Source organism: Meriones unguiculatus, chromosome 15 (assembly GCF_030254825.1).
Source record: "Meriones unguiculatus strain TT.TT164.6M chromosome 15, Bangor_MerUng_6.1, whole genome shotgun sequence".
Lineage (NCBI taxonomy): Eukaryota > Metazoa > Chordata > Mammalia > Rodentia > Muridae > Meriones > Meriones unguiculatus.
This window is the reverse complement of record NC_083362.1, coordinates 44,721,171-44,793,259: the sequence shown is the minus strand read 5'-3', so window position 1 is coordinate 44,793,259 and position 72,089 is coordinate 44,721,171.

Below are 72,089 nucleotides of genomic sequence, written 5' to 3'. Positions count from 1 at the left end.
ACATACAAACCTGCACACACACAAATGCACACACACACACACACCCCTGCACATGCATGCACATACACAGTAAAACGTACTAAAAAATGAACTTTCCTGAGAGTCAGTTGAAACAGTGACCAATAAGATGTCATTATGCGTGTGTGTTCGTTATGAAATTGTAAAAAATAAGCATCTAGAAAGAAAATAAGTGAATTTATAAATGAGTGTATGAAGCATTAGATAAAAGAGACAATTCTGAGACTTCTTGTACACCTAGGATATTTGTAATAACTTTAGATGTTAAAAACACAACGGGGAAACGAGAGGTTGGAAAGACAGGCCAGTCATTAATGCGCTTGCCTTTCAACCATGAGGATCTGGGTTTGCTGGCCAGAAATGAACTGAAAATCCTGGTGTGCGCTTGTGACCCCAGTGCTGAGAAGACCGAGAAAAGCATATTCCCTGGGACTTTTTGGCCAGGCAGTCAAGCCTAGTCAATGAGTTCCAGGCTAGTGAGAGACCCTGCTTCAGAAAACGATGGATGTGCCTGAGGAAGGACTCACAACACTGTCCTCAGGCCTCCACGTGCATTTAAACAGATGTCACCCCTCTACACATGAATATACACGAACAGCCATAGTGAGCACATACATAGAAACAAACATAATCAAAGAAAATTGAAAAAAATGAAACTTTTTAGAAATATCTCATTTTGAAGATACCAGAGAGGTAACAGACAAATATTACTGGGTCAACATTAGAAAATGGTTTTGAAACCTGAAGAAGTGATAAGAATTTTACAACCAAGAAATCTTTGAGTCTGCAATGAAAATGAACAAGTGGTAGATATCCAAATTAATATGGATGAATATCAGACGTAATGATGATGTAAGTGAGCTGGATATGAAAGGATGATTCTTCTTTCACTACATGAGTCTTCTTCCACTAATTTAAAATCATAGGCAGAACTGAAAGGCTGTTTAAGGTTGCTTATTTAAGAATACTGAAGATAACAATTAGCAAAAATGCCAGAAAAATTTACCTTTGGGGGTTAGCAGAGAGGTGATGACAAGGAAAAGGTGGTGGGAGTTGTGCTCTTAGGGTGCTTTTAATATTCAATTTCTTATCCTAAATGGGATTCATGGGAAAAGTTTAAACAATTCTCCATCATAAACATTTTGCACATATTTAATAATGAAGGTTAATGGGCAAAGAAAGCTAGTATATTTGATGGTAGGCCAGGGGAAAGTTTTGGGAGATGTGGAAGAGAAATTAAGAAACTTACATGATGGAGAAAAAATGTCCAACATACATGACAAGCAAATGCCCCTCCCAAACACAATACCAGTTGTCAGTATTCAAAGAAATGATCCTTGAAGAATTTCCAGAATCTTGTTAAAAATTCTTATTCAGGAAGCCAAGGGAATTAGAGACTATGCAAATGAAATGAAATTCACACCAACTTTTAAAAAAGTAAATCTGTATAATACTAAATGTAAAGAGCAGGTTTTGGAAAGATCAGAAAGACAATAAGAGAGTGAGGCTGAGAGAAGACTTAACAGCACCTGTGGACACTAGAACCTGCTTTGGGAGCAGCGAATGACAAGCCTGAGTCCTCTACGCAGTGAGCAGACTGCCAGCAGGAAAAGCAAGCTATATCTTTAAATCAAAGTACAAGAAAGATCAAGTGTGTTTATTACAAACAGACCTGGTGTTAGGACATCTTAAGCTAAAGTTTTGAAGGTAAAAGATAACCTTATAAAATATTTTGGTTTAAGAAGAAACTATAACTAAAGAAAATGGTAGATATGATGCTGTGAAACATTAGCAATATCTATGGAATAGGTTTAAAATTCAAGCAAAGAATAAAGCCATGGCCAAAAGACCTAAGAGAGGTTAGTGTTAAGGTTTTCATATTATTCACTATAAAGAAGAATTGATTAAGTTTAAGGTTCATTATGTTGTAAGTGTTAAATTATAGGAGCAGCTGTTGATAACAGCCAGTATTGATGAGGATTGAATGAAAGGTGAAGGAATCTCAATCTAAAAGAAATCAAATAGGATAAGAAAAAATGTACAAGGCACAGACAACTGGGCAGGTGACATTACTAGAAGAATCTCAGTTATTACAGATTTTAAATGTGCTACTTAGCCAAGGTTGTCAGACAGAAAACAAAGCAACACATTGCCTATTCTTTTTATAAAAAACACAACAAAAATATAGCAACAATAGAACATAGAGAGATGAAGAAAAGCTATAGTATGGTAAGTTGGCCCAAAGCTGTTTGGCATGCTGTGTCAATACCCAGACGTGTGGACACTGAAATGGGGAAACATTGTTGAAGAACCTTCTGAAGTATTGAATAACATTCGAGTGAATGAACGAGGGTGTATAAAATTAATATTATCGTATTGAAATGTGCAAAGAAACATTGGGAGAACTACTTCTTAATGACAAATACATAACTGTGACAAGCAGCCTGGTTTTACAGTCACTAGATCACTGTGATAAAAAATTTTTATAGCACACTTATCATAACTGTAATTAAACTAAAAAAGATCATGGAAGTACATATTTTTCAAATATATATAATAGATTTATGTAGTTGACTATGAGATAACAAAGTAGGTTTCAAAATATTTCAGAAAAGGGATTTTTTCATATTACTTTCATCAACTGTAATTCAATAATGTTAAAATCTAGGTACATTCTCAATATATTTTGAAAATCAGGAAGGTATTTCTATATAATTTATGCATAAAAATCAGAAAACTACTTCATAACTTGAATTGAACAAAATAAAAATTCAGAACACAGAAATGCTTTGTAATGAATTAATAACCTTAAATATTTGCATTTAATGGAGGCAATCTAGAAATAATCCTGCTAAACATGGGTCTTAGTCAGTGTTCTATGCTGCGAGGAGACACCATGAGCACCACAACTCTTATAAAGGAAAGCATTTAATTGGAGCTTGCACAGTTTCAGAAGTTTAGTCCTTTGCCATCATGGCAGGGAGCATGGCGGCGTGCAGGCAGACATGGTCATGGAGAAGGAGCTGAGAGTTTCACATCTGAATCTACAGACAGTGGGAAGAGAGATAAACTAGGACCGACTTGAGCTTTGAGATCTTAGCATGCCACCCCACCTCCAACACCTCCCCAGTGACACACTTTCTTCCATAAGGCCACACCACCTAATCCTTTGAAATAGTGCCTGGTGACCAAGCATTCAAATCTATGAGCGTGTGTGGGCCATTCTTACTGAAAACGCCGCACCATGCAAACAAAAATGTAGTAATTCGCAAATACTGATTGAGTGGCATGTGTTTGTTACAGTGGTAGGTGTAGAAGAATTGAATTATATGAAATATGGGCACTTATCCTTAAAGGGATGCTTTGTCCAGGGACAAAACAGGTATAGAATTATAAATTTGTGACTTAGTCATACAAGCCTGGATAAAAGAGTGATAAAGGGTGGTGAGCATTATATCTGTTATTTCTGTTAGATTAATTTAGGATTCAAGGAGGATGTGATATATGAATTGGGCTAAAAACATTCAAGCCAGACCTAGGCCCCCTACACATGTGTAGCTGATGGGCTGCTTGGTCTTTACCAGGGTCCCCTAAGCAACTGGAGAAGGGGCAGTCTCTGACATGGACCCTGTTGCCTGCTTTTGGATCACTTTCTCTTAGCTGAGCTGCCTTGTTTGGCCTCAGCGGAAGAGGATGCGCTTAGTCCTGATGAGGCTTGATGAGCCAGGGTGGGTTGGTATGGGATGGAGTGGCTCCCCTCTCCCGAAAAGAAGGAAAGAGGGGGAAGGGGAAAGAAGCTGGAAGGGTGGGGTGTAAAGTGAATATTTAATAAATTATGATAAAAAAAGCAGAGAATGTCACACTATACTGTTGTATGGATTTATGTTAGAAGGAGGATATAGGGTGGTGATGGGAAATACATTAAGTTTGAGTTTCTAATTGAGCAGTTCTGTGTTCTAAGAATTCATGTACCAATGAATATGACCAAGCCCTTTATTGAGATTTAAGAAAGAATACATTTACTGAGCTTATCACAAAGAAGAGGTAAAAACAGGAATTGAAAGCACAATGAGGGAAACGTTGGCTAAAATTCTAGAGATAGTCATCCCACAGAAAGAGGATCTCTCTGCAGCTTGAGAAGGTGGTCAGAGAAAAGAGCAGATGACATCTTAGGAGGTAAAAAAGATACATGTTGGTGGAATTTTTGTAAGAGAGGGACCATTTTCCACAGGAAGCACAGCACACATTTCATTGAAGGGTGAAGGGAGCTCCTATATTGGTGAGACTGCAATCAGTCTATCGTGACCAAGCACATGGTTGGGTTGAAAAGGAAATGGCCCAGGGAAACTAACCAAACTTAGGTTACATGCCAAAGTATAGTATGAAAAACTAAGTACCTTGCATTTTATCAGTAGGGTAAAAGGACTCTTGAAACATTTTCAACATGCTGTTGACTTCAGAAAGATTTTTTCTTTTTTTTTTTTTATGAACAGGGACTGTCTCTGACATGACAGAAAGATTTAAAAACAACTCTTCTCATAATAATATAAATCATATATAGTTAACATAAATTTCTCATAATACAAATAAAATGGAAGAAGATTTTATATTAAGCTAAAGAAGGCATGGACGCTAGTTTAGCGGCTGCAGTCATTCATGAAGGAGAGAGTGGTGGATCAGAATGAGATATGAGAAGTAAATGGGTTCTGGAGAGATTCAGGAGATTATAATAACAGAATCCGACAGTTACTGTGCACAGAACCATGATGGAGTGAAAAATAAAGTTAGAGTAGCCTGTACTCCTAACTGTAGCAGCAAGGTGGGTTTTTCCTGCTGTTATCTGAAATATAACACCTAGGAGGAGCGGGGGGGAGGGGAGTAAAGCGGTGACAATGATGGACAGGAGCCATCAGTACTGCCATGGAAATGGATGATCTCTCAAGAACGATTATCCAGGGCTCAGGACCCCAACTGTGAAGAACAGCTACAACAACTGAAAAACTTGAAAGCTATGGAGGGAGCACAGAAAACAGAAAGGAGGACTGCCATGGAGATGCAGAGTTTCCTGGGCTAGGTCAATAAACAGAATAGGAATTAAGTGCAAAATGGAGTGGCTGGGGTCATGGCGACTGAAGTTTCTAGTGCTCTTCAGTTCAACCTATTTCTGCAGAGTTGAGAAGACATGATTACAAATGATTACATAACTTATGACACTCAAGTCCGGAACAACTATACCCCTTAGAAGTCAAACCCTTTCCTTGAATCGCATAAAAATAAGCCCCACACTATTATCAGAACTCTGAGTACCTCCAGTCATGTGGTCCACTATCTTTCTTGACCGTGTATGCCTTTCTTTCCTTTCTTTCTTTCTTTCTTTCTTTCTTTCTTTCTTTCTTTCTTTCTTTCTTTCTTTCTTTCTTTCTTTCTTCCTTCCTTCCTTCCTTCCTTCCTTTCCTTCCTTCCTTCCTTCCTTCCTTCCTTCCTTCCTTCCTTTCTCTCTTTTTTTCTTTCATTTTTTTTTTTTGAGACAGGGTTTCTCTGTGTAGCCTTGGCTGTCCTGGACTCACACTGTAGACCATGATGGCTTCAAATTCACAGAGATCCACCTGCCTCTGCCTCCCTGAGTGCTGGGATTAAAGGCATGTGCCACAATGCCTGGCTGACAGCATATTACTTTCTAGTGTGTATTGTCACCTTGCTTTAACTAAAGCTTCCCTGTTACTTCACAATCTGTGTGAGCCTTTATTTCAGGTCTTTTGAATAAGAGACCAAGAACCCAGAAACACCAAGCTCAAACCCAACCACAGCTCGCAGAGTGGGCCAGTGTGTTGCGGAAGAGTAAGGGATGAATGTTGCACATGTTAAACAAGAGAAGCAATAACAGAAACTGCTACTCCCTTAGCAATGGGTTATAGACACAATGCGGTGCTCATTACCACACACTTTACACTTAACCATGTAAGCTACTTTCATTTGAATTACTATTTCAGTTCCTTGAGACAGCAGCTTAGCCCATGTGGGCTTGAACTCATCAGCTAAAGGGAAGTTTGGAGTAAGGCAAAGTCTAATATGATTATATTATCAAGCGGTCAAGTTAAAAACGTGTAATCTATAACGAATTCTCTGGGAGTGCATTTTTTTGTTACGGCGGCACTTTCAAAACAAATGGTTCTTGGACAACAGGTTTCTTACTCCCATAGAGTACCATTCCTTACACGACACAAGCACATGCTCAAGGGGCCACCGTTTCCAGTTTCACCAGTGAGCATTTCATTTTAATCAGCTAATTGCTGATAGCCCAGATGAACATCTTGCGTGCAGTTTTATTTAGCACATTTCTCAGAGTGACTGAAGCGTCGGAGCTTCCCAGGTACGCTGCTGCAGATGCCAGCTGCACCACAGGGGTGTTGCCCAAAAACATCTGGAACTGTTTTCAGTACGAAGGGGAATAAATAGGCTTCTGAAGGAGATGCACATCTTCAGCAATCAGGTCCTTGAAAAGGTTTCAGACTCCATCAAATGTACAGCAATTAGGTTTTTGACAAGAATTACAGTTTGTGGGTTAAATTCTTTGATCAGAAGGAAAAGGCTAATATTTTTAGAAACTGATCTTCAGTTAAGCATTAGGAAAACTGTCCTAAGAACCTACAATTAGAATAAGGGAAAGACTTATTTATATAGTGTTTTCTTTTTATTAAGGATTTGGACAGTGAAAAATATGTAAAATTCTAACTCTTCCTAGGGAAGGAGATAGCAAAGGGAAGCTTTAATGATTTGCCTTGTAGGTCTGTTATAATAATAACTAGTATTCTGAAAGGCCCCATGGAGACACATACACGGCAGCTCTTATATGTAGTATGCATACATAACGTACTGTATATAATATACACATACAAATGATATAGATATAAAGTAGCTGCTGTTTACTTGCAAGCAATCATATGTTTGATTCTACTTCTCTTTGACTGTCTGTCCTCTTTTGGTAGCTTATGTTCTGAATCAAAGACACAGGACGAGTCTGCAATAACTTTGGTATGAGTACTCTGATTGGAGAGGATTATATATACACACACACACTATATATATGTGTGTGTGTGTGTGTGTATGTGCATAGACACATGTGTCTATGCACTTATGTACCTGGAAGAAATGCATATAAGAAGAACAAATAGATATTTATTTTTATACTTTACCTGCTTGTGAATTTTAAGTTAAAAATAAATAAATGTGGTCCTTCTGTTAGTCAACTTTTTTTTTTTTTTTTTTTTTTTTTTTTTTTTTTTTTTTTTTAGAGCTATGAAAAACAGCTGAGAGAAAATTTAAGAAATCAGAGATTTATTTCGGCTAATAGTTTCAGATGTTACCCACGATTGCTGTGGACCTATGGGGAGTCAGGACATCATAGCAATGGGGATGTGGTGGAGCAGCGCTTCTCATCGTGGGGGCCGGAGGGCAGCGGACACGATAGCAAGGTGACAAGGCCAAAGTAGACCCTCTGAGGGCATGGCTTCACTCTTACATTTTGAAAGTGAAATATACTCCTACCTGTTCTCCTGCACTCTCCCTTGTTAAATGGCTGGTCCACGGCTCCTGACATTATTTTGAGAGGCAACATAAACTTCAGAAACCAGGGTCTATCTGGAGGAAGTAGGCCACTGGGGCATGTATTTGAAAGTGATGCCTGTGTAGGATGGAGCATCCCTTGGGTATATGCCCAGGACTAGTAGGGGTCAGTTCCCTGTTTTCTGAGAGACAGCCATATTGATTTCTAAAGTGACTCAATTCTACCACAAGGACACTTGCTCAACTATGTTCAAAGAAGCTTTATTTGTAATGGCCAGAAACTGTTAACAACCTAGATGTCCCTCAATGGAAGAATGGATTTAAAAAATATGTGATACATTTACACATTACAGTAATAAAGTATTATTCAGCTGTTAAAAAAATAACAGACCTAAATCCCTGGTTCAGACATAGCCCATAGACTCAGTCTCCAAGTGGTTTCCCTAGTAAGGAAAGCAGGGGCTTTCTCTGGCATGAACTTAGTGGCAGGCTCTCTGATCACCTCCCCCTGAGAGGAGTGCAGCCTTGCCAGGCCACAGAGGAAGACTGATGCAATCAGTCCTGATGAGACCTGATAGGCTAGGGTCAAATAGAAGAGAGAAGGACCTCCCCTATCAGTGGACTAGGGGAGGGGCATAGGAGGAAAAGAGGGAGGGAGGGTAGGATTGGGAGGAGACAAGGGAGGGAGCCACAGCCAGGATATAAATAGAATAAATTGTAATACATGATAATAATAAATAATAATAAAATAACATCATGAAATTTACAGGCAAATGGATGGAACAAGAAAAAAAATCATCCTGAGTGAGGTAACCAATACCCAGAAGGACAAACATGGTTTGTACTCACTTATAAGTGGGTGTGGGTATTTGCTGTAAAGTAAAGAATAATCCTTCTACAATCCACAGACCCAGAGAGGCTAAGTAATAAGGACGGCTCCAGGGTGGCTACATGGAGCTCCCTGAGAAGGGGAAATAGAATAGCTACCTCAGGTAGACTGGGGGTAGGCAGGGACTAGAACAGGAGGATCAGGTAGGGGAGGGAGAGAGTACTGGGAGAGACAGCTGGAACTGAGGAACATCAAGTAGGGCTAGCTAGAAACCTAATGCAGTGGAATCTCCCAGGAACCTATTAGGGTGGACCTATTAGCTAAAACTCCTCGCAATGAAGAATAAAAAGACTGAATTGGCCATCTCCTGTAACTAGGCAAGACTTCCGGTGGAGAGAGTATGACACCAAACTAGCCACAAAACCTTCAACCTACGATTTGTCCTGCCTGTAAGATGTGCTGGGGCAAAGGGAGTGCAAAAATTGTGGGAGTGGCCAATCAATGCCTGGTTCAGCCTGAGAACCACGTTATGAGTGGGAGCCCAAGCTTGATACTGCCTGGAGGGCCAGGAACGTTGGACAGGACCAAACACGATTGGAAGGAAACAGCAACTAAATGATTCCTAATGACATTCTGCTCTACTCATAGATAATGAGCCTGATAACTGTCATCAGGGAGGCTTCACCCAGCCCCTCTGGAAACAGAGATGGAAATAGGCAGAGCCCCATAGCCAAACATTAGGCGGAGCTTGGGGAATCCTGCCGAAGAGGGGGAAGGAAGGATTTCAGGAGCCAGAGGGGTCAAGGACACCACAAGAAAACCTACAGGATTAACTAACCTGGGCTCATGGGAACTCTCAGGGACTAAAGCAACAATCAGGGAGCCTGGATGGGTCTGACATAGGCTCTCTGCTTATATGTTAGAGCTGTTAGCTTGGTGTTCTTGTGGGACCCTGACAGTGGGACCCCTAACAGGGTCTGTCCTTGACTCTTTTACCTTCTTTTGGGACCCTTCTTACTGGGTTGCCTTATCCAGCCCAGCCTTAATGTGAGAGGAGACACCTAGTCTGATTGCAACTTGATACGCCATGTTTGATAGCCCTGGGAAGCCTGCCCTTTCTGAAGAGACAGGAGTAGACGGCGGTGGGGTGGGGCTGGAAGGGGATGAGCGAGAGGAATCTGAGGTCAGGATGGAATATATAAGAGAAGAATAAATTAATAAAAAAAAGTTCATGTCTGGTCCCTTTTTATTCCTGCTCTGTTTCCTGCCTGTATCTCTGCCACATGCTTTGCCCAATTTCATGGACTGAAACTCTGGAAGCCTGAGTCCAGATGAATGACCTTTTGAAAGTTCTCAAGCAGACATTTGGTCACAGCTAAATAAAGTTACTAATGCCGTCAGCCACCAGATGCTCCACTTCAGCCACCTCACAGCCCTCTCTCCATTGAGAGTATGCTTCTGTCCATCAATGGAAGCAACCAGAGCCCTCCTGGTCTAATCCTGTCTGGAACAGCCAGAGGTGTGCTTCGCTAATGTCCAGGTACCTTTCAATCAAATCGTGTTGACAAAACTAGCCATCACATTTCTTTCTAAAACTCAAGATAATAAAATAACTTGAAAACATTCTGCTTGATTACTTCTTTTGGCCAGTTGCGTTGTTTCTGTGCTAGGAGGCTGCTAACTGGGGCAGATATGGCGAACACAGCCATGGTGTGAAATGGATTTGAAGTCAGTCATGCTATTAACTAGAATGCTTGTGTATTTCAGTAGTGATTATTGTTTCTCTAGGATTTTCATTCAAATTTGCTTGTAGGAATTTTCTTTGGTTGGTTTGCCTTTTAACCTGAGTGTAAAATGAAGAAGAGGCCCCACCGAGGCTTCATTTTTAAAACTGTTTTTACTTTTAGATCCCAGTGAAATCACCCTTCTCTTTAGTTCCTCTGTGTTATTCATTTTTCACAAATTGAAAATAACCATGTCTGGACACTGGACTCCTAAAATCTTTGTCTTAGTTGTTTAAAATGTTCTTGTGTATGAAACTGTACAATAATGACTACTAAAGCAGGTTCTGGTTGGGATGGTAAGAGAGCGTGTGAAATGCAACATATGAAGATAATACTTTAGGGCTTGGCAAAATTAGGGGCTTACGTGTCACAAGAGGACTATGAATAAGAAAGGTTCCCAGGAACGGCCTTCTACTATGATGACCAGGTCCTCCTTTTTCATCTTTATACTTCTGACTTGACTCATTCACCTGCAAGAGTTCATGGGATGTGTGTACCCTTGGTTTGCATGCTGGGAGTATGAGTAGACAAAACCACAGTTTTTCTCTCTCTCCCCTTGGCTGTATACTTCAGAAGAAGCAGCATAAAGATCAACAGGAAAGCATATGGTATATTAAGTGGTAAGTTCTAAAAGGAAGAAATAAACCAGGAAAGAGTAGAAATATACCATTGTGAGTTAAATGTAGGGAAGACGGAGTCCATTGGAACATGTGACTGAGGACATGTGAATAAAAGGTGGAGGAACAAGAATGTGTGGGGCTTCTCTGGGGGAGAAAGGTAAGCCCATAAGACCCGAGGCAGGACAATGCTCAACATGCTTCCCCTGTCCAAGCAGCCCATGGAGATGATATCAAGCATTCTTATGCAAAAGTCTGAGCATTTCACCAGGGGGGTCTGTTCCACAAAATCATCAGGGAGCCTCCATCTCCCTTCCTAGAGAATGGCTACCATCCTTCAGGTCAAACGTGGCCTCTTCCATGTTTCATTGCTCAGGCTTAGAGGAAGAATTGGAGACACAGGAAGTGTGCACTGTATGTGACTTAAGGAAGATCTCACAGGGGTTTTTCCCATGTGCAGAGCAGAGGACGCCCTGAGTGAGCGTGTATTATTGACAAGAACCCCAGTTCCTCATACCCAGGAGAATCGGCAAAGTCTTCACTAGGGGTCAGACTCAAGAATTGGCAACTTTCCTCTGGTCGATGTGTGAATGTTGACTGAATGGACAGAGGCCGTCCACCTCTGCTTCCTTCTCCCAGATGTTTACAGGCTGAGACATTTCCGTTACCGAAACCTCCCACCTGGTTCAGCTAGCCCCTCCTCCTGTGCTGGAGGCAGTAAAACCCCTAGGTTTGGGGTTGTTGCATAGAGAGGGAGCACAACCCACTCAATCTCAGCTTTTCAGCATATGGGTCTATGTGTCTGTCCTTTTTTAATTTCCTCACCGTCCCCGTCAGATTCACAGGTGTAAGCCATGCATGACACAGCAGCCAAATATCTGCTTGTGTGCTACTATGTTCTGCTTAGCTCCTTCATTGCAAGATAGGCTAGGAAACAGTTCTTCTTTGGGGGCAGTAATGAAACAATTAAAATAAAATTTAAAGAGAGGGAAGGAAGGAAGGAAGGAAGGAAGGAAGGAAGAAAGAAAGACGAAAGAGAGAGAGAGAGAAAGAAAGAGGGAGGGAGGGAAGGAAAAAAAGAAAGAAGTAAATATAAAGAAACTTGAAGAATGAGTGAATATTAGAAAATGATTTTTAAAACAGTGCCTCAATTCACAGCTCAGTTCTTTTACCTTTAGAAATGGACACATCTCTTTGTAAATTCTTTTTTTTTTAATTAATTAATTTTTTGAGACCAGGTTTCTCTTTGTAATCTTGGCTTCCTGGACTTGCTTTGTAGACCAGGCTGGCTTTGAACTCAGAGATCCACCTACCTCTGCCTGCCTGAGTGCTGGGAGAACATTGTTGTTGTTTTCCCGAGCAGGAGTGAAACAAGCAACTCAGCTCCCGTCAAGCTTTATAAGAGTAAAATGATACACAGGTATCATCAAACCCAGTGAAAAATGCAGAACTGACTGTCTTCACCTTCCAGATCCTGGTGGGGAGGGAGTCTCAGGCACAGATGAGCTCACCTGAGTTGACCTGTCTGGACAGAGGTGAGAGGATTAGCTTTCTTCCAGGAATGCTGGTGTTTTGGGAAGCTGCACATATTTGGCTCTGCAAACTCAAGTGGCTTGTAGAAGAGAGGAAAGCCCTTGAGTTTTCTGTTGTTTTAGGCCTCTTCTGACATAAACTTTCTGGAGACTGGCCCATTCTTTACCAGCCTGTGCCTTTCTTTCTGCATCCATTTTTTTTTTTTTTAAAGAAGAGGAGAGTGTCCTATTCATGGCATAGCAGACTTTCTTGCCTGTGATGTAAGTCCTGTTATTTAACTGTTTCCCTCTCCCTACTGTAACAGGACCCTGCCAACCACCCAAAGCTCAACCATTGTTTTCTATTCATTTCCACTGCTGTTGGAAATTCTTTATCCTGTGTCTGTAATTTAGGTGTGAGGGAGGCTGGGCCTTTTTTATTTTCGTCTTTTAAGGGAGTTCTATAATTGAATAGGTCTTATAACATAATCAGTTCTTGGAATTTTTTTTTTAATGACTTGCTTTATTAGTCTTGCTTTGCTGTTGATGTAAAAGACCCCCAAACTGAATTGAGGCTCAATAATGTTCCACTGTCACTGCTTGCACTGTAATGGCTCTACATAAAAGACCTATAAAACAAACTATACTCTTGCATAATGCTTAGTCAGCCACCCTTGGCAGTTACCAGAACCTTTCTGTCTCCCATTAGCACAACTTTGTCCTTATCGCACTGAATGTGATGGATTTGAAACTTAGTCTTCTTTTTTTTTTTTAACCACAGACCTCTCTCTCTTTCCTCCATACTTTTTTGTCCTTTTCCTTCTTTTACAGAAGAGATTCTTTTTTAACCAGAATACAGTATATTCTGGTTGCACTTTTCCTCCTCCATGTCCTTCAGTTTCTCCCATCTCTTTTCCCATGAAGATCTACCTCCTTTTTGTCTCTTGTCAGGAAGTAAATGGGAATCTAAGGAATAAAAATAAAATAAAATAAATAAAATAAGACAAATAAAAAAAACAAACAAATCAGAATATGATAAAACAACCAAACAATATAAAGGGCCAAAGAAAAAGCAGAAGGAATGCATATAGACCACACACACACACACACACACACACACACACACACACACACACACTGGAATCCCATACAAAAATCAACATCTAAAGCTGTAACATATAAGCAAAGGACCTGTAAGGTAGAAAAGAGCCACAGAAACGCCCTGCCTTACCATTGTGAGACAAGTAGCCCCAATGATGCTTTTGGGTTCTTTTTCCATAGGCCATCTGCTGCTGTGCATGGACTTGCCATAAAGAACAGCTTGCTTTTCCAGGGAGACTCCCTTAGAGGAAACTAATTTTTCATTTGCAAGTGGTTACCAATTCAAAGTAGCTTCTGGTTAGGAATGGGTGTGTGTTGTGTCCACTTCTCCTTTCAGCTCTAGGACCCAGTCTGGTGCAGACCATGCGGGCCTTATGTACGCTGCTTCAGTCTCTGTGAGTTCACATATGCAGCAGCCATGTTGTGCCTAGAAGGCTTTGGTGTCCTCCATCTCCCCTGTCTCTTAAACTCTTCCTGCCTCCATCTCTGCAGAGCTCCCTGAGTCCTCAGGGGAGAAATTTGATGGAGACATCCTTTGAGGGCTGAGTGTTTCAAGGTCTCTCACTCCCTGCACATTGTCTGGCTGTTTCTATATTCTTCCCATCTGCAGCAAGAGGAGACTTCTCTGATGACAGCTGAGCAAGGAATTGATCTACAAGAATATTAGAACATCGTTAGGAGTCGTTTTATCGCTACATTCCTTTGACAGAACAGTAGTATGGGTTTTCCCCAAGGTCCATGGACTATTTAGTCTTAAGTTCTCAACCACCCCAAGCAGAGTCAGGTATGGATTCCTCTAAGGGAGGTGGCCTTAGATCAAAATGGATATTAGTTGGTTATTCCCACAAATTGTGCCATTACTGCACCAGAATATCTTCCAGGCTAATCACTCTTGTAGCTGTAAGGGCTTGTGACTAGGTTTGTGTTTACCTTTCTCCTTTGGTAACATGCAGAATGCTTTCCATTATCATACTAGTTCCTAGGGGTGAAGGCTCAATGTAGGCACCAGCTCAACTTCTCCATGTTAGTGACTTGTGTAGGTGTTGTCTTCAGCAACGAACCTTTACTGTCACCAATAGACTTGGTGACAGAGCCACCAATAAACTTGATCATAGCTTGTGCTGCTCAGGAGTTCCCATGGGATCCCTTGATTAACAACTAGATTAGATGTAAACCATTCCTGGTGCTAGAAGCTTCATTTGGTAATGAGTGACGCCAGCTGGGGCTCTGTCTCCCCCATTATTTGGCCATTTCACTTAAATCACTTTCATATATGTATATATTACAGGAAGCTTCTACTGTGTTAGCTTCTCATGCTATCCTTAGTTTTAGCTGTCTTCCCCCATACACTCTAACCCTCCTCCCACTCACCCCCCATCTTTCCTGTTTGATCTTTTAATTCCCAGTCCCCCACCCATCCATAACTATCTATTCTATTTCTCCTTTCTAGGGAGATCCATCCATTCTCCTTAGCCCCTTACTTTCTGCTTAACCTCTGCTGTGATGTAAATTATAGCCTGCTTATCAATGACTTAGCAGCTAACATCCACGTATAAGTGAATTCATAACCAATTTGTTTTTCTGGATCTGAGTTACTCATTCAGGATGATTTTTTTTCTAATTCTGTCCATTTATCTGTTAATTTAATAATTTTATTTTTAATGGTACAATTTCTTCTCTTGTGGGGCATCTAAGTTGTTTCCAATTTCTGGCTATAATGAACATGGTTGAACAAGTATCTCTGTGGCAGGATGAAGCATCCTTTGGGTACATGTCCAAGAGTGCTCTAACTGACAAACTGAGGTTTGTCCCTTGTATCCTTAATCTCTCCAGGACATTTATCATAAAGGGTGTTGGATTTTGTCAAAGGCCTTTTGTTAATTCTGTTAATTTGGATCTTCTCTATGTCTTTTAGTTATTTTGACTAATGTTTGTCAATCTTATTGATTTTCTCAAAGAAACAACTCTTTGTTTCATTGATTCTTTTTATTTTGTGTGGTTGTCTTCTTCTATTTTATTGACTTCAGTCCTGAGTTTATTCCTTGCCATTGTACTTTTTGGGTGTGATTTTCTCTTGTTCTAGAGCTTTCAGGTGTACTGTGAATTTGCTAGTATGAAATTTCACCAATTGCTACTGTAAGCAATTGGTGCTATGAACTTGCTTTTGAGAATATCTTCATTATGTCCCATAAATTTGGGTATGTTTTGTTTTCTTCCTCATTTAATTCCGGCAGGTCTTCAATTTCTTTTCTATTTTCTGTCATAACCCATTTTTCATTCAGTCATGAGTTGTTTAGTTTCCATGAGTTTTTAAGCTTTCTACTGTTTCTCTTGTTGATATCCCGCTTTATTCTGTGGTGGTTAGATAGGGTATAGTATGTTATTTTATTTTTCTTGTATCTGTCAAGAGTTGCTCTGTGTCCAAGCATATGGTCAATTTTTCAGAAAGTTTCATGAGCTGCTGTGAAGATGGTCTATTGTTTTGTATTCAGGTGAAATGTTTGGTGAATATCTGTTTGGTCCAGTTGGCTAATGACATCGGTTAAGTCCAGTATTTCTCTGCTTAGTTTTTGTCTTGATGACCTGTGAATTTGTGACAGTAGGGTTACAGTTAGGATTGGGGTTAGGGTTAGGCTTCCACTACCCCTGTGTGAAGGTTGATATGTGATAAAACTGTAGTAGTGATTTTTTTTTTTTTAATAATGAATTTGGATGACTTTGTGTTTGGTGCATAGCTGTTAAGAATGGCAATATTCTCTTGGTGGATTTTTTTCTTTGTTGAGCATGTAGTGATCTTTTCTGTCTCTTCTTATTAGTTTTAGTTTGAGGTTAACATTGTCAGATATTAAAATGGATACACTGGCTTGTTTCTTATATGTGTTTCCTTGGATTTTTTTCATCCTTTTACGCTGAAGTGCTATCCATCTTTGATGTTGAGGTGTGTTTCTTGGGTGCAGTGAAGGATGGATCCTGTTTTCATATCCGTTCTGTTAGTCTGTCTCATTTTAGTAGTGTTTACTGTTTTCTGTTGTTTTTGTTGTTGTGGTGTAGGCCTCTCTTCTTTGCTGGTCTATCATTGTTCCTGCATTTTCCTAGGTGTGGTTAGCTTCTTTTGGTTGAAGTTTTTCTTCTATCACCTCTGTGGAGCTAGATTTGTATTGTTTACATTTGTTTTTATCATGAGTGTTTTTGTTTATCCACTGTGACTGAAAGTTTTTCTGGGTATCATAGGAGTCTACCCTGGAATCTGTATTCTCTTACAATGTGTAGAAACAGACCCCGATTCTCCACTGAGAAGTCAGGTGTAATTCTAATAGTTTTTATGTGCTATTTGGTCTTTTTCTCTTGCAGCTTAAAAAAAAAAATCTTTCTTTGTTCTGTACATTCAGTATTGCGATTATTATATGCTGAAGGGACTTTTTTTTTTTTTTCTGGTTGAGTCTATTTGGTGTTCCACATGCTTCTTGTACCTTGATATGGGCATCTCCTTCTTTAGGTTAGTGAACTATAATGCGATTTTATTGAAAATATTTTATGTGCCTGTGACCTAGGTTTCTTCTTCTTCTATCCTATTATTCATAGATTTTGTCTTTTCCTAGTGGTCCAGATTTCCTGGATGTTTTGTGCCAGGATTTTTTTAAGATTTAACACCTTCTTTGACTGGCCTGCACATATTCTTAGGACTTTTTAAAATTAATTACAGTTTATTCACTTTGTATCCCAGCTGTAGCCCCTCCCTTATTCCCTCCCAATCCCACACTCCCTCCCTCATCTTCTCTGATGCCCCTCTCCAAGTCCACTGATAGGGGAGATCCTCCTCCCCCTCCCTCTGACCCTAGCCTATCAGGTCTCATCAGGATTGGCTGCATTGTCTTCCTCTGTGGCCTGGTAAGACAGCTCCTCCCTTACCCTTAGGGAAAGGATATCAAAGAGCCAACATTGAGTTCATGTCAGAGACAGTCACTGTTCCCATTACTAGTGAACTAGACAGTCACTGTTCCCATTACATGTTAGAACTAGTGTCTAACATGAACAAAATGTTGTGAGTTCACTAGTAATGGGAACTGAGACTGAGCTGCCATGGGCTATATCTGAGCAGGGGTTCTAGGTTATCTCCATATATGGGCCTGGGTCATATTATTGTCAATCTCCAAAAAGACCGCAGGGCCCAGATATTTTAGTTCTGTTGCTCTCCTTGTGGGGCTCCTGTCCTCTCCAGGTCTTTCTATCTTCCCATTCTTGCATAAGATTCCCTGCACTCTGCCCAAAGTATGTTTATGAGTCTCAGCATCTGCTTTGATATCCTGCTGGGTAGAGTTTTTCAGAGGCCCTCTCTGGTAGGTTCCTGTCCTGTTCCCTGTTTTCTCCCTCTTCCACAGGTAATTTTCTGTGCCTTCTTACTTTTTTGAGTCATGTTATTGTTAGAGCTATTTACTTTATTTACTTGTATTCTAAAGAATCATGCAGACAGACTACTTGGTCCAAATCCTGTCTCTGTTTGAACAAAATTTCTCAGGTTTCCTGTGCCTTTGTTTTCTGACATAAATAAATATTTGCCTATCTGCATGTGGATTGATCATCTTACCCAGGGTCCTCCTTCTTGCTTAGTTTCTTTAGGTGTACAGATTTTAGTATGTTTGTCCTATAGTATAAGATCATGCTGAGGGAGGTATCCCAGAAGCTGAAAGTCACACATGGTATATACTCACTTAAAGTGGTTATTAGCCATATAATAGAGGTTTGCATTTCTTCAACCATGTCTTCAATGCCTGAGATTCTTTTCTCGTCTTTTGTATTCTATGGTGAAGCTTGCCTTGGCAGTTACTGTTCAAGTTCCTAAAATTTTCATTTTCAGATTTTCATCAGCTTGGATTGTACTTATTAAGTTTTCTCTTTCAGGTTGAACTATTTTATTTATTTCCTTCCACTATTTGTGTTTTCATAGACTTTTAAGGGATTTGTTGCTTTTCTCTTTAAGGACTCCTAATATACTCATAAAGACTGTTCTGAAGTCCTTGTTTGGTGCTTCAGCCATGTTACATTTCTCAGGGCCTGCTGTCATAGGGTTTCTGGGCTCTAATGGAGACATGTTGTCCTGGAGGTTATTGATTTTGTTCATGGTGGATCTAGATCTCTGAGTTTAGAATGATTATAATTCTAGGTGCTGATGTATGGCCTTGGTTTTATTGGGTGGATGTTTTGTTCTTTGGTTTCTGTTAATTTTTCTTGTTCTTTGGAGAATGTGGTTGCTGTAGGTTACCTGGTAGGGGATGTTTCTGAGATCCTGCCAGATGTGACCATTGGAGATTCCAGTTAGAATGTTTTATTATTGTTGTTGTTATTATTATTTTATTAACTAATACTTAGGGACGGAGATTTGCTAGAAGGCAGAGGGTTAGAGGGTTCTACAGAAGAGAGGAAGACAGGGTGCTCTACTGAGATCTGATTAATCCCCTGGGTTGAGGGCAGAGGGAGGAGAGGCCATTGTTGGTAGCCTACTACAGAGTTTGAGATGAGACTGGGGAGATAGATTTGGCGAGATGAAGGGAGACTGAAGTTCTTATGAAGTTGCTTACCTACTTCCCTAGTCTATTGAATTCCTTGGCTGGTGTAGCAGGTGGGTTTCCAGTGAGTTCATGTAGAGTTGTAGGCTGAGACAGAAGGAAGGGGTGGTAAGGGAAGCTATAGAAAAAGGTGTGAATAATCTACTGGAGAAAGGAGCAGAAAGGAAATGGATGCCACAGCAGTGGTGTGCTTCAAAGCTATTGATGGGGCTGGGGGACTGGATTTAGAGGAGATGAGGAACAGTGAAGATTTGAAGATTGCCCACCTGGTTCCCTGCTCCTTTGATCCTTTTATAGTCTCTCTCAGTATTACTGAGATTTCAGGATTTGTGTTATCAGTATGGATGTCCAATAGAGATGCTTATTAGAAATTGTGCCCATTCAATATGAATTTAACATGCATGGCAAGCATCTAGCATTTAAGTTGATAGCTGTTTACAGAAGACCTGTTGATCAACAGCTTATGCCTTTAGACTTGCAATTCAGTAATTGCCAGTGTGGTACGCATTAGTGCTGGGTGGAGTCAGCATCTGTTAAGAGACCCGTGACTGCTCTCAGTCACCTGTTTTTACACTTATCCTTAGGTTTAGAAAAAGGCACCCTTTCTTCTTGTGAGCTTGTTGACATTCATATCTTAACAAACATTTTTTTTCTCTTTGCAGAAGTGATACTCATGGATAATAAGGAGTTTGAACAATTCAGAAAACCTTGAAGAAGAAAACATCAGAGTATTGACATTCAGAAAAAAAAAAGCCATGTCTAACATCAACAAAATGTTGTAATTTTCAGTGCCTTCTTACTTTTTTGAGTCATGTTATTGTTAGAGCTATTTATTTAGTTATATTCTAAAGAATCATGCAGACAGACTACTTGGTCCAAATCCTGCCTCTGATAGTTACTTTGAACAAAATTTCTCAGGTTTTCTGTGCCTTTGTTTCCTGACATAAATAAATATGGACTGTCTAGTTTTATAAGGTTTTTATGAGTGCATCAATAACATGTTGAATCATTAAACCGCTGTTGTAACAACCAGTTTTCAGTTTTGCTATTATCACTGTATGAGAGGAACTGTCATTTCATAGGCACAAGCATAAATTGATCTTTCTACTCAGCATCATGTTCTAAGATGGACTGCTCAGTGTCCATAATTTCCATGTTTACTATTGACCTTAAGCATTTTGGGAACAATCGGCATCCAGGCTTCCTAAAACACAGATATGAATAATGAAAAATTAGGAGACTTGTTACGACCATTTTTTTGTGGAAATGATTCTATCCTTACACATCTTTCTCTGTGTTTCCTGGAGAGTGGCTCAGATGACTAGATATCCATCAACCCCTCCTGAATCATGAGGCAAATTCGATCTGTGAGGCAGAAAGGCTGAAAGACCTCACACTCTAGATATTGTAGATCACCACCCCAGCTGTCATCTGCTGACCACTGTACTTCCTCTACATGCTGAGGAAATATGCCTGGATTTCTACAAACAACACCAGAGTGTGTTTTCTGACACATCATATAAGTATTGTACTCCTTCAATTTTTAGATTTTTTCCAAAGATGTTTCCACCCTTTTCTCTGACAAAAGATATCCATCTTGATGTTGGTTCTTTTGAGACGGTCTCACTAAGTAATCATGGCTACCCTGGTACTTGCCACCAAGACCAGGTTGGTCTCAGACCTAAAGTTGAGCAATCATCCTGCTCAACTTCAAACGCAGGCGTGGTACCGCCATACCTGACTGATCATTTGCCCTCCTTTTTAAGTGTTCTCTGATTTGAAAGGTATTCAGAACTGAATGCCAGGCCCTGAGCCCTGAGCCTGCAGCAAATCGAATACCACACCCCAGATCCACTCTTCCTGCTCATTCACAGTGAGAAGGACAAATGTCTTTTTTTCAGTCTCTGGCTGTTAAATCAGGACTTTTTTGCAAAATTATTTGTGGCTGTTTTGCATTTCTAAAGTCTGTCTGTCAAATCATCATGCCACTTTAACATGTGATGGTGTTAACGCGTGCTTTTACTAGAGGGATCTTTTGTTTTTCAATCAGCACATTCTCTTGTCTTTAAGTTTTGTAAATCTGTTTTTACTGTAAAGTTTAAGAAACTGCTGTGAACATAGAAGTGGGAAGCTTTATGGTGAGTTTGTTTTTCTGTAGCATTTATGTAAGTGGCCTTAACAAACTTTTGATCCTTTGCATTCTTTGCCTGAGTCCTTTCACTCAAACACTGGCCTTCTACCCCCTGGGTTCTCTAGTCAACTGCTGCTCCTTTATTACTTTGGTAATGTGTACTTATATCCTTTTTTTTTTTAAATTAATTAGGCCTGGCCTTCTTCATGGACAGGGCTTATAACTTCTCTGTATGTGTATGTACCTGGATGTTGGAGTACACATGTGTGTGTGTTGCAGGGTGTGTGCTACATGTATATATGCATACATGGAGGCTGGAAGAAACTTTGCAGGTTTCATCCATATTTCCTGTGTGCTAGGATCTCTCACTGGCCTGAAGCTTGCATGTAGACTGTAGTAGCCACGGGGCCTCTGAGATCCAGCTATCTTTGACTCTCCAGGGCTGGGACTACAAATGTATGCCACTCTGACTAGCTTTTTACGCGGTTGATAGTTCGGGTCTTCATGCTTGCAAAATAAATACTTTACTGTCTGAGCTGTCTCCTCGGCCTTCCTAGAACTCTTAAGTGTTGTATGGACATCAGGTCTTCACTTAAAGTCTCCTGTCTCTAACACACATGGACACAAACAGACCCAGACTGAGTTTGTGATAATCCGATGGGTGGCATTCTTTCCTTATTCAGAAAAGGTATACATTTGCAGTGGTTCTTAATCAAATCTCAGTGTGCTATACAGGGAAAACACCTGAGCTATTACAGGAAAGCTCAGTGGGCTTGGTCTTGTTGGTTTAGCCTATGTGAGAGAACACTGGAGAAGTACCTTGATCAATAAAGATACTCATGAATGTCTCTGCCTGAAGACTTCATTCTTCAGGAGTCCTGACATAGTTGTGCTAAGTATGTCCACCATCAATAGGAAAGAAGAATCTGTAAATAACTTAATATCTCAAGAGTTCTGTCAAAGTCTTCTCTCTTTAGACCAATGGCTCTTCGCTCAGCCATAATATATTGCTACAAGATCTTCAAGGTTATATTAACATCTATGTCCTATGCAGGACTCATCTTTGTGCTTGGTAGTGTTTTGTTAACCTTACACAAGTCAGGGTTGTCTGGGAAGAGGAAACTTCCAACTGAGAAAATGCCTCCATCACAGGGCCGTAGGCAAGCCTGCAGTACACTTTCTTGATAATGTTTGATGGGGGAAGGCTCAGCCCACCGTGGGCAGAACCAGCCCTAGGCCCCTGGTCCTGGGTTACGGTTATGTAAGAAAAGAAGCTGAACAAGCTAGTAAGCAGCATTCCTTTGTGGTCTCTGCTTCAGTTCCTCCCTTCAGGCCTTCAGATTCCTGCTTTGAGTTCCTGCTTCCCAGGCAATGACCTGTGACCTGTAAGCCCCAGGTTGTTTCTGCTCATGGTCTTTACCACAGCAATGGGAAGAAAACTAAGGCACTCTTTAAATAAAATGACTATGAGCAGACTATATAGGCAGTTAACATCTTTTGTTACTTTTCTTAATTGTCATGTATCAATTTTTTTTCTGCTCCCTTCAGCCACTCCCCATCCCCAACAACCTCGGGGGTGGGGTGGTGGGGAGGAGCAGAAAGAGGAAGGAAGGAAAGGGAAATGAAGAACCAGTGGCTGTCTGGGAAACAGTTTGATTTACTTAGGAAACCTCAGGAAAACTTTCAGTGCTACAACACACTAACATTTTAACCTTGGTAGATAGTGACAAATCTAAACTCTCTTTTAAAACTTTCATTTCTTACTCAAAGTTTACCTTTCCAAAGAGGCTCTTTAAAGCAACTTTCACCTAAATAAAAGTTTTCTTTTTCCCCCCACTAAGCTCATATTCCTTTTCCTACTTTGTTTTCAGCCAAGTACATGTAATTATCAGTTTATCTCACATGGAAAGGCTGAGGTATTATGTGTTAATTAACTACATATCAAAGCTTCATTTTGATCCATGACTGATATCTGAACAATGCTTGCTGATAGAATTAACCAATTTATTGATTAGGGAATGAGCCTAAAAAAAAAACATTTTTAAAAAGCCAATCATTTAAAATATATCTAGTGAGACTCCCAGAGTTTTTGGTGGTCTTTAAATTAATTGTGCAAATTAATTTTATGTGTATGAATGTTTTGTCCGCATGTATGTACGTGTATCATGTGCATGTCTGGTACCCACAGAGGCCAGAAGAAGATGTTGGATTCCATTCACTGGGGCTACAGATGGCTGTGAGCCACCATATCAGTGCTGAGAATTGAACCTGAGTCCTGTGCAAAAGCAGCCAGTGATCTTAATCACTGAACCATCTTCCAACCTTCCAAGATTTTATTTTTCAATATCGAATTTGGGTATTCTCAACATCAATATCAACTACTTACTTAAAAAATAGTCGATTCTGTTAGACTCTCGATATCAGGATTCAGATTTTGAGCTTTTGTTTTCCCATCAGTGAAAATGAAAGGATATCTTAAACTTTTATGAGAAAAGTCTCCAACCCTTTCTCTCGTAATTTATTTCAGCTTGTTAAAATATTTTGTGTCTTAATTATTTTGTACTTTCATTTTTATTATGCAAAATTATTCAGAATAAAACATGCATATTCTAAAAAAAAAAAGTAACATGCGGACAGTGTTGCAAAACTCCAGGTGGGAGCTGTGACTGTCATATAAAAATGACATATGTAAAAGTTATAAAATATACAACTGAAGTGTTTGAAGGAGAAAGGTGTCATTTGGGGGAGATTTATTCTCAAAGTCATAAGAAAAAATGGGAAGTGATTCCACCTGTTCCTTCTAGAGGTTCTCATTGCATTGCCATGTTTAGTGGCAATTTGTGTGCTGTATTACAAACAATTTAAATAAATAAAAAAAAAAGACAAGCTCTTGCCTTCTGGAAAACAGACCAGTCATAAAATGAGGCATAGTTGTAGAATTAAATATGTTCACTGATTGTTAGAACCAGTTAAATGACACAAGAAGGCACAAAATTGGAGACATGCGTCTTTTGATTTATTTGCATGATATGCTTTAAAAAATTAGAATACATTCATTTATACCCTCGGCCTCTGGTAAGCAGGACTCAGACCTGAAGGCCTGGGCCTGGTGAGGCTCCTAGGAAGTAATTATGCAAGGTTACCTCCCTATTCCACCTGGGAATATAGCCAGCCAACTCATCTTGAGCAGCTTTGCCCTCAGAGGCCTAGAGTAGCAGACAGTAGCTCTGTTCTCCTACCCATGTCTCTGGAGAGCAGATGAATGAAATTGTGCATTGAAGCCCCCAAGAATCAATTGGGGTAGCTCTGCACACCTTTGATGGTCCCAAGACATAGTTGAACAGCCCATAGCCAAGAGCTTCATCTACTTGAGGTCCTCGGTCGGAACAAATACTACGCCTCATCCTCCTGTTCCCAAATATTAAAAAGACGAGGAGATCATTTGGTTGGCCTCAAAGGCTCCACCAAGTCACAAGTGTTTTCTTCAGGCACCAAGTGTCCTCTCTCAGCCTATCTTCAGTGTGGCTCAGACACCTGACAGACATGAATCTCGCTGCAATGCATGCCTCACCATGACCACATGCTGCCTCCCAGATATCCTGGACCTTCCTCGATCCAATATGTGCCTCCATACTGCATCTCCATGCACTACGATCAGAACTGTTTGCCAACCGTTCCTGCTTGTGGTCAAATCTGCCCTTTGTGACGTATGTGCCATCATTAACTGAACCAACGCTCACAGTATGGGTTTTCCAGAAACATAAATAAAAGGTTCATTGGAAAAGAAAACATATAAACAATTCAGTGAAATAGTTGCCAAAAAGGTTTTCAGTCTTGGGAAATACATGAGCACGCAAGCCCAGGAAACTCAGAGAATTCCATAATAGACTAGACGAAAAAGATTCCTTCCATGGCATATTACAGTCAAACTGTTGCAAATATGAGACTAGTTTGAAAACAGCAAATGAAAAGTGTTCCTAGCTTACAGGGGAACCCTTGACAGACTGATAGTAAATCAGCAGAAACTTTATATTTCAGGAGAGACATATAAAAATATTTCAGAGACTTGGAAGAAAGAAAACGCCAAATAATACTGTATCCCAGAAAAACTATTCCTGAAGAGTAAAGGAGAAATGCTTGTCAAACAAGCAAAAACAGAAACATTTATCATCACCAAACCATCCCTGTGAGATATGTTTAAGGACGGCTTTATGCTAGAACTGAAAAGATGGAAACACAGGAAAGCACAGCACTCAAGCAGAGCACGCATGAGAAAGAGAAAAGAAAGAAAATCAAACCCTCTGTATAATAAAACCACCAAAATCACAGAGAGGAGCCTCAGGAGAGGAAGGAACAAAGAGTATGCAAAACCCTAGCAACACAGATTGACTTGCTCATTTAAAAGACAGACCAGCTGAATGGATTAAAATAAAAACAGCATCTACAAAGCAAGAGCAGTCTAGATCTGGAGCCAACCATACCTGTCTCTGAGAATTCCACTTCAGCTTTAAAGGCATACACAGGCAAGAAGGGAATGGTGGAAAGATAGGCATTATGAAAACAGGGACCTTAAATAAACAGAAATGCTTATATCTGGCAAAACATACTTTAAATAAAAAGGGAAGATAAAGAAGGTATTATGTAATTTTAAAAAGAGGAATTTATTTTAAAAGATGCAAAAACTATTAGTAAATACATATCCATTCAACGCTAGAGAACCCAATTACATATATCAAACACTGTAGCCTATAGTTGAAAATGCCATTTTCTTTTTTTTTTTTTGTTGTGGTGTTGGGATCACAGCCTTTCAGAGTCAAGTGTTGACTTACTAAGCCACACCCCAGTTTGAAAATATCAGTCTAAACGAAAGATAGACTAAAAAAAAAAATAAGTGATAGGGAGTTCAACACTCTATGTATATCAACAGAATAATCACCAAACTAATAAAGAAACATGGAGCAGAAAAAAATTAACAAAGAAACATAAGAGATATACTACATACATAGAGACCTGACAGGTATTTATAGACTATTTCATCCAATGTGTAAGCACATGATATAATCTCTCAGAGAGACTACATGTTAGTTCATAAAATAAGCCTCACTGAATTAATAAAATGTGAATTATGGCATTGATTTTTGTCTGAGAAAAATGGAATAAGTGTAGATATCAACAATATGTTTAACATTAAAGATGTACAAATAAACATGGAAATAAATCAACATTTTTTTGAATTGGATAAATAAAGAAATTAAATGAAAACCTTATACAACTTAAAGTATTAGAAAAAAAAAGAACTGAACCCCCAAACGACATTAGGGGCTATCTCAGTACAGCAAAAACAGAAAATCTAGAGGACATTAATACATTTCTGGACAAATGTGACATAACAAAATTGGACATGAGAACACAGAGAACTGAACAGGTTGATAAGAAATAACATTGGATTAATAACATTGTATTAATAATACAAATGTCTTCAATCAAAGAAAACCCCAGGCTTAACTGTTGAATTTTTAAAAATATTTATTTATTTAATACTTATTTTTTTACAATTTATTTACTATTTATCCCTGCTGCAGCCCTCTCCTTCATCTCCTCCCAGTCTTGCCCACCCTCCCTCTTCTCTTCCTATGCCCTTTCCCTAGTTCCCTGATAGGGAGGACCTCCCCCCCTTCTATCTGACTCTAACTTATCGGGTCTCATAAAGACTGGCTGCATCATTTTCCTCTGTGGCCTGGCAAGGCTGCACCCCTTAGGTTGAGGTGATCAAAGAGCCAGCCACTGAGTTCATGTCAGAGACAGCCCCTGTTCCCCTTACTAGGGGACTCACTTGGAAACTGAGTAGCCTATGGGTTTCCTCTGAGCAGGGGATCTAGGTCTTCTCCATGCATGGTCCTTGATTGGAGTATCGGTCTCTGCAGGGCCCCCTGGGTCCAAGTATTTTGTCTCTGTTGCTCTCCTTGTGGAGTTCCTGTCCCCTCCAGGTCTTTCTATCTCCCTCTTCTTCCATAAGGATTCTGGCACTCTGCCCAAAATTTGGCTATGAGTCAATATCTCCTTCAATATCCTGGTGTGTAGAGTCCACTCCTAGGCATATGTGCAAAAGATACTCCACCATTCAATAAGGGCATTTGCTCAACTATGTTCATAGCAGCTTTATTTGTAATAGCCAGCATCTGGAAACAACCTATATGTACCTCAATGGAGGAATGGATACAGAAAGTGTGGTACATTTACACAATGGACTACTACTTGGTAATTAAAAACAAGGAAATCATGAAATTTACAGGTAAATGGTAGGAACTAGAAAAGATCATCCTTAGTGAAGTATCCCAGAAGCAGAGAGACACCCATGGTATATACTCACTCATAAGTAGATATTAGCCATATAATTTAGGATAAAGATACTAAAATCTACAATCCTAAAGAAGCTAAACAACCAGGAGAACCCTAGGGAAGATACTCAATCCTCATTCAGAAGAGCAAGCGGTACAGACATTGGAAGTAGGAGGAGACAAGGAACAGGACAGGAGCCTTAACTGCTGAATTTTACTAAATCTCAATAACCAGTGACAGCTCTATTCAAACTCTTTAAGTATTAAAAAGAAGAGATCTTTTCTCACTTACTCTCTGAAACCAGCATTGTCCTCATACCAAAACCAGGCAAGGGTATAAAGAAAAAAAAAAAGAAAGAAAGAAAAGAAAGCTATAAAAAATTATGCCTGTTATGGAGAGGACAGGAACCCCTCAAGGAGAGCAAGAGAACCAGAAGATTTGAACACAGGGGTCTTCCCAGAGACCCATACTCTAACCAAGTACCAGGCATGGAGATAACCTAGAACCCCTGCGCAGATGTAATCCATGTCAGTTTAGTGTCTAAGTGGGTTACATAGTAATGGGAAGAGGGACTGCCTCCGACACAATCTGATAGGCCTGCTCTTTGTTCACCTCCCCCTGAGGAGAGAGCAGTCTTACCAGGCCACAGAAGATGACAATGAAGCCACTCTGGATGTGATCTGATAGACTAAGATCAGAAGGAAGGAGAGGAGGACCTCCCCTATCAGTGGACTTGGGGAGGGGCATGCATGAAGAAGGGGGAGAGAGGGTGGGATCGGGAGGGGAGGAGGAAGGGGCTTATGGGGGGATATAAAGTGAATAAAGTGTAAAAAAATAAAAATAAAAAATAAATGTAATAAAAAATTATGCCTGATAAGCATGGATAAAATTTTCTCAAGAAAATATGAAAACACAGAACTCAATACCTCATAAAAAAGATAATCCACTAAGAATACATGGGATTGACCCTAGGAATGCAAGGATGGTTTCAAATGTTCAAATTAACAATTTTAGCATATCAAATTAACGTAATGAAGAACAAAAATCATCTCAATCAATGAAGAACACGTATTAGATAAAATTCCTCTTTACAAAAACCATAAATATCAGATAGAGAAAATGTATTTCTGTATAATAAATAGTATATGTAAAAGATCCACAGCCTAGATTATATTGAGCAGAGAAAAAAAATTCCTAAGATCATAAACAAGACAAGTATGTTTGTTTTCACTTAGGATGTCTAAGCTACCGTAAGAAGAGAGAAAAAGAAAAAGATGCAAATATGAACAGAGAAAGTCAGATTACCCTTATTTAAGGATGTTATAGATAGAAAAACCTAAAACTTTATCTCCCTCCCCTCTTCCACAAGGCCCCCGGAGCTCTGCCCAATGTTTGGCTGTGGGTTTCAGCATTTGTTTGGTTTGCTACTAGGTGGAGCCTCTCAGGGGCCAGTTATGCTAGGCTCCTGTTTGCAAGCATAACAGAGTATCATTAGTATTGTCAGGGGTTGGCTCTCTCCCATGGGGTGGGTGTCAGGTTGGGACAGTCATTGGTTAGCCATTCCCTCAATCTGCTCCATCTTCATCCCTGCATTTCTTGTAGGTAGGGTAAACTTTGAGTTGAAGGTTTTCTGGGTGGGTTGATGTCCCCCTCCCTCCAATGGAAGTCCTCCCTGGCTGTGAGGTGGTCACTTCAATCTCCATGGTCCTCTCTGCTAGAAGTTTCAGCCAGAGTCACCCCCATCTCTCTCCATGGACGTTTCCTGTCACAGGCCTTCATCTTGCCCCAGAGATGCCTATCTTTGTTTCTCTTCTGTCTCCCAGCCTTCTCATCTCTTACCCCTGCTCTTTCCCACATCTGATCCCCACCACAAGAACTCCACAAGAAGACCAACAGACTCAACGAACATAGGCCCATGGCAGCTTACAATGACTGAAGCACAAACCAAAGGGCATGTATGCATTGAACCTAAGCCCCCAACACAACACATATGCAACTAATGGGCAGCTTGGTCTTCATGTGGCTCCCCCAGCAAGTGGAGTGGGGGCTGTTCCTGACATGGACTCGTTTCCTTCTTTTGGATCACTTTCCCCCAGCTGGGCTGCCTTATCTGGCCTCAGTAGAAGAAGATGTGCTTAGTCCTGATTCAACTGTGCCAGGGTGGATTGGTAGGGGTGGGGTACTCCTCTTTTCTGAGGAGAAGAGAAGGGGGGAGAAAGAGGGAAAGAGGGTGAGAAGGTGGGACCAGGAGGAGAGGAGGGAGGGGTGCATTCGGGTTTGTGAAGTGAGTAAATGAAAATAATAAATTAAAAAAAGAAAAACCTAAGCCTATTCCAAAAACTGTCAGAACTGTTAGGAGAGTGAATTGAGTAAAGTCAAAGGATACAATATCAAAATACAAAATTTAGTATCTTTTTGAAATTCAATAGTGAAATGATTGGGAAATAAATTAAGGAAACAATTCTACCCACAACAGATACAAATACAAAATCCAGGAACAGATACTGGAGAAAGAGATTTCTTAAAAAAAAAAAAAATCACAAAGCATCAATGAGAAAAACTGAAGGTGTTAAAATAAAATGAATAGACATCCTATGTTCATGAGAAAAATCAATATTGTTAAAATGTCCATAGTATATGAAACCATCTACAGATTTTATGAAAGTTTATCCCAGATATTAATAACATTTTAAAAGATAGAATTGAAGAAAATCTTCAGAAATTTGTAAGGAAGTGCAAAAGTGCTGAAATAGCTGACCAATTGAGCAATTAGAGTATTGCAATGATTGATATTAAAACATACGAAAAATATTAATAACCAAGACCACACAGTTTCCACTTAAAAAAAAAAGGACAATAGACGAACTGGGCCAAAATAGAGAACCCAGAAATAAGTACACACTGATTTTTTTTAATTTAAAAACTTTCTTATTTATTACAGTTTATTCACTTTGCATCCCAGCTGTAGTCCCCTCCCTCTTCTCTTCCCATTCCCCCCACCATCTTCTCTCCCTATGCCCCTCTTCTAGTCCACTGACCTCCCCTTCTATCTGACCCTAGCTTATCAGGTCTCATCAGGACTGGCTCCATTGTCTTCCTCTGTGGCCTGGCAAGGCTGCGCCCCTCCCCCTTGGGGAGTTGATGAAAGAGCCAGGACACTGAATTTTAACAAGGGTGCCAAGAATGCACACTATAGAAAGGTTATCTTCTTTTCAGTAAAAAAAAAAAGGTTCTAGAAAAACTGAATATTCAATATTCAAATGTAGTGGAAGGAAGGACACTCTGTCCATACTCACTCAAACTCACCCAGAGGCTTACATGTCTGGCTCCAAAGTATTTTGCTACTAAAAGAAAACATGGCTAACATTCTTTAGGGTCTTGGTCAGAGCAAATATTCTTCACATGACCCATGCAACACAGGCAAATCAAGAGAAAATCAACCTCCTCATGCTGAAAAGCTTCAACACAGCAAAGGAAATAAACCACAGAGTGGAAGAAATATTTGGAAAGCGATGGGGAACTGAAAGAAGGTGCTGCAGAGAGGGTGTTAGCTGGGAATTGATTCTGATATTCAGCAGCACTAAAGGGTCACTATGTTTGGCAATGAATTATTTCAAGTAGCTAGCAGAGATTATTTCAAATGTTTTTAATACAAAGAAGATAACTTGTCAAGGTAAGAGGTGTCACTTATCTTGATCTGATCATTACACAATATACAAACTGTGAAATGTCACCCTTTATATCTGTCTATCTGTCATCTACCTACCATCCATCCATCTATCTATGTATGTATCTATCTGTCCATCTCTGAGTCATTTATCAGTTAAAAGTATTTTTATAATTTAATAGTTCATTTACAGTAAGCTAAAGGTGTGAGAAATCCCAATTATACAATTTTCTGATCTTTGGTAAATGCTTGTACACAACTACCACATCCCGGGGATGATGAGACCTTGACCTCCTCCAGGCAGGTACCCTCACGTCCTTTTACAGATACAACCCCTTTCATGAATTTTAACACGATTAATTAATATTGCCTTATACTGACCTTCTTGTTTCCTAAAAAGATATGTATTTATATTATCTTTCATTTTAAATGTTCAATTACGAACACAGTGAGAATTTCACTGTGTGGAAGAGTGGGCGGTTCTACCTTTCCAGCCACAAGCTGTAGAGTAAATTATGTTTAAAAAGTCAACCCAGAATGCACTGAATAAGAAGGAGACAGAAAGTTGTGAGTGACAGCCATCCTGGGCACTGTCAAGTTCTACCCTTGCATTTTCCTAGCAGAATCTTCAACTTCATCAAATTCTTTCTATGCTGTGATCACTCTTTATCTTCGACCACTCAGCTTTGATGGGTTTCTGCACTCTCAACTTCTTTTCTCTTACAGATCTCATCAAAATTTGGGTTTTTAAGAATTATTTTAATGTCCAAAACAACACAGAAGTTCCTGGCATCCATCTCCCTCTCTGAAAGAAAGTGGGAAGGTACTCCATTCTCGAAAGAAGTTAGCATCAATTCAGAAGCCAGAAAACTTGGCTCAGTCCCTTGTGCTCATCGTTTTCTGGGCACCACTATGCTCGTGGATGGGCCCGAAGGTAGCAGTAAGGGGTCCCCAGATGCGCAGGCTTCCCCAAGACCAGGCTCATCGAGATGGTATTTTTCCTCAGTAATGAACTTATTTTTCTTTGAGGAAAAGCAACCACAGGGCAAAATCTTGGGGAAGGCTGAAAACAGGTACATGGAAAATATTCTTCCTGCTTTTTTATAAACGTACTTGGCAGGGGTTGTGCTCTGGGTTCTCCAACGCAAGCATCCAGGGATTTTCTTTTCCATTGGTTGTATAGTAGCGTTTCCCTCAGTAAACATTTGCTTTTGGGAAGCATAAAAGGTCAGTTTTGGCCCAACTGCATCAGCCCTTCTACTGCCATCTGTAAAAAATTTAGACATTGCCTTTTTGTATGACCCTTTAAAAATACACAGGACCTAATTCTATCCTTTTCTCACATAAAACTCCCATTGGGCTTCAGTGGGAACATTTTTTTTTCAAGTTAAGTTCAGAGGAATGAGGACGTTTTACAATGGCCCCTTGTGAGAACTTCCTTGGGCAGAACTTGTCTAACTCCTCATTCCTCCTGAGAGAGTTTTATGATCTTTGAAACTTCCACATCAACCCCATGCTGTGAAGCCTTCAAAACCTCTTGGCTATGAGGATAGATCCACCTTGTGGTGGCACTGAAGCGCAGTGCTTTGTGGAGAAGAAAGCGGCCCACCTGCCCCGTTGTGTCTTCATTATCCTGTCTGTTAGCAGGGCTCACTCTGCCACTCACTGTCCACCCTTAGTAAGGCCAGACACTAGGCTGAGAGCTTCAGATCTATTACTTCAGCCAGTCCCGTGTGATTGCCATTACATCCCAGAGTCACCATAAGGAAAGTGAGACGCAGAGTGGCTAAAAGTACATAAAAACATAAAACAGCCAACTAATATTCAGACCGTCCGTGATACCAGATCACGTTCGTCACTTTGACACACCTGGGAAGAGGAAACCTCAGTCGACAAATTACCACATGACATTGGCCTGCGGGCATCACCTGTGAGGCATTTTCCTCCTGATGTAGTGGGGCCCCGCCCACCACGCGTGGGGCCATCGCTAAGCAGGTGGGCTACGTAAGAACTCGGGCACTTTAACAAAGGTCGCCTACCTTCGCCTGGTGGAAAACAGCATTTTTCTCTGCCTTCGGCTTCAAGCTCCGGCCACGCTGAGTGCTTGCCTTGGCTTCTCTTGATGATGGACTGTGAAGTACATGAGGAAACACCCCACCCATCCACCCCAAACGGTTCTTCTGCTCTTGCTATTGTCAAAGCAGCAGAAAGCCAACTTAGAGTCCTTTGATTTCCTCAAAGCCTTTGCTGTTAACTGCAGCCCATTCTGCATTATGCTCTAATACTCCTGCCCTTTGCCTGCCCTGAAGGGAAGATGGCACCAGGCCTTTGCTCCTTTGTGAGGAGATTGGCCACACTAAACTAGGGTTTCTGCTGTGTTCATCTCTGTCAGGCCAGAGCAGGGTCCCTAAATCAATTTTACATTTAAAAGTTACTCCTTTTTGTGATTATGAAACTTTGACCTTGTTGTTGTGAAAAACTGGACAACAGAGAAGTGTGTGTCTTCCCCAGTGCTCATTATCTCAACCTAATATATGCTTGGTGCATGGTTCAATTCTCCCAAATTAAAAAAAAATCATAATCTTGCTTTGCTTGTGCTTGTAAAGCATTAAGCTCACCACAGATTGCTTGAGCTTGGTGCTAATTAGGCATGACTAGTGCAGGGCAGTTAATGCTGCTAGCCCTCACAGAGCTGGGAAGGAGAGGATGGGACACTCACACTTCGCCCTCACGTGCGAACTCTGCAGTAATCTCTAGAACACTCTGAACCTCTGAGTCAGCTTAGGGGACACTGCTAAGCTGCTTATTTCAAGTGATCTTCCAGCATCAGAATTATATTTGAGGAAACCAACAGAAACAGCCTTTGATCTGCTTACCAGTTATCTAAGGACCGTAGCTTAAAGCAGTTTATTGGGGAAAGTCCAGCCCCCAGTGGACAGCAGTCTCTGGCGCACACCCTCACTGAGCTGGGAGGCGTAGCCTCGCAAGGTTGCCGCCTTGCGTCTCAAGGGCTTCAGAAGGTGGTGCTCTTCAAGACCCTTGATGGAAATAGTTTCTTCTTCTTCTTTTTTTTAAATTTTTTACACAAAACTATGGTCCACTTATAAGTGTGGCTTATAAGCATGCAGAGGATTCTAAAGGACTATCAAGGTTTTTCTACACTATTGTTTTTCTCAGTGATCTTTTCATATTTTTGATAGCAAAAAAGGGAGAATTTTCTCTTCTGGTCTTTTCCTTGCCCTTCCTTCTTCTTTTATTCTAGAAGCACCCAACTTTTAGGTATCATTAATGCTTTTTTAGGATGAATTCAAGTTCATCCTTACAACACTAGCAAAAAATTATGCATTTGCACCCCACAGCTTGGACTACTTATTATATAAAGGAAAATTTCTCTCTTTTCTTCTCCTCCTCTTTTGTTATATTTGTCTGTACAGTTAGGGTGTGCAAAAAATGATAATTAATAAAACAATGAATGTGAAAAGTAAACATCTAGATTAGATGAAAATGACCAAATTTGTGAATGAAATGACCCATAATTTTTTCCTGACTTGAAAAAACCTCCTTGTTCTGAGCATCACAACTAAATACACATTAGGATTCAGAGAAACTGTAAGTCAACTTTTCTAAATCGCAGCATGGTCCTAGATACCTGCTTAGTTTAGGGAATCAGCCCCAAAGGACTATGAGTTTCCATTTTAGATATAGGCTGTCTACTTTGCAGTTACACGATGTAGGTATGATAGGACTTGAACATTAGGACCACACACTTAAAACTATCAGTGACACATAAGAGGATTGAAACACACTGTTTCCACACATTTCATGCTGTGAGGAAATATGTAAATATTGCAATTAGCTTGAGAACTGAAGGTTTGCTTATTTGTATAAGCAACTGAAGGTTTACTTATTTATATAAGTAGATAGATCTTGGAAGGACAACGGCTTAAGAGTTATCATAGAGTGATGCACTGCAGGTTATCTGAAGTTAGATGGAAAACTGCAATACCTGATGTGGAGCAGGGTGGCTCCTAATGCGGGCTGAAGAAATGAGGTAGCAGGTGGGTGTTTGAGGAGCATGTGGGTTTCTGTGGGACTCAAGTCACTGGGGGTTCGTTTTTTGGCATTGGTCACATTTATTTCATGAAGAAGACAGGGTATAAGCAAAAAGAAAATCTGCACAATCCTCACATTGTTCCCTGGTCTATTGCAGGATTAGAGTGTAGATGACTGCATTCTGCCAAAAACCTGATATAAGAAAGTTATTCATTTGAAATGAGAACTATTTAGTGTTTAAAGACTGGTGATTGTTCTAGACATGTTAGCTTCTACTTGGGGCATATTTGGCTGCTGCCATTGTCGGCATAATTAAATCTATTTCCTGTTGCTTTCCATTATACTGTGGGTTTGGTACAAAGAAATCGAAGCAGGCATGGCTCTGGGCTTCTCTTGAGTTCATGCTTCCCAGCACTTTCTGAGTGAAGATACAGGAGAGAGGCGGCAGCAGGCACTCTTCAAGTTACAGCTGTTGTGTCTTTTGTCACACCAGCCTCAAACCAACTCTGTGTTCAGGCTATATTGTTTATTGTTGGTACATAAAATGAGAGAGTATTGGCTCATTATGTGTCAAAGAGTAAATGTAGGGAAGAACCTAGTGCCCAAGACAGACCAAAGCAGGTCCCGGCTCTTGTAGAGGTTGTGATCTGCTAGGGAAAGGATGGTATTAGAAATCACTTGTGATTCTTACAGGATAAAAGAGTGAACGTCACAAATTCTCCTTATCATGGTATAAGTCAGATATGCAATATTCATATGCATGAAAGTTAAAGAGCAATAGATATTTATGGCACCCTTTAGGCCACATATAAGAGTTTATTAATACATTTGAAGTATTTGGTGTTGAATGCATATTAATAATTAATATTGGTTCATATGTTTAGTAAAGCCTTGGTTACTCCTTAAACAGAAATTCCCCCAAATAATCACACAAAGAGACTATGGTTTATTTAGAACTAAGCAGAGAGCTGAGCATAAATCTAATCTACTGTCCCATTATCGATTTATCTTCCTTTCAACCAAAGTTCCCAACACTTGCATTATTATCTTCTCTGGAATTGGCCCATTCTCTTCCTTTTCAGCATCTCTCTTTCTCCCTCCTCCCCCACACCTATTCCACCTGCAAACCTTGGTTCCACCCCTCTTTTCTGCTCAGCTCAGCACCAGCAACTTTATTATTCACTCAGGGATAATAGTTTGCAAATGTCATTTCAGGTATGTGATAATCTGCTGGTAAAAGACACCAGGCAGACCTCGGAAGCCAAATAATTAACATTAGAATACCTAGCACCAGGTCAACCACTACACTTTGCTTCTTACCCTTAGACATAAGCACTGTCCTGAATTTTGATAAACCTTGCCTTTGCTGATTTTATTGCTTTTTATCATATATACTACACAATATGGTCTGTTTGCAATTCATCGACCTTTAATATCAACATTTATAATGTAGAATATCTTGATAAAACGTATAATATCAAAATTTATGAATATAGAAAGGTTTTAGGCAAATCGTTAAGTGTTAATGTATATGCAAATAAAGTACAAATGCAAATGAGACAGGGAGGGGCCATGTTGTTCCATTAATCAGTTAGGATTTCCCTTTCCTATGTAAACACTGCAGAAATATGAAAAATGAGTTTTCTTCAGTTGAATCCAACTTGGAAAAACATGTCTTTTAGTTAATGCAAGTGGTCAAATTAAAAGAGCCATGAAATGAGATTTGATTTTCTTCTCTGAACTTGTATCTCCTCATGCATGATCTCTGGATTCAATAAACCAGCAGCCATTTGGTTTCTCAACCTCTAACCAAGAGTAACCCCTGACCCTCCTCTTGCCCCGTCATTCTGACCCCTCCTTCCTACGTACATTTCCTAACTGCCTGAGGGGCTTTGCTGTAGTTACTCTGCTGTCTCTGTTCTCTCCCAGAAGCCCTTCTCCGCCCGACCACTAGGGTGATGATTCAGAATTATAAATGAGATCATATCTTATTCACTCCAACCTTCCCAGAGCTTTCCTTCCCGTGAAGTGTGATTTCTAAACTTGACCAGAGCAATAGAGACACAAAGCTCCGCGCTGCTGACATTGACTGTGCCTCCGAACTTACCCATGATGCCCTGTTTCTAGCCACACCACCCACACTGCTCCGGTTGGGTGGCATGCACGCAGGCTTTTCTTTCTTCTGGGGGAACACTCTTCTTGTTCATGTCTTGATCCGAATCTCACTTCTAGAATGCACTCCCTGCCACAATCTTCCTTCTGTTCTCTCAGTGAGATCACTCTTTATTTTCTGTAAAGAGGCTGTCTGTCAGCCTCGTCATCTATTTGTTGTTCATCCTGCTATTTTCTCCTCTCTTTAGCTTCACAAGAGCCTGTCTTTCTTGTTTGGTACCACGACCTGGCACTTCTTCTAGAGTATAACATTTAGGTTCTAACTATAATTGTGGGTAATAAGTGAATAAAGACTGAGAAAAACAACAGCGATTTTTGTTTTCTGGATTAAAGAGTTATGCGCTGATTAGTGTAAATGCTTTTATTCTAAACAAAAGGTTTGAGCCTAGGCGGTCCTTCCAGCCTAGTTAAAAGAACTAACAATGGTAAGCATTTAGAGATGACTTACTGTACCCAAGGCCTCCCCTACATTCTTTCCATGTATTAGCACATGAGGTAGTTAATACTATTCCAAATTTAAAATGTGAGAAAATTAAGCTCCCCCCTCCCCACAAAAAAGATCAGTGGTAGTAGAGTTGGCCTTTGAATTAGGCAGCCTACCTAGAGAGTCAGGTTGCTCAGCCAGCCAATGATCCCTCTGCATTGCTTTCCTAAGGTCTGACCTATCAGCCAATACATAGAATGGTAGTGTACCTTGATTTTTTTTTCTTAAAAAAATGTAAGAAAGATAACAATCAGGTAAATATAAGAACAATTACACATTAATTATGACATGAAAACTTAATAACTATGTAAAGAGTGCAAACATGCATTTTCTATACTCTTAAAAGACTCTTAAGTATGAAGCAATGCATTTATTGATTAGCAACACATGGAGCTTTTGGTAAACATCCAGTTAGACTTTGTCTGGATTGGGCTTTGACTATCTTTGCTCTTTAGCTTGAAGCTTTTAGGAAGGACATCTGGAAGTGGTTTGAATTTTACTTCAGTGCCTGTGATGCCAGCCTTTGTATAGCCTCAGGGTTAGGGGGAAAAAAAGGAAAAGAAAAGGGCCTGTGGTTTTCAAAAGGTACAACACAGGGGAAAGGTCTGGGTGGAAGCTCATTTGCAAAACATGGAGTGCCAACACCAGGGAGGAAAGCAAAAATCCATATCAGAGCTTGAATACAGCGATAGGCTCATCAGGGTCCCCTGGGTCCACTGGGTCTATTAAGGTGAACATTTGCATTTCTCATTGTGCCAGGAGTCAGGACATGAAGTTCTTTTATAAGCCAACTGTGTTTTGTACATACACAGATCATGCTGTAGAACATCTCTTCATGGAACAGGATGTGACCTCACATCCTCTTAAAGAATATGGTTTTTGTGGGATTGATCATCATAGTCTATGGTTTAGAAAAAGAGTATAGAATAGTGCTATGGAATTAATAGAAGTAGAGCTATTGGAAATTAGTATGCTACTACTTTAAGCAGGGAAACACTTGAGTCTCTCAGTCTGTAGTGTCAAACTTAGGCTGTTCGCCAAATGAAGAGGAAAGACCAGCTAACACCTTCTAGGACTCCAGAATCTTGGGTTGTAGAGAATACCATGGGTTTTATATTGCCAATTTACACTTTAAATGTTGAAAATTTGAAGAGCCAGAAACATATGTTTGAATATATTTTCATTTCTTCTCTTGTCTGTTTGACCTGAGAAATGAAATTCGACCTAAGAAATTTAAATACTGAGCAGCTTTTCAGTTCTATCGGATTTATATTATTGAATGAATGACCCATATTCTGTTTGAATGGAAGGGAATTTAAAAATGTTTTCCTTGAAAGGCAGAGGAGGTAGAGTTTTGTGAATCCTCAAATGTGTAGTAAAAGGAAGTAATGTGTAGTAAAGGAAGACAAGATTTGGGGTGGCATGTTGGGGAGAAGCAGCTCAGAAAATTAACTGCCATGAAACTATGGGGCCTTTAAGATAAGTAATTCTCAAATGCCCACCCTTTCAGCATTAACTCCTATTCCATTTAATGCACGTATATAATATATTTTGGTCATTTTTTATTCCCATTAGCCTCTTTCACGCCTCATCCCCATTTCTTCCTTCTTCTCAACAAACCCCCTCTTACTTTCATGTCTTGTTTTGCTCGTTTTGTGACCTACTATGTTTAATTAAGGTTCCTTGCATGAGCATGGGTAAAAGTTGTATTTTTCTGGAGCATGGCAACTTACCACTGGGTTCACTCCTAAGGAAAGCAACTTAGCCTCTCCCAGCTGCAAACAGCGTTGTACCTTGAAAGCAGACAAGTTGGACTCAAGGGCTGCAGAAGGAAAGACATAGCTGTGCAGAACAGTGAGAAAGAACTTAAAATTGAAAGAGATGATGAAGCTCATCCAGCCACTCATGAGAATGTGAGACTTCTGGACTTCTTTAGTGTGTGGGACGGAGACTTAATTCATTTCATTTAATTATGAAAGTATTGGATTTCCCTTCAGGCAGAAAGACTTGGGAAGACTTACACAGCAGGCATTTTGGATTATATATGTAAATAGTTGTACTTAGAATACTGCAGGAGAAAGAAGGCGTCACGTGGCCATTAAGGAGAAGTTGGTGTTGGGAGATATAGACTGAAAGGATGTATCCTATTTATATTCATTACTGTGGCAGTCGGCACTGGGTATCCCTGGTTGGGTCTCCAATGGCGAAATGTATAATTTTATACGAAGAAAATGAATAATTTCAATCCCCGGCTCTAGCAATTGAGTTTCCTATGACTTTCCATTCTCCTACACCCAAGTCTTATATTGGCTTTCTAGTCAGACTTTATTAGTAGAGTAATAGCAACAGCTTAGACCTAGGGCTGTCATTTGTATGTGTGCGTGCTCGTGCCTGCGCACTCCCCTCCCCCTCCCCACGGAAGAAAGCCTTTGGTAAAACAGCTGCAAGCAGGGAAAGCCACAGCTGCGCAGCCACCAGTAATGGAAGACAAGGAGAGGAACACCTGAATGAAGAAAGGGAAGGTAGCAGAGAAAGCCAGAGTTTGTCAGATGCTGTCTTGAGTTATCTGATGGTTCCCTTTAACCCTCAAAGCAAAAAGCATCTCCACATGGCAGATAAGGGACTTGAGAGCCTTAAAGATGCTGAGTAAATTGGCCAAAGCAGGAACAAGAGTTAGTTTTCTAATATCCATGTTCCACTTCAAGTTCCAATCTCATTTACCTCTGGAGCTTGAAAAATGAGAAAAGCATGCACTTGGGAGCTAGTGTTATTTTTTTCCCAATTGCATGTATTTATTTGCTTGTTTCTTTTGTGTGTGCATGTGTTCAGGCATGCAAAGGTCAGAAGACAACTTTTGGACATTCTTTCCTTCTATCATGTGAGTCTTGGCGGTGTCAAACTCAGGTTACCAGGCTTGGTTACAATCTCCTTTTAAGCTGGAAGCCTGGCATGTTTACAAGGATTTTACCTATGGATTCAGGGGAAAAATAATTCTGTCCCTTGATTTCTCTTGGACTCTATCTATCCCCACTTCTTCATTTCCTCCACCCGGATGGCTTATTATAGGAAACCTGAGTTATATGTATTTACAGCTTAATTGTTCATTTGGAACTATTATTTTATTTTATTAGGTATCCCTTAACACCTAAAAAAATGGTGGTTACACAACGATAAAACATGCTGTGAAACAGTGTCATAAAATTCTTTATATTTTTAATCCTTTGGCAATTTCACATATGTATATAATATATTTTGCTCATTTTCATTCTCTATTATCCCCTCTCATGCCTTAATGCCACTCCCACTAAACCTCTTCTCAAGAAATCCCCCATTTTCATGTCTTTGTTTTGCTTTTTCTTGACCCACTGAGGTTACTTGGGGTTCCTTGCATGAGTACGGGTACAGGTTGTGCTTTCTGGAGCATGGCCACTTACCACTGAGTACACTTCTCAGGAAAGTAACTCAGCCTCTTCCAGCATCTGTTAACTGCTAGTAGCTTCTCAGGAGGGGGTGGGGCAGCAGCTTCCTGAGCCACATCCTCATCCGTGATGGAACAGTGACAAGCATGGTTTTCTAATTGGTCGATTCAACTTGGTTTTCTGTCTAAGGGAGAAGTGTGTGAAATACTGTACTTGCTAACAGGTCTGCATTATCAGTATGCAAAGTTAAGGACTTTCTGTGATAGAGGAGTCATCTTTCCTCTGGGAAAGTGAAGGAGACATTAATGCTATGCTGATGTGATTCTGTGAAGCAGATTTACATGTTCTCTTTCTAAGAGAGGAGAATGAACTGCTTGGAGAAGAGGTAAGGTCAGTGGGCTAGAGCCTACTGGCTATGGCTCTGCATAGGGTCATACTCCTGTGTTTAAAACATACCCAAAGAACATGGTTTCTAGAAGTAGATATGGAGTCCAGCATCTGTGTTAACTACCGACTTGCAGTTACAGAAAAGAGAGAGGCCATTGTCAACACATGGAGCAAGTGCCAGGAGAGCCTTTTATTGGCAAAAGGGGCTTATAAGAACTTGTCAGGTTATTCCTCAGTTTTTCCCTAGGCCATGCCACAAGAGAGATGTAAAGCAGGATGCATGTCAGGAGGAAGACAGGAGGAGGAGCAGGAGGAAGTGGAGGAGAAGGAAGAGGAGGAGGAGTAAGAGGAGGAGGTAGAGGAGGTGAAGGAGGAAGAAGAGGAGGAGGAGGAGGAGGAGGAGGAGGAGGAGGAGGAGGAGGAGGAGGAGGAAGAAGAAGAAGAAGAAGAAGAAGAAGAAGAAGAAGAAGAAGAAGAAGAAGAAGAAGAAGAAGAAGAAGAAGAAGGTCTTCCTACGTTCAATTTCTTACATGTCTTAGGAACGCTTTCATTTGAGAAGTGTCTCAGTCCCCACCTTGTGTTCTTTGAGTTGGTATAGCTGGATAGAGCACCATGCTAGGGACTATAAAAGAAGGCAACTGCTGAACGTCACCCCAGAAGAGAAAGGTCTTTTCCTAAGAGCAGTCTACATGGAAAGTGGAAAAGAAAGCCTGAGACAATACTGCTCTCCATGGAAACTGAATGGGTAGAAATTAAAAATAAAACTCTAAGACAGGTTGCCGTGCTTTCACACTTAATCCACAGGGAAAGCTTACAGTCACTCTAGTTACCAGTGAGCTTGTAACACATATTTTAAATAGAAAATGGTTTGGGTGTGTTTGGAAGAACCCCTTTTAGGATATGCAGAAATGTTGTATGTGAACTGGAATCTGTTATAAAGGACAGACAACCCCGCCCAACCCAATACAATCAAGCACCTGGGAAAAGCACAGAAGCAAGACACATTGAGAGGCAAGAAGCAGAGTTTCGCATGACACACAGCCCCAGGCAGTAAGTTACACAGAGGGATGGCACATTAGATCCTTTCAATAGATGTCGTGCCATAGTAAAACCTAGTAACAGGCAGGCACCCACAGCTCCAGATTGAAGGCTGTTCTTTGCACTAGATCTTCAGGCCTGAGCCTACTACAGCATGTAGGGGATCGTCAGCTCAGACTCCAGGCCTATGTGATAGGCTCGAACTCTAGGTAGGTTCATGTACTGTTTTCATCCCTGGTGCCCTTAAGCTACAGATGGTCTCTAAGGACTGCCAGGCTGATTCCTAGAATCCTAGCTATCAGGATAGCACTCTTAGACTCAGTGTCTAGGCTGATGCCTATGGGTTTTGAACATTGTCTGATCAGTGCTAAGGTAGACTTTGTAGACTCAGGATCCAAGCTGATAACTGTGAATTGAGCATTCAAGTCTCCCTTGGCAACATCCTGCCTTGTGGATTTAGTTCCTGGGGTATCTAATGGACAGACTGACTCCAGCGGTCTCAAGTTCTGAATTGTATCCCATGTCACATTAGTCTTAATGGCCACCTCAGTATAAAATCAGATTCTGGGCTTGCCCTTAGACCAGACTGACCCCAATATCTGTGGCTTTGGAATAATTCCAGGACAAGATCTATTTCATAGAGCCTCAGGGTAGCCTGGCACCAGCATAGGCCCTATGCTCATGGTCACTAAGCCAGACTAACCCTGATAGATAAAGGGTCTAACTGCACTCAGAACTGAGGCACCCCGTGTACCTCAGGGCTTCAGGCTTAGGTCAGAACAAGTGGAAATTTAGACTTACGCATTAGGTGGACACCATAGACAGAGGGACTACCTTTGATCCAATGTCAGGCTGGTTCCACACACTTATTCTAAAACTCTGACACCTGTCACTCCACATCACAAGTTCAGTCTATCTCAGGAGAACCCCGATTAGACCAGCTCCAAGAGATGCGGGATCCAAGACTATCCTGTATAACCTGGTTACAAGCTAGCCCCAGTACAAAGATGGGCTTCTGAACAGTACTTGTGTGCTCAACTTCTAAGACAATATGAGTGAAGAACAAGTTCCAGTTTGGTTCCAGTGACTTCAGGTACCAGATCAGTTACCATATGACTGATGCCAACCCCATCATTTGGTTAGCATTAGGCTTCAGACCAGTACAAGTCTCCTTGGGGTCCAGGACCCAAATTTATCCTAGAAGGCCTAGGGACCCTCCTATTCTAGTAGATGGCATTGCCTGATCAGATTTTGTAGACCAAAGCTCTCAGATAGTATCCAGAGTTCAAGGAACAAGGCTAGTCTCTGTGTACTCTAGCTCAAAGCTCCTTCCAGTGGTTCATAGTACTAGGTGTTATCTGCCACAAGTCAGCCTCATGGATTCAAGCTACCAGATGCTTACCCCAGCATCTGGTGAAACTATATTGATTCCATTTGTAGGCTCATCCAGCGCAGTGGAGATCTTCGGGCACTGGAAATGCCAGGGCATGGCTAGTGAAAAATATAAAATAAACTGGCCTCCATAAATGAGATAAATTATGTATGATGTAGGTGGCAGATCTGGAAAAGGCCAAACCACTTGGAGCCAGAAGACTACACCATAAGTGAATCTCAGATATCCAACATTGAGCTACAAAATCTGGATTTACACTGCTGGAATTTGGTTTTGGTTTTACTTAAGTGTGATTGCTTTTATGTCCCGGTTCTTCTGCTCTGGAATAACAAAGCATGTGACTTGAATTTGATTTTACAGGAGTCTATAGTTAAGAGACTTTGGACTTTTATAGAGACATCAAACTTTTAAAATATTGGAATGACATCTTTGAAAGACAACAGAAAACATGAAAATCAAGAAGACTCAGCTCTGTCAAAGTAATAATTTTTCTTGTCATTGACTTTAAAGCTATATATGAACTGCCTAATAAAGAACTCAAAACAATGGCCTTAAGAAACAGCAAACTTGAAGAAAATATAGAGCAACTGTTTAATGAAATCAAGAAGTCAATAATGTACAAAATAAGAAACACGGAAATTGTAACTAGATTAAAAAAGAAGAGCCAAGCAGAAATTCTGGAGCTGAAATGCACAGTAAATGAAATAGAAATGAAAGAGAACATCAGCAGCAGGACGGATGGGACAGAAGAATATGAACATTAAAGAAGGGATGACTGAAAATATTCGATAGGAAGAGAAAAAACTAGAAGACATGAAGCTTGAAAAATTCATGTGGCATTAAACAAATACTTGAGTTGTAGGAGCCATAAAGGAAGGTAGAGGAATAAGGGAAAAGAATAAGTACTTAAGCAAAAATAGTAGGAGATTTTCTAAATTTGACAGAAAACCACTCAAGGTGGAGGAGGTGAAAGCGAACTTACTTGTCTTGACCTCCCCCCTGCCCCCCATGCAACAGCAGCAGCGTGACATTATTCTCAGACACTCCCAGAATTCTCTAGGATAGATCATATGTTCATGTGCTAGGCCTTAAGTTAACAAAATAGTATGAAACTAGAAAAACAAACAATGGCCAAAGTTAGCAAAGAGAGGAGAATAGGAAGTGTCGCACGGAAGTAAGTGAAATAGACCAGAACTATGGCAGAAAAGCCCAATGACAATGGGAGTGCTTCACAAAGGTTTGCTTTCATTTCAACAGTGCTTTCCATGCACACATGTGTGTGCATCCTGTGTGTGCATCCCGTGCATGCTAGGTGCTCTTGGATGCCAGGCGAGATGGTGTTTGGTCCCCTGGAACTGGAGATTCTGATGTTGGTGGGCTCCTATGTGGGTGCTGAGAACTGAGTTTTGGTCTTTTGTCGAAGCAGCAAGTATCTTAACACTGGTGCCATTGTTGAATGTGAAGACGTGTTTTTCTTTCCTTTTTTGTTCTTCTGAACTGTGGATCACTATGTTAAGAGAAGTAACGCAGTCATACAAACACACATATTGCATGTCTTCTCTCATATGTAAAATCTGAAAGGGGGGGTGCAGGACATGTCCATAAAATCAGAACCACTACAAGTGTGGAAGTGGAGAAGTGGGAGAAAAAATACGAGGGAGGATAATAGAAGGGGTGAATGTGGTCGAAACGCAGTTTGTACATGCACGGAGAAGCCACAATTAAACTCCCCACTTACCCAATTAGCAGATGCTGACACAAATTTGAAAGCAGCAGACCTTCAGCTTGATAGAATAAGATGATAAAACCCAAAAAACCCCAATAAATAAAGACGAAAAATCAAAGAGAGGACAGGGGAGATGGTGCTTGGGGTCTGGCTCAGAGATGAAAGAGCTTGGGAGAAAGAGCACAGTGCTTTGATGCAGAAACCATGTTGATGCTGGGAGGTGCTTAGCCTATTTGTAATCCCAGCCGCCAAAGACAGAGACAGGAGGATTCTCTGAGCAAGCCTGTTAAGAGAGATTAGTTGAGTAGCTTGCACACGTAGATGTGAAATTCAAACATGTGCTACACATACGTAAGATACTGAATCAATTATAAAAGTCTCCCAACAAGGAAAGTCTAGGACTTTACTGTTAAACTTCACTTAACATTCAAAGAAGGAAAAAAATCATTCTGATTTTTTTTAATTGAAAGGAGAATATTTCCAATTTCATGAATATAACACTTTGACAATAAAACCAGGCAAAGACCCCACAAGAAAACTAGTGAAACCTAGGTACAAATGTGCTCCAATGAACATATATGCATAAGATAAAAAAAATACTTGCAAACTGAATCCAATAGCATAATCAAAAGACAATTCACCATGGTAAAACATTCTATCACAGGGATGCACGAGTACTCCAAGCCATGCAAAGATATTAATGAGATATTCTACATTAACAGAATTAAGGACAAAAACTACATGATTATCTTTTTTTAATTGATTACAATTTATTCACTTTGTACCCCAGCTATAGCCTCTTCCCTAATCCACTCCCAATCCCACTCTCCCTCCCTTATCTCCTCCCATGCCCCTCCCCAAGTCCACTCATAGGGGAGGTCCTCCTTTCCTTCCCTCTGACCCTAGCCTATCAGGTCTCATCAGAACTGGCTGCATTGTCTTCCTCTGTGGCCTGGAAAGGCTGCTCCCCCCTCAGGGGGAGGTGATCAAAGAGCCAGCCACTGAGTTCATGTCAGAAACAGTCCTTGTTTCCCTTAATAGTGAACCCACCTGGACACTGAGCTGCCATGGCTACATCTGTGTAGGGGTTCTAGGTTATCTCCACGAATGGTACTTGGTTGGAGTATCGGTCTCAGAAAAGATCACTGGACCCAGATTTTTTGGTTCTGTTGCTCTCCTTGTGAAGCTCCTGTCCCCTCCAGGTCGTTCATCCCCCGCTACTTTCATAAGATTCTCTGCACTCTGCCCAAAATTTGGCTGTGAGTCTCAGCATCTGCTTTCATGCCTTGCTAGGTAGAGTCTTTCAGAGGCCATCTATGGTACGCTCCTATCCTGTTCCCTATTTTCTCCCTCTTCCTATGTCTGTCCTGTTTGCCTTTCTGAGTGAGGATTGATCATCCTAACCAGGGACCTCCTTCTTGATTAGCTTCTTTAGGTGCACAGATTTTAGTATGTTTATCCTATATTATATTTCTAACATCCACTTATAAGTAAGTATATACCATGTGTGTCTTTCTGTTTTTAGGATACCTCACTCAGGATGATCTTTTCTAGATCCCACCATTTGCCTGCAATTTTCATGATTTCCTTGTTTTTAATTGCTCAGTAGTATTCCACTGTGTAAATGTACCACTATTTCGATCTCTATTCCTCTGTAGAGGGGCATCTGCATTGTTTCCAGATTCTGGCTATTAGGAATAAAGCTGCTATGAACATCAGCATATGTCTTTGTTGGATACTTGAGCATCTTTTGGATATATGCCTAGGAGTGGCATAGCTGGATCTTGAGGTAGCACTATTCCAAATTGTCTAAGAAAGTACCAGATTGACTTCCAAAGTGGCTGTACAAGTTTACATTCCCACCAGCAATGGAGGAGGGTTCCCCTTTCTCCACATCCTCTTCAGCATGTATTGTCACTTGAGGTTTTTATCTTAGCCATTCTGATGGCTGTAAGGTGAAACTCAGGGTCATTTTGATTTGCATTTCCCTGATGACTAAGGATGTTGAGCATTTCTTTAAGTGTTTCTCTGCCATTCGACATACCTCTATTGATAATTCTCTGTTTATCTCTGTACCCCATTTTTTAATTGGATTACTTGATTTGTTGCTGTTTAACTTCTTTAATTCTTTATGTATTCTGGATATTAGCCCTCTGTCAGATATAGAGTCGGTGAAGATCCTTTCCCAGTCTGTAGGCATCGTTTTGTTCTGATGACAGTGTCCTTTGCTTTAAAGAAGTTTTTCAGTTTCATGAGGCCCCATTTATTGATTGTTGATCTTAGAGCTTGGGCTGTTGGTGTTCTGTTCAGGAAGTTGTCTCCTGGGCCAATGAGTTCAAGATTCTTCCCCATTTTTTCTTCTAATAGATTTAGTGTGTTCTGGTTTTATGTTGAGGTCTTTGACCCACTTGGACTTTAGTATTGTGTAGGGTGATAAGTATGGATAAATTTGCATTTTCTACATGTAGACATACAGTTAGACCAGCACCATTTGTTGAAGATGCTATCTTTTTTTCCATTGAATGGTTTTGGCTTCTTTAAAAAATCATGTATCCGTAGGTGTGTGGGTTTATTTCTAAGTCTTCTATTTGGTTCCATTGATCCCCCATTCTGTTTCTCTGCCAGTTCCAAAAAGTTTTTATTACTATTGTTCTGTAGTACAGCTTGAGATCAGGGATGGAGATATCTCCAGAAGATCTGTTGTTGCACAGGATTGATTTAGCAATTCTGGGTTTTTTATTTTTCCGTATGAAGTTGAGAATTGTTCTTTCAAGTTCTATAAAGAATTGTGTTGGTATTTTGATGGGAATTGCATTGAATCTGTAGATTGCTTTTGGCAGGATGGTCATTTTCACTATGTTAATCCTACCAATCCATGAGCACGGGAGATCTTTCCATCTTCTGATATTTTCTTCAATTTCTTTCTTCAGAGACTTAATTTTTTTTCAAACACGTCTTTCACTTGCTTGGTTAGAGTCATACCAAGGTACTTTACAATATTAGTGACTATTGTGAAGGGTGTAGTTTCCCTAATTTCTTTCTCAGCCCTTTTTTCTTTTGTATATAGGAGAATTGTTTTTTCAAGGTCTGTAAAGAATTGTGTTGGTATTTTGATGGGAATTTCATTGAATCTGTAGATTGCTTTTGGCAGGAGGGCCATTTTCACAATGTTAATCCTACTGATGCATAAGCACGGGAGACCTTTCCATCTTCTGATATCTTCTTCAATTTCTTTCTTCAGACACTTGAAGTAGTTTTTTTTTTTTTTTCATACAGGTCTTTCACATGCTTTGTTAGAGTCACACCAAGGTACTTTATGTTATTAGTGGCAATTGTGAAGGGTGTTGTTTCTCTAATTTCTTTCTCAGACTTTTGTCTTTCATATACAGGAGGGCTACTGATTTTTTTTTTTTTTAGTTAATTTTGCAACCAGCCATTTTGCTGAAGGTGTTTATCAGCTGAAGGAGTTCTCTGGTTGAATTTTGGGGATCACTCATGTATACTATCATGTCATCTGCAAATAGTGGTACTTTGACATCTTTCTTCTTTTCTGATTTGTATCCCCTTGATCTCCTTTAGATGTCTTATTGCTTTGGCTAGGACTTCAAGTTTGGCTAGGACTATGTTAAAGAGATATGGAGAGAGTAGGCAGCCTCACTTTGTCCCTGATTTCAGTGGGATTGATTTAAGTTTCTCTCCATTTAGTTTGATAATGGCTATAGGCCTGCTGTATATTGTCTTTACTAAGTTTAGGTATGTGCCTTGTGTCCCTGATCTCTCCAAGACTTTAAACATGAATGGGTGTTGGATTTTGTCAAATGCTTATTTGGCATCTAAGAAGATGATCATGTGGTTTTTCTTAGTTTGTTTATATGGTGGATTACATTGATGGATTTCTGTATATTGAACTACCCCTGTAGGCCTGGGGTGGTTCTATCTAGATGATCTGTCCTTTTGTGAGAGTGGAGTGTTGAAGTCTCCCATTATTAAGGTGTTGGGATTGATGTGTGATTTCAGCTTTAATGTTTCATCTACAAATTCAGCACTCTTGTATTTGGGGCATAGATAGATGTTCAGGATTGTGATGTTCTCCTGGTGGATTTTTCCTTTGATGAAAATAAAGTATCCTTCCTCATCTTTTTTGATTAATTTTGGTTGAAAGTCTATTTTATTAGATATTAGGATAGCTACCTCACTTGTTTTCTTGGTCCCTTTTTTTGAAAAACATTTTTCTAGTGCTTTACCCTGAGGTAGTGTTTATCGTTCTTGCAGAGGTGTGTTTCTTGGATGCAGCAGAATGTTGCATCATTTTTCTGCAAACATTCTGTTAGTTTTGTCATTTTATTGGAGAGTTGATTCTATTGATGTTGATAGGTAATAGTGACCAATAAATGTTAGTTCCTTTTATTGTGGAGTTGACAGTGTTACTATTAATTGTTTTCTTTTAAATTTTGGTTGTGAAGTTATCTATATCCTGCGTTTTCTGGGATGTAGTTGATTTCATTGGATTAGAATTTTCCTTCTAGTATCTTTTGTCAGTCTGGGTTGCTTGGAGATATTGTTTAAGTTTAGTTTTGTCGTGGAATATTTTGTTTTCTCCAGCTATGTTGATTGAAAACTTTGCTGGGTGTAGTAATCTGGCTTGGCATCTGTGGTCTCTTAGAGTCTGCATGACATCTGCCTAAGCCCTTCTGGCTTTCATAGTTTCTGTTGAGAAGTCTGGTGTGATTCTGATAGGTCTACTTTTATATGTTACTTGGCCTTTTTCCCTTGCTGCTTTTAATGTTTTTTTTTTTTTCTTCATTCTGTAGATTCAGTATTTTGACTTTTATGTGACATTTCTTTTCTGGTCTAGTTTATTTGGTGTTCTGTAGGCCTCTTGTATGTTAATGGACATCTCTTTCTTTAAGTTGGGAAATTTTTCTTCTATGATTTTCTTGAAAATATTTTCTGGACGTTGGAGCCTGGAATTTTCTTTTTTGTCTATTCCTATTCTTAGATTTCATCTTTTCTTGGTGTTCTTGATTTCTTGGTTGTTTTGTATTTTGAACTTTTCCAATTTTACTTTTTCTTTGACAGATGTATCAATTTCTGCAATTGTATCTTCAGCACCTGAGATTTTCTCTCTTTTTTGCATTTATTTTATTTTATTTTTTATTAATTACACTTTATTCACTTTGTATCCCCCCATAAGCCCCTTCCTCCTCCCCTCTCAATCCCACCCTTCCTCCCCCTTTCTTCACGCATGTCCTTCCTCAAGTCCACTGATAGGGGAGGTCCATCTCTCCTTCCTTCTGATCTTAGTCTATCAGATCTCATCAGGAGTGGCTGCACTGTCATCTTCTGTGACCTCGTAAGGTTGCTCCCCCCTCAGGAGGAGGTAATCAAAGAGCAGGCCAATCAGATTATGTCAGAGGCAGTCCCTCTTCCCGTTACTATGTAACCCACTTGGACACTAAACTGCCATGGGCTACATCTGTGCAGGGGTTCTAGATTATGTCCATGTATGGTACTTGGTTGGAGTATGAGTCTTTGGAAAGACCCCTGTGTTCAAATTTTCTGGTTCTGTTGCTCTCCTCATGGAGTTCCTGTCCTCTCCAGATCTTACTATTTCCCACTTCTTACATAAGATTCCATGCACACTGCCTAAGAGTTGGCCATAAGTCTCAGCGTCTGCTTTCATAGTCTGCAGGCAGAGCCTTTCAGGAGGGTCCCTCTGTGGAAGGTTCCTAGCTTGTTTTCTGTTTTCTTCTTCTTCTGATGTCCTTCCTCTTTGCCTTTCGGGATGGGGATTGAGCATTTTAGTCAGGGTCCTCTCTCTTGCTTAGTTTCTTTAGATGTACAGATTTTAGTAGGTTTATCCTATATTACATGTCTATATGAGTGAGTATATACCCTGTGTGTCTTTCTGCTTCTGGGACAGCTCACTCAGGATGATCCTTTTCAGGTCCCACCATTTACCTGCAAATTTCATGATTTCCTTATTTTTCATTGCTGGGTAATATTCCACTGTGTAGATGTACCACAATTTCTGCATCCATTCTTCAGTTGAGGGGCATCTGGGCTGCTTCTACCTTCTCGCTATTACAAATAAAGCTGCTATAAACATGGTTAAGAAAATGTCCTTATTGTGTACTTGAGCCTCTTTTGGATATATGCCTAGAAGTGATATAGCTGGATCTTGAGGAAGCGCTATTCCTAGTTGTCAGAGAAAGGGCCAGATGGATTTCCAGAGTGGTTTTACAAGTTTACATTCCCACCAGCAGTGTCGGAGGGATCCCCTTTCTCCACAACCTCTCCAGCATGTGTTGTCACTTGAGTTTTTGATCTTGGCCATTCTGATGGGTGTCAGGTGAAATCTCAGGGTCGTTTTGATTTGCATTTCCCTAATGGCTAATGACGTTGAGCATTCGATGTTCCTCTACAGAGAATTCTCTGTTTAGCTCTGTTCCCCATTTTTTAATTGGATTATTTGGTTTGCTGCTTTTCAGCTTCTTTAGTTCATTATATATACTGGATATTAGCCCTCTGTCAGATAAAGGGTTGGTGAAGATTATTTGCCAATCTGTAGGCATTTGTTTTGTTTTGATGATGGTGTCCTTTGCTTTACAGAAGCTTTTCAGTTTCATGAGGCCCCACTTACTGATTGTTGCTCTTAGAGCCTGTGCTATTGGTGTTCTGTTCAGGAAGTTGTCTCCTATACCAATGAATTCTAGGGTCTTCCCCACTTTTTCTTCTAACCGATTTAATGTGTCTGGTTTTATGTTGAGGTCTTTGATCCACTTGGACATTAGTTTTGTGTAGGGTGATAAGCATGGATCTATTTCCATTTTTCTACATGTAGACATCCAGTTAGACCAGCACCATTTGTTGAAGATGCTATTTTTTTTCTATTGTATGGTTTTGGCGTCTTTGTCAAAGATCAGGTGTCCATAAGTGTGTGGGTTCATTTCTTGGTCTTCTGTTCGGCTCCAATAATCCACCATTCTGTTTCTATGCCAGTACCATGAAGTTTTTATTACTGTTGCTCTATAGTACAGCTTAAGATCAGGGATGGAGATACCTTCAGAAGATCTTTTATTGTAGAGGATTGTCTTAGCAATTCTGGGTTTCTTGTTATTCCATATGAAGTTGAGAATTTTTCTTTCCAGTTCTGTAAAGAATTGTGTTGGTAATTTGATGGGAATTGCATTGAATCTGTAGATTGCTTTTGGCAAGATGGCCATTTTTACTATTTTATTCCTACAAAGCCATGAGCATGGGAGATCTTTCCATCTTCTGATATCTTCTTCTAATTCTTTCTTCAGAGACTTGAAATTTTTTTCCTACAAGTCTTTGACTTCCTTGGTTAGGGTTACACCAAGGTACTTTATATCATTTGTGGCTATTGTGAAGGGTGTTGTTTCCCTAATTTCTTTCTCAGCCCTTTTGTTTTTTTGTATACAGGAGGGCTACTGATTTTTGAAGTTAATTTTGTATCTGGACACTTTGCTGAAGGTATTTATCAGCTGTAGGAATCCCCTGGTAGAGTTTTTGGGGTCATTCAGGTATACTATCATATCATTTGCAAAAAGTGATAACCTCTTCCTTTCCAATTTGTATCCCCTTGATCTCCTTCAACTGTCTTATTGCACTAGCAAGGACTTCCAGAACTATGTTGAAGAGATATGGAGAGACTGGGCAGCCTTGTCTTGTCCTTGATTTTAGTGGGATTGCTTTAAGTTTCTCTCCGTTTAGTTTGATCTTGGCTATAGGCTTGCTGTATATTGTCTTTACTATGTTTAGATATGTGCCTTGTATCCCTGACCTCACCAAGACTTTAAGCATGAATGGATGTTGGATTTTGTCAAATGCTTTTTCAGCATCTAGGGAGATTATAATGTGTTTTTTTCTTTCAGTTTGTTAATATGGTAGATCACATTGATGGATTTCCGTATATTGAACCACCCCTGCATACCTGGGATGAAGCTTACTTGGTCACAGTGGATGATATCTTTGATGTGATCTTGTATTCGGTTTGCAAGTATTTTGTTGAGTATTTTTGCATCAATGTTCATAAGGGAGATTGGCCTCAAATTCTCTTTCTTTGTTGGGTCTTTGTGAGGTTTAGGTACCAAGGTGACTGTGGCTTCATAGAATGAGTTTGGTAGTGTTCCTTCTGTTTTTATTTTGTGGAATAGTTTGAAGAGACTGGAGTTAGCTGTTCTTTGAAGGTCTGATAGAATTCTGAGTTGAAACCATCTGGTCCTGGGCTTTTTTTGGATTCTCTCTTTCATCTCTTGTATTCCATTGGTGATGCTTATCTTTGTGGTTCCTGAGCTTTTTTCTAAGTTCTCCAACTCAAAATTTTCTCTGTTGTGTTTTCTTTATTGATTGTAACTTTGTTTTCATGTCTGCACAATTTCCTTCATTTATTCGAATATGGATTCCTGTCTTTCCTTGATGGCCTGTATTTTTTTATTAGTTTCCTCTTTATGTGCCTCTATTTGTGTGGCTATATTTGCCTGTATTTTCTTTTTAAGAGCTTTGTTAGTTTCCTCTTTATTTTCCTCTATCTGTATGGCTATTTCTTTGAGAATTTTGTTCATTTCCTCTTTATTTGCCTCTAATAACTTGATAACTGTAGCTTTAAAATAATTTTCCTGTGTTTCCAATGAATTAAAATATCCATTGATTTGGGATTTTGCTGGTGAAGCCATGATGTCCTGATTTTTGTTTGATGTGTTCTTACACCAATCTATAGCCATCAGCCTGTCTGTAACCTTTGCTGTATGTTCCTGGAGTCTGTACTTGAGACTGGGTCCATCTGTCTCTGGTGTCTGGAGTATTCTTCATGAAGATGAGAGAGGTTCACCAGTTTGAAAATGAATATTGCTGTAGCTAACGGAGGAAGGTCGCAGACACATGTATGCAAGCACGGGTGTGTGCCTTGAGGGACAGGGTGCTAGAGCATGTAGATGCCTACAAGGGTGGAGCTTAAGCACAGGCGGTGGGGTGCTAATGCTGTTCATGGGTTCAATGTGCATGACAGGTGCCCTGAATACCTCATTGATCTACAGGCCTGTTGTACTCTCCTTCCGTTATTCAGATCTCTTAGGCTCTACTCTCAGATTTGGGCGCTCAGGGGCAACTGAGAGTGTAGGAGATCCACCAGCTCAGTGGTGTTCACTGTTTTCCAGCCAGGCAGGGAGACCCATTCTTGGGATAGCCGCCTCTGCTGTGTCAGTCACAGAGCTAGGAGGCTCCTGGTTGGGCTAACCACCACCCTGCAGCTGCAGACCTGGGGGGGCCCTACAGCTTGCTGCCTGAGCAGTTGCCAGCCTGGGAGGCCCTTAGGACAGCTGCTTCTGCTGGCTCAGTCACCCAGTCACTGAGCATAGAGGCTCCTGCTTGGGGCAACCAGTGCCGCCTCTGCGGATCGGGGGAGGCCTATGTTTGGGATAAGGGGAAGTACAGGGCAGTTGAATATTTGCCACTCTCAGTCCCTGGAAATGGCGAGGGTGACCTGGATCCAAACTATCCCAGCTCACAGATTGGCCCCTCTTGCCCTGGAAGCCTCAATGTCATTGTTCTGGCTTCACCTGCCCCTCCACTCACCATTTTCAGAATTTTGGATCCTGTGTCCCTCAGATAAGGTGAGTGTTGCCAGCTTGGACTCCTCTCCCATGATTATCTTAATAAATGCCAAAAGGTGCTGAAAAAATTAATATACTGTCATAAAATTACCCTCACTATATCAGTTCAGAAGCTTTTCTTAAGTGCTAGGAATGCAAACCAGAGCAATTAGGCAGGATAATTTTAAAGTCTTCCAAACTTACTCCCAAATGCAAAGAAGTCAAATGTCTCATTTCATTGGTTTATTAATTGCTTGTTATGGTGCTATGATTAAACACTGTGACCAAGGTAACTCATGTAAGAATTAGATAATTATATTTATTTGGACTTATAGTTCTGGAAGGGTATGAATCCTGCATGATGACAAACAAAGATGACGGCAGGGAACAGGCATGACAGGGGTGCAAGAAACAGAGAATAAACTGGAAGGTGGAGACGCAGTTTACTCTCACAGCTGATACTGAGGACAGTATCACTTTCTCCAGCAAGGCTGTACCTCCTAAACCTGGGGACAAATTGTTCATATACCAGCGGGGAAGGGGGTTGTTCAAACCACCTGACTTGGTTATTGCCCCACATGTAGCCAGCTCTGTATCTTTCTCAGTGTTCCGACGTGATATAAACTATATTTCCAGAAAATTCCCCGAGTGGCAGGAGATACAACTCTCCTCCTCCTTCCACAAGTGTTACCAAGGCTTTAGAAACTACCTAGAAATTAGTACACTTCTGTGTCTCCATTAGTTTTTAAAAGGGTGCCAAACTAGGAGCTCAAAACAAACGAACTGTGTATGTGATCAATCAGCCAAATGAGAAGGGAACATTGACCGATGCAGTACATTCTGACCAGATCTGACTTTGTTCATCACAGGACACTGTAAAGAGAAAGCTACAGACATCTGGAAGTCCAGCACAGAGATAATGACTTCAGTCTACGCTGTCCGGAGACCTAGCTACATAAACGATTAACCGTGAAAGAAAACACATTATTTTATATAATATGATAAATGTGTATCCTAACGGACATTTTTATTACGAAAATCATCCAGGAATCTCAAAAGTTTTATACTTGGCAGAGCTACTGTAGTTGACCCTTATAATAATTGATAAGACCATGAGGATAGTACAGGATGCATGGTTTAAGCTGTGGTAAAGACAGGAGTACTGACAGAATTAATTCCCAGTCAAGCTGTGTACACGTGGAAATAGTGTTACCTTGAGGAAACACATGACTTCCTGACCTTCCTGCCACTTGAACAGACAAGGCAGTTCCCAGACCAAAGAATCATACTTGGGCCCTTCATGGAATTATATTAGGAAGGTCTAATTGAACTATTAATTTTAGTATAGCTCATTTCCTGCTGTCCTGAGCCCCAGACATAGGCATAGACCTCACACAGACATAGGCGTGGTACCCATGGAAGTGTAAAAAAATGTTTTTCTTTATATTGTTTGTCTTTGATGGATGACTGCATTGTTTTAAATGACATTCTGGCCAAAGTATCTTGGATAATTTACCATTTTGGTAAATAGTAGAGGCTCAAAAACTAGTACTAAATTATTAATGCCACACCTTTCTTTCATAGGTTATATTAATTAATCTAAAGGTTACAAATCCAATATGAATCCTTCTCATTGTCAGGGAATGTTTTAAGAATACAACAGTATTTGAAGGAATAACCACAATCTGGGGGTAGGATCTCACTAAGTGTATTCAAATTTTGAAAGAGGACAATTTTTTATTATTATAATTTTTATTTTTTATATTAATCACAGGTTATTTATTTTGAATCCCAGACATAGCCCCTTTCCTCATTCCCTCCCATTCCCATCCTCCCTCCCTCATCTCCTCCCTGCCCCTTTCCAAGCCCACTGATAGGGGAGGTCCTCCTCCCCTTCCTTCTGACCCTAGCTTATCAGGTATCTTCAGGAGAAAGAGGACAATTTTTATAATAGGTCCCCAAGAGGTCCCCAGAGGTCCCCTCTGATCCAAAGATGTGTTTTATATCTCAAATAGTCCTTGTTTCCTCACAACCAGTACTGGTCAGTTACTTTTATAACTGTCTGCATGACTCACTGCAGATCACCTGTACAAAGTAAGGAGCCATTCTCTAAAGGATCTTGGCTTCAGCTTTGCTGAAATTTCTCTAAGTCTTTGAGTATCTAAGTATTTAGGGTTGGGATAGAGATATTCATGATAGCTTGTTTCCCAGGCCAGCCTCCCAGAGCTAGAATTTACTCTGTTGTATAGACTGTAAGTTGTTCATGTATTCTAGAGATCCCTACTATATAAACAATTGCCTACAGGCTCAGATCCTGGAGTTGGGGATTGCTTCAGTTATTGTCCTGACATGTTATGTCTAGAGAAATCATGTTCATTTTATTTTAGGAAGATAGGTGCTCCATTTGACCTTTGCCAAATCAGAATTATGATCCACCGTGGAAGTCATAAGACCCATTCTCTTGTAGCTACTTTCATATGTACCCGGAGTATACCCAGTAACATAGTCATAGAGACAAACTCACTCCCTTAACAAATGGCCTCCTCAAACTTGTGGTAGGTCTCTAAATGATCTGACATATATGAAAAATAACTCCCAAACTTCCACTGTCTATATGTGTGAGTTGATTTCTCTACATTATTTGAAGAAATTTATGTCATTACTTCATTTAGCATGGGCTAGCAGTGAGCTCATGTTTTAATTAACCAGCTAGTGAAACAATTACAACTATTCTCATATACTCTAGCTATCACAGATTTTATTTTTATATTTTACATAATGTATGCAAATATATAGGTTTATATTTATATATAATTATATACTTGTACCCATATGTGATGATAATTTCATCCCAACCTAAAATTATACTTTTCTATTTTATCCCTAGTTTCTCCCTAAATCATTGACATAAAGTAGGAAAACTTTGTGGTTCTTTTGGACTCTAAGCTGTTTTTCTACCAGTTTTGATTTTGTACTCAGCTATTGGGGGGATAAATGAATAGTTAGAGATCTAAAGATGTCAGCAGGTAGCAGAAGTGGCACAAACTAGTAAAATGTCTCTATGGACAAGAGTTAGTAGAACATCTTTGAGTAAGCTGGGAATTCTCTATGGAGGGCGAAGAGGGACTGCTCCCCTCAGGAGGAGCCATGGTAAAGGAATTGAAAGGGGGAGTGTGCAGGGCTACTCTGAGTCCCGTGAATCACGTGAGTGTTGAAACCTCCAACACATCACTGCTTTAATCTGTCATTATGCTACTTCGTATTGTAGCTGGTGTTCTTGTTTTCATGGTTAGGCTCCGATTTTAAATGATATTTCAATTCAGCAAGCTATTTGACAGGATTTTTTGTTGATTTTTGTCCATTGAGTGTCAACCTTTAAACCACAGTAAAGAAGAGTTTCTTTTGGGAAAAAAAGGCCCTAGTTTCAGTTTGTGCATTACCTTAAGATTATAGTGGAAAAAAATGAGATTAGTACTCTAAAATTATCTAATAATATTCTACACACACACAGGAACCATAGAACTATCATCAGCTATCCTATTCCACAGCCATGAATCCTTTGACTTTACATGAGATTTTATAACTGTGGGGCTTTTTTTTAAAAAACAGGAGATAATTTAATAAAAATGTTATTATTACGTGCCACCCCTTTCCAGAGTATCCTCAAAACATATGTCCATTCTCTTCTATCCCAGTTTCTGCAGACAGTCAATCTTGGTTCCCACCTTCCAGCCTCATATTGCCACCCTAACACTGAAAACAACATCGCAGTGTTTGTTCTTGTAACCGTCCCTGGAAATACCTGTATTAATGAAAGAATTGTTACAAAATAGAAGTGTCCATGACTGACATTGCCTAAAAGGTAACAAAGTCAGGCATGGTGTCACAGCTGCAATTCCAGCAGGCGAGGGGCAGAGACTCGAGATTAAAATGTTGGAGACCAGCTTGGTCTATATGGTAAATTCCATGCCAGCAAGGCTTATATGGTGAGAGTTTTGTCTCACAAAATACAAAGGCAATGAGAGAGAGAGAGAGACAGAGAAAGAGACAAAGAAACAGAGACAAAGAGAAACAGAGAAAGAAAGAGAGAGACAGAGAGAGTTTGTGTGTGTGTGTGTGTGTGTGTTTCATTACTATCTACATTTTCCCAAAGAATTGGGAAACCAGGAGGGCTCCCTCTTGGGGTAGCATTATTGTGGTTCACATTACAAAGCATTTCTTCTCTGAGTGAACTGTGTTTCTCTTTTCTTACCAGTTTCTCACATAGAAAATTTATTTTCATGTTCTTTCCTGTCATTCGAGTATCATGGCTTTTAAGATAAATTGTAATTTTAGGTAACACTTATTGGATTATACATATTTAGAAGTAAGAATATAATACTGTTTAGGCATGAGTAGTGGAGCAGTGTAGACAGCTATCCTCAACACAGATCTGTGGAAGGAATTATTTTATTTAACCAGCATTTGCTTCATTTAAAACACAAAGCCAGATACCATTCCCCAGGTCCCCTTACAGTTAGGTGTGGCTGCATGACTGGATTCTAGCCAATGGAAGTCAGAGGAATGTAATGTGTACATTTCTGGCTTAGTATTCATGATCTCCTTGTGTTCATCCCCCTTTTGGCTAGCTAGAAGGCAAGCATCATCCAGAAAGCTAAAAGGCGAAGTCACAATATGGAGAGAGGAAGCACAAACAGTGAGCCAGGCACGTGAGTCTCCCTTGGGATTCAGATCAATTGCACAGATTCTGTACTGCCTTCACGGTATCAGTGCTAGATTCCTGGATGCTCCCAGCTTTGACTTTTGGTGATTTTAACTCTCACCCTTTTTAGTGTATTTCTGTATTTTTATATGACTACTTCTAATCATGCATATATATTTAAAATGCCGATTACTGATCTTTTATTTGCTTTCCAGTTTCTCTTTTCTGAACCGTGTACATTGTCCAACTACATCCTGAACTCTCAAGTCCTGGTTCCCAAAGACCATGTTTCCTTTTGCTGGGTCTAATATATAACTGCAAACACAATCAGAAAATGTTTACAACCTGGGAAAAATCTCCCCAGCAAAACTGAACGTTATGATAACACCGAAGGATGTGTTCTATTTTTATCATTGCATGGCATGGCTAACATAGTGTAAGCCTTAATGGTGAAGAGTAGCTGTCTTCCTGAAGATATTTTCTATAGAGACAGTTTTTAAAAGCTCCATTTAGTAGAGGCATGTCTGAAAGCATCTGCATGGAATACATGATTTAGATAAAAAGAGAATTATCATTATTTTTCACTTTTATGTACTTCAGACCCTATAAATAAAGTGAGTGACTTTGAAATCTTGCCAGTTTTAATACTGATTTGATTAAAGTCGAAGATATGTTTCTCACTTTTATCTTTTGGCTGCATTGGAATGATTGGCTATTAAATTGAGACACGTTTAAAATTATTTCTGAGGATCCCCAGGAATAGATAGGCACGTTAAACTTCGCTTTTCTTTCTCTGAGTTGTGATGATATATCACATGGCAAACACCTGTCTAATCCTCCTAGGATTAGGGAGAAAGTCTCTACAAAATAAACACACTGGATAGGTCCCGGGGAAACACTGTACAAGAGGACTATTTTTATTCAACTCATATTTTCCTTGTAGAGATGAACATTACTGAAAGCCTGATGCCCTTTTCCCACTGTCCAGGTCTTTCTGACAATGACAGCGATACCTGCTGGGGCGATTGATGAAAACACACACAATTGTGTACTGTTAAACTGCTACAATTTAAAATCTGGTTTTTACACTTCAGTTTATGGAAGGTCCAAGCAAGCACCATTTGGCGACAAAGCATATGTATTTTATAATAGCCATGTATTTTTAAAATACAACGTGTTCACATGAGGTTTAGCAATAAAATAGATCCTTCATATTCTTTATAACCTTCACTTGTTGGAGAGGGTGAAGTAGGCTTCAAACACATTGGATCTTACTGCTGGAAGAATATCTTTTAAGTAAAAAAGATACAATGACAACCTTATAGCTTAGAGAGCTCTTGACAGTCAATTTAATTAAGTGCTTGAAAACCTCTGTGTTTATTCAACACTGGTTGAGATTTTACAAATGCCAATAACGAACTTTTAAATTCTAGGTTCTGTGCATTACTGTTGTGTAAGTTTGACGCACTAAATTAGTCCATAAGCTGGCATTTTAAAACTGTACAGCAGAGAGGTTAGAGACACGCTTTCTTGAAATTACTGAAACCCTTTAAGCTCTTAGTGCTGTGGAAATCACAAAATAGGGTCTCTGGCTGTGCTTTGGGGAGGAGGGGAAATGCGGCGAAAAGTATGGTTTGAATGAACATTTAACTTTGTCTCTTGGCACTATTAGCTTTCAAATTCCCACATTAAAAATGAAATAGGATTCTGTTTGAAAATCTATTTGTGTATTTTGTGGTGAGTTGGTGTCCAATTTAAGTATTTTATTCAAGCTATGAACATTGTGTAACACAAAACACACACATCGTAGCCTGAGGACATGTAATAAATCATTGTGTGTTATCTTTCATTTTATTGAGAATTTATGTTACAAATTTTGTCTAAAAAGTTCGAGAGTTGTGAGAAAAACCATATATATTTATAAGTGAGACCCATTTGGAATGACAACAGCATCGTATTTGGTTTCGTTGATACGGTCCTTAACTTTTAAGCAGGTCTTTGTTGAGTAAAATACCTCTACTGTTTATTTGTACTTACTTACATCCAAGGCAAAGGCCAGCATTCACTGATACAGTTTAGATAATTGAAGATAAGAACCCAATTTTAAAAAGCAACTGAAAGCACAGCAGAATACACATTGTCACAGAGAGCTCCCGTTGTCAACTGTCCACACTCGGTACAAGCAACACAGAACTGAAGAATAGCCATCATTTGATTGGTACATAGGGTATTTCTTTTCTTTCTGTTTTTGTTTCTTTGTTGTTTTGTCTGTGTCCAGTTTGGTTTTTACTTTCTTTTTAAAATTAATTAACTAACTAATTAATTTGCTTATGTACTTCCACAGTCTTCCCTTTCTCCTCTCCTTCCAGTTCACCTCCACCCATTGACTGGTCCACCGTTACTCCTCAGAAAAGAGGAGGCCTTCCATTAATATCAACCAGCCCTGGCATATCAAGCTGTAGTAAGACTAGGTGAATCTTCTATTGAGGTTAGACACTGCAGTGGGCCATTTTCTTAATTGCTAAGTGATGTAGGAGGGTCCAGCCCACTGTGAGCTTTGCCATCTATAGTCACATGGTAATGGGTTGTATAAGGTGGTTGAATAAGCCAGAGGAAACAAGGCAGTAATTGGCATTCTTCTACAGTCCCTGCTTCTGTTCCTGCCCCCAGTTCCTGTGTTGGCTTCTCTCCATGATTCACATACTGCAACATGTAAGCCTTTCCTTCACAAATTGGTTTTCATGAGTATTTGTCTGCAGAAACAGAAGAAGCAAACCAGAACATAATATAATCAGAAATAGGAGGCAAATACTGAAGAGTAAAAGATAAAGGGAGAATGGGTATAGAAAGGAGAGTGGGTGAGGTAATAAAAACTAAGAATGTATAAAACAACCTTGCCTTTCCCCCTAGGCTCCTGACCGACTATAATACTGCTAAATGAACACTAACCCAAGTACTCCTAATTACACAGTGCCATAGCCATAGGTCAGTGCGTCACTCAGTCCTCAGCAGAAAACGTTCTTGTTGTAGCTGGTAATGAATACAGAGATCCACAGCTGGATCTCCATGGATCCAGAGATGAATTAATACAGAGATCCACACCTGGATCCTCAGTGTGCCAAAAGTGAGAGACTTTGGAAAACTCAGACCTGAATGTGATGTCAGTATCAAACTCTTCCCCTCAGTGCTCATGGATCTATGTAGAAGAGGAGGCATGAAGGTTATAAGAGCCAGAGGTGGTCTTTGACGCCAAGGAAACATTTTTTTTTTCCTGATACAGCAAGGCTAATAGTCACATGAACTCTCAGGCTGACAGTATGCATAAGACCTGAAAAATGTTTTATTGTTTGTTTGTTATTGATTGGTTCAATTTAATCTTGGTCATAGGCCCCTCCCACCTCTCCTCCAAGTTCCACCCTCCCTCGTCCCCTCTCCCCTATTCTTCAGAATAGGGAGCCCTCCCCCTCCATCACCACCCCCACCCCACTACCCAGAGACCTCAGCTCATCTATTCACATGAGGACTGACTTCCTCTTCTTTCCCTGTGGCCTGCCTTGTAGGGGAGTTCCATCAGGAAAAAGTCATCGAAAAGCAGGCAACAGAGTCCATATCAGAGATATCCCCCATTCCCCTAACTAGTGGGCCCACATGAAGCTTAAGATGTTCATAGCAGCTTTATTTGTAATAGCCTATATTATATGTCTAATAACCACTTATGAGTGAGTATATACAATGTGTGTCTTTCTGCTTCTGGGTTACCTAACTCAAGATACTCTTTCCTAATTTCCACTGTTTGCCTGCAAATTTCATGATTTCCTTGTTTTTAAAAGCTGAGTAGTATTCCATTGTATAAATGTACCACAATTTCTGTATCCATTCCTCAGTTGAGGAACATCTGGGTTGTTTTCAGCTTCTGGTTATTACAAATAGAGCTGCTATAACCATGGCTGAGCAAATGTCCTTGTTGTGTACTTGAGCATATTTTGGATATATGCCTAGGAGTGGTATAGCTGGATCTTGAGGTAGCACTATTCCTAATTTTCTGAGAATGCGCCAAATTGATTTCCAAAGCAGTTGTACAAGTTGTAATAGTCAATGATTACCCCCCCCCCACACACACACACTTTCTTTTCTATTAAGTTTAGTGCATCTGGATTTATGTTATGGTCTTTGATCCACTTGTACTTGATTTTTGTGCAGGGTGATAAATATGGATCTATTTGAATTTTTCTACATGCAGACATCCAATTAGAACAGCACAATTTGTTGAAGTTGCTGTCTTTTTTCCATTGTATGGTTTTGGCTTCTTTGTAAAAAAATCAGGTGTGCGTAGGTGTGTGGGTTTACTTCTGGGTCTTTAATTTGATTCCATTGAGCAACCAGTCTATTTCTATGCCAGTACCAATGCAGTTTTATTACTATTGCTCTGTAACCTAGCTTGGAGTGAGGTATGGAGATACCTCAGAAGTTCTATTATCATATAGGATTGTTTTTCCTAATCTGGGTTTTTTGGTTTTTGACATGAAATTTAGAATTGTTCTTTAAGGACTATGAAAAAATTGTGTTAGTATTTTGATGGGGATTGAGTCTGTACATTGCCTTTGGTAAAATGGTAATTTTTACTATGATAATCCTACTGATTCATGAGCATGAGCGATCTTTCCATCTTCTGGTACATTCTTTAATTTCTTTCCTCAGAGACTTGAAGTTCTTGTTATATAGGTCTTCAACTTTCTTGGTTAGAGTTACGCCTAGATACTTTATGTTATTCATGGCTATTGTGAAGGTTGTAGTTTCTCTAAGTTCTTTCTCAGCCTGATTGTCATTTGTATCTAGGAGAACTACTATTTTTTTTTAAATTAATCTTGTATCCATCCATTTTGATGAAGGGATTTATCAGCTTTAGGAGTTCTCTGGTGGAATTTTTGAGGTCCTTTATGTATGCAATCATATCATCCGCAAATAATGATACTTTAACTTCTTCCTTTTCTATTTGTATTCCTTTGATCTCCTTTAGTTGGCTTATTGCTTTGGCTAGAATTGCTAGTACTATACTGAAGAGATATGAAGAGAGTGGGCAACCTTGACTTGTCCCTAATTTTAGTGGGATTTCTTTGAGTTTCTCTCTATTTATTTTGATGTTGGCAATCAGTTTGCTGTATATATTCTTTATTATGTTTAGGTATGGGCCGTGTATCCCTGATCTCTCCAAGACTTTTATTATGAAGGGTTGTTGGATTTTTGTCAAAGGCTTTTTCTGCATATAATGAGATGATCATGCGATTTTTTTCCCCTTTCAGTTTGTTTATATGGTGGATTACATTGATGGACTTTAGTATATTGAACCATCCCTGCATCCCTCTGATGACACCTACTTGATCATGGTGGATGATTGATGTGTTCTTGAATTCAGCTTGCAAGTATCTTATTATTTTTGCATCAATGTTCATAAGGGAGATTGGTCTGAAATTTTCTTTCTTTGTTGAGTCTTTCTGTGGTTTAGGTATCAGGGTGACTGTGGCTTCACAACATGAGCTTGGTAATGTTCCTTCTATTTCTATTTTATGGAATAGTTTGAGTAGTATTGGTATTAGCTCTTCTATGCCGAAACCATCTGACCCTGGGCTTTTTTTTTTTTTTAGTTGGGAGACTTTTGATGGCAGCTTCTATTTCCTTAGGAGTTATGGAGCTGTTTAATCAGTTTACCTGATCTTGATTTAACTTTGGTAGGTGAAATCTATCAAGAAAAAGCATTCATTTATTTTAGATTTTCCAACTTTGTGGAATAGAGGCTTTTGAAGTTTAAGACTTAGTGATTCCTTGGGTTTTCTTCTAGTATGTTCTGTAGGGCTGGGTTGGTGCATAGGTACTGTTTAAATTTGGTTTGTCATGAATAACTGTTTTCTCTGTCTATGGTGATTGAAAGTTTTGCTGAGTAGTCTGGGTTGGCATCTGTGGTATCTTAGTGTCTATATGACATCTGTCCAGGCTCTTCTGGCTTTCATAGTCTCTGTTGAGAAGTCAGGTGTGATTCTTATAGTTCTGCCTCTTTATGTTACTGGCCTTTTCCCCCTGTTGCTTTTAAATATTTTTCTTTGTTCTGTAGATTTATTATGTTTTCATTAATATGTGGCAGGAGGAATTTCTCTTCTGGTATAGTCTATTTGGTGTTCTGTAAGTCTCTTGTATGTTTAAGGGCATCTCTTTTTTTAGGTTGGGGACATTTTCTTTTATGATTTTCTTGAAAGTATTTTCTGGACCTTGTTGCCTAGAATCTTCTGTTTCATCTATTTCTATTATTCTTAGGTTTCATCTTTTCATGATGTCCTTGATTTCTTGGATGCTTTGTGTCAGGAGCTTCTCTGTCATAATGTTTTATTTGAGAGATGTATCATTTTCTTCAATTGTATCCCCAACACCTGAGATTCTCTCCTCCGTCTCTTGTATTCTGTTGGTGATGCTTCCTTCTGTTGTTTCTGATGTTTTCTCTAAGTTTTCCATCTTTAGGTTTTTCTAGGTTTGTGTTTTATTTATTGATTCTAATTCTGTTTTCAGGTCTTGGTCTGTTTTATTCATTTCCCTCACCTGTGTGATTATGGTTTCATGTCTGTCCTTGATGGCTTCTATTTGTTTGGTTGTATTTTACTGTATTTTTTCTCTTCATATTCCTCTAATAACTGCATAATCATAGATTTAAGGTCATTTGCCTGTGTTTCAGGTACATGAGAATATCTTTCTTACTTTCTCTCTTTTTTTTAGAGGTTTCTGGTGAAGCCATGATGTCCTGATTTTTGTTAATTGTGTTCTTATGCTGGCCTTTAGCCATCTGGTTGTTTGTAGCCTTGTCTGTTTGTTCCTTGAACCTATACCTAAGACTGGATTTGCCATCTCTGGTGTCTGAAGTAGTCTTCAGAATGACAAAAGAGGTTCAGGAGAACATCAATGCATGTTGGCATTTCAGATTCAGCCACGCTGGGATGGACGTTTCAGAAGACAGGCCTTGGGTGCAGGTGCTTTGAATAGTGGCAAGGGAGTCAAAAGTTTAAAGCAGACAAAGTGGCAGGATTGAGAAGGGGACATAGGAAAAAAGTTCTACCTCAACCAGAAATTTATTTGCAATTGACAGCTGCTGGGAGAGGAACAATTGTGGGTATATCAACTACATTGAGGATAGGCCTCATGTTCAGAATTCATTGACTAACACAAAACAGACTCCATATGTACGTGCTATGTGCGTGTGTATTGTCTTGTTTTTGTTTTTTTGTTTTTTAAGAGCAAGAAGAAAGATGGAGTTGTGTGGGTATGGAAGGAAGAGGATGTGGGGGAAGTTTGGGAAGGAGAGAGCATATGATCAAAATATACTGTGTGAAGAATTTTTAAAAGGAAAAAAAATGACTAATGAAAATCCCCTAGGCAGTAAACTAATTTCAAAACACAACATTAGAAAATGAGAGTTTTTTTTTAAACTTGGAACTTTAAAATTTTTATTAAATTTTTATTTTTTATGTTAATTACAGTTTATTCATTTTATATCCAAGCTGTAGGCTCCTCCCTCATTCCCTCCTAATCCCACCCTTCCTCCATCATCTCCTCCCACGTCCCTCTCCAAGTCCACTGATAGGGGAGGTCCTCCTCCCCTTCCATCTGACCCTAGCCTATCAGGTCTCATCAGGACTGGCTGCATTTTCCTTGTCTATGGCCTGTCAAGGCTTATCCCCTCTCAGAGTGAGGTGATCAAAGAGTCAGCCACTGAGCTTATGTCAGAGACAGTCCCTATTCTCCTTATTAGGATACCCACTTGGATACTGAGCTGCTATGGGCTACATCTGCACAGGAGTTCTATATTATCTCCATGAATGGTACTTGGTTGGAGAATCAGTCTTAGAAAAGACCCCTGTGCCCGGATTTTTTGGTTCTGTTACTCTCCTTGTGGAGTTCCTGTCCTCTCCAGGTCTTTCTATCTCCCCCTTCTTTCATAAGATTCCCTGCACTCTGCTGAAAGTGTGGTTATGAGTCTCAGCATCTGCTTTGATACACTGCAGGGTAGAGTCTTTCAGATGCCCTCTGTGGTAGGCTCCTGTCCTGTTGCCTATTTTCTCCTTCTTCTAATGTCCATCCCACTTGTCTTTCTGAGTGAGGATTGATCATATTACCCAGGTCCTCCTTCTTGCTTAGCTTCTTTAGGTATGCAGATTTTAGTATGTTTATCCTATATTATATGTCTAATATCCACTTATCAGTGCATATATGCTATGTGTGTATTTCTGCTTCTGGGATGGATACCTCACTCAGGATGGTCTTTTCTAGATCCTACCATTTGTCTTCAAATTTCATGATTTCCTTTGATTTTTAATTGCTGAGTAGTATTCCATTGTATAAATGTACCACAATCTCTGTATCCATTCCTCCGTTGACAGGCATCTGGTTTTTTCATGTTCTAGCTATTATGAATAAAGTTTCTATGCACATGGTTGAGCAAATGTCCTCATTGTGTACTTGAGCATATTTTGGATATATGCCTAGGAGTGGTCTAGCTGGATCGCGAGGAAGTGCTATTCCTAATTGTCTGAGAAAGTGCCAGATTGATTTTCCAAAGTGGTTGTACAAGTTTACATTCTTACCAGCAATGGTGGAGGGTTCCCTTTCTCCACATCCTCTCTAGCATGCATTGTCACTTGAGTTTTTGATCTCAGCCAGAAAATGAGAGTTTTAATAGAAGTAATTTGCATGAGTGGAGAATGTCACTCCCAAAACACCTGAGTTATTAAAGTTCAGTGGGATACCTCATTATGAGTTATTAGTCAGAGAGGCTCCAGAGGTCTCCAGAACAACATAGACTATGGCATTCCAAGAATAACTACATGGTAAGAACAAATACTTTGGGTGCAGAACCTAGAGAAATCAATCTCATCTACTCTGAAACTTTCTTTCTGTACCCAGCTTTCATAGTGTTGGAAGGTTCCATATAAGCTACTGAGAAAAGTTCTCAGTGGTTATGCCTATTGACAGATGCTGTATGCTATAACATCAACCTGCTAGGCAGGATATGGCCACTGGTGCAATAGTGGCATGCTGATGATGGGGAAACTAACCATTCTCTGATTAGATTTGAGGCCTACTCAACTAGAGGAAACTTTATGCATAGTACTGCAATCTTGCTCAAAAACCCATGGCTGTAAAGGTCATAGGCCCTAGGATAGAGTCTGATGCTATCGTTTTGCTAAATGGTGAAACCATAAAAGCACCTTTTAAATATTGCTGTTTATACCCATAGACTTGGGTTGCTCATAACCTTGGCCAGAGAAGGTTCTTTAGGCAGAGGTCAGGAGTCAGTGGAGAGATGTGTAAATAGTCAAAGTGTTGAGAAGAAGACAGGGAGTTCTCAGTCCCAAATGTGACATCTATCTCAACCTCACACCCTCAAGGCTCAGAAAACATTGAGCAAGAGAAGGTGAAAGGAATATAATAACTGGAGGATGTGGAACGGTGCTGTGAAAATTTACTCTCTGGACCTGATGTGGCTACTGCACACCATAGCTGTGGTTATCTGCGCAAGGCCTGCCCAAGATCAAACCAGCCAAAAATCTAGCTCTAGCATAGGTAGGACAGATGATCTCCAGGCCCTACCTCTGAGTGAGGGAGTAGGCAAAAGTAACAGTTTCTTAGGCATGAAAACCATTCCTTTGTGAGAGTGTGGCCATTCATAGGATTTCTATTAGGTTCTAGTGGATGGCCCTACATGCATGCATGCATCAACTAGACTTAGTTGATTTTTTTTTGTCTTTTTTTTAAAGAAAACAAAACAAGTAGTTGGTAGGGGAATATGTTATGAGGATGGGAGTGAGACATGATCAAAGTGTATCTCATTTTATGCAAGTATGGAAATCTCAAGAACAAAGAAACATTAAAAAAAGAGACATTTGGACTTGTCTTTTAGAATAATAAAGACAAAGAAATCGTTTACTGTTGTAGAGGCTTCCTAAAATATATGCACACGCACATATGCAAAGAGTTTTACTTGCGTTACCTTACAGTGGATAACAAAGTCACTACTCGACATGACAGGCTAATAAGAATGTGCCAAGAATAGGTTACTTTTGTTGGAGTTGTTAGCCAGTGAGGGCTCCCAGATTTCCAAACATTACAAGACATTGCCAATGCCCCTGGGTTGCCCTTTAGATCTTTATGGTGAGATATCCTTGCTGAAGATAGCACATACGTGAGTCATAGAATATGGAGATATCACACTGGTACTTAAGTGGGCAACTCATCACTACTGGTTATCTTTCATAGTGCTCGAAGGTGCTATGCATGCAGTCAGGGGAGAAAAGGAGTCATCGGTCTTTTCCAGTTGTTAACCTCAAGAGCCACAGTAATGATGAGTCTGGCAAGACATGCCCACTAGTAAAATAGTGGCTGGAACAGGATGGGAGTAGCCAGCAACTCTCTGATTGGATATAAGGGACATAATATTAAACTGATTCCTAAAGGCTTGTTGATATCAGTGTATCCCTCATCTGTTTGTAGTAGGTGGCAATTAGTATAGAGACCTACAACTGGTCAAGTTTCAGGGAATCCGACACATTGGAATGCTTAGACCGAAATGGGACATCTGTATCACACCCCTTCCTCTCAAGACTCAGGGATTATTGAGAAAGAAGGGGTAGAAAGATTTTTAAGAGCCAAAGATGGCAGATGACTACAAGGGAACAGCGCTTTCTGGATGGAGTAGTGCAGTCGCTTATATGAATTCACAGTGCTTGTGACAGCTTACAGAAAACCTATGTAAGGTCAAGCTAGACAGAACCCTACGTAGGAGGAGGGGTTGTAAGCCTGAAGTTCCACCCATGGCAGAGGAGCTGTTGGCAATTGATAGCTGCTTGGAAATGGAGAGTCATTTTTCTTTAAGTCTATGGCCGTAAGCAGGCTGATCATGCTCTAGTAGAAGGCTACATAACCGAAATATAAGGTCATAAAAACTAGACAGGTTAAAAACTAAAAGGACCCAAAGTTGAGTGCAGAGGGAAAAGGTGTGGAGCTGGAAGGAGATGAGGGAGGGAAGTGAACATGATCAAAATGGCTGGGATGCAATTCTCTGATAACTAACTAAATAAACTATTTGTAAACATTGATTCAAGTTGCCCCTTACTTAATGAATCCAGTTGAAGTAGGCAAATGAAGGCAATTATGGTTATTCTTTGGAAATAAGGAAAGGTTGGGAGAAGAGGGAACAGCACCGAAGGCTTTCACTGTGTAAATGCTGGTGAGGGCATTCTCAGCCCCTCAGGCTTGTCCTCACCACACTCTTCTTGAGTGGCATGTTTCATCTGTGAGGTGGTTGATTAATTCTAATGTAGTTCTCCAAATAAATATTTAATTTTTACCCATAGGCTCTCATGTTGTGCAATACTGTCTTTTTCTGGAAAATGTATTCTTCAGAAAGAGCATTTTTCTTCCCAGTACTTCTGCCCTTATAAGGGAGTTCTACAGCTCTGCATGCTTCTCATTCCAGCTCACTTGTTTTTGAATTAGGATGATGCCCATCCTACACTGACTGGTTTCATTTAGATGTTTTGGTTTTACTGTGGTGCAAAATAGTATACATTCAGCAGAATTCACACTTTGAAATTTGGTTTCCTTTCCTGGTAGGGACATCAGTCTGGTACTCTTTCGTGATGCTGAGCAGCAGCAGTGGCCTCAGCTCCCAGGGTACACCTCAGTTAGGAGACCGAAGAAGTGGTACTCTGCAGTGAACTGTGGTACTGTGGCTCTGTGTTGGGAAAGTAGATGTTTCCAATGAATTGTCACTTCAAATGCATTGTGACCCCTCTAAAAAGCATCCATATACATCTCATAATTTATCTCCTACCCTCTTTGTGTATGTGTGCCCATCCATCTATATCTGTATCTTTCATATCTTTATCGTATATATCTACATTTTTCATCCACATGTTTATGTATCTATGTATCTTTCTAT